The sequence below is a fragment of the Solanum verrucosum genome, unplaced genomic scaffold, assembly GCF_900185275.1.
Source record: "Solanum verrucosum unplaced genomic scaffold, falcon-dt-bn FXZP01000115.1, whole genome shotgun sequence".
Classification (NCBI taxonomy): Eukaryota; Viridiplantae; Streptophyta; class Magnoliopsida; order Solanales; family Solanaceae; genus Solanum; species Solanum verrucosum.
The window spans coordinates 355946-428034 of NW_026020680.1; the positions used below are offsets into that span (position 1 = coordinate 355946).

The 72089-nt window shown below is 33.5% G+C and overlaps 5 protein-coding genes across 5 annotated transcripts; 1 reads left to right on the forward strand and 4 right to left on the reverse strand.

The window, feature by feature from the left end:
* Nucleotides 1-8991: 8991 nt before the first annotated feature.
* Nucleotides 8992-10567, reverse strand: LOC125812301 (phylloplanin-like). Its single transcript, XM_049491812.1, has 2 exons — nt 10381-10567; nt 8992-9467 (listed from the first exon to the last, which is right to left on the reverse strand). Exons 1-2 carry the CDS (start codon nt 10565-10567, stop codon nt 9184-9186), a joined length of 471 nt encoding a protein of 156 aa, XP_049347769.1. The 3' UTR covers nt 8992-9183.
* A 6611-nt stretch (nt 10568-17178) lies between these two features.
* Nucleotides 17179-19080, reverse strand: LOC125812241 (uncharacterized). Its single transcript, XM_049491764.1, has 3 exons — nt 18808-19080; nt 18342-18659; nt 17179-18237 (listed from the first exon to the last, which is right to left on the reverse strand). The coding sequence occupies exons 1-3, from the start codon at nt 19078-19080 to the stop codon at nt 17179-17181; spliced, it is 1650 nt and encodes a 549-aa protein (XP_049347721.1).
* Nucleotides 19081-27711: 8631 nt separating this feature from the next.
* On the forward strand, nt 27712-41068 carry LOC125812300 (eukaryotic translation initiation factor 2 subunit gamma-like). Its single transcript, XM_049491811.1, has 9 exons — nt 27712-27848; nt 30563-30711; nt 30866-30927; nt 37864-37976; nt 38054-38156; nt 39106-39333; nt 39427-39645; nt 39845-40105; nt 40439-41068. The coding sequence occupies exons 2-9, from the start codon at nt 30606-30608 to the stop codon at nt 40739-40741; spliced, it is 1395 nt and encodes a 464-aa protein (XP_049347768.1). The 5' UTR covers nt 27712-27848; nt 30563-30605; the 3' UTR covers nt 40742-41068.
* Nucleotides 41069-44097: 3029 nt separating this feature from the next.
* Nucleotides 44098-47504, reverse strand: LOC125812310 (UDP-glucuronic acid decarboxylase 4-like). The gene is made up of 8 exons (XM_049491822.1): nt 47228-47504; nt 46823-47126; nt 46425-46567; nt 45681-45760; nt 45460-45543; nt 45205-45279; nt 45022-45114; nt 44098-44318 (listed from the first exon to the last, which is right to left on the reverse strand). The coding sequence occupies exons 1-8, from the start codon at nt 47502-47504 to the stop codon at nt 44109-44111; spliced, it is 1266 nt and encodes a 421-aa protein (XP_049347779.1). The 3' UTR covers nt 44098-44108.
* A 729-nt stretch (nt 47505-48233) lies between these two features.
* LOC125812290 (uncharacterized) lies at nt 48234-50624 on the reverse strand. The gene is made up of 3 exons (XM_049491799.1): nt 50434-50624; nt 50232-50322; nt 48234-48646 (listed from the first exon to the last, which is right to left on the reverse strand). Exons 1-3 carry the CDS (start codon nt 50498-50500, stop codon nt 48511-48513), a joined length of 294 nt encoding a protein of 97 aa, XP_049347756.1. The 5' UTR covers nt 50501-50624; the 3' UTR covers nt 48234-48510.
* Nucleotides 50625-72089: the final 21465 nt, after the last annotated feature.

The following is a 72089-nucleotide window of genomic DNA, read 5'->3' on the forward strand; positions in this document are numbered from 1 at the left end:
TATAAGAGAAAGAGAATTACACCACAAGATCACATCATATTGACTTTACCCCAAAACCCCTAACAATGTTGGCTACAAGCCCTACTTTCAAGCTTAACTTCATTCTATCATATCCATGTCTAAATTACAAGCTATTCAATCACATTGTTCATTAGAAGGTGATTCTAGTCATACTTGATCATAAAGGTTCAATTCCAACTTTACAAGTAAAGATCATTCCTATTCAATTAAGTCTAGTTCAATTTATGATTATATGATCATAACTATGATCAATTAGTATTCAAGACATTGAAATAGGAAGATAACTTTAGAACCTTCAATTTTGCCTCTAATGGCATCAACCCACAAAGATCACATTCATCAACTTAGATTAGGGTTTACCATAGAAATCACATGAATTCATAATAATATCACTAAAAAAATATAATTCAATCATAATTAGGTGATATCCACTAGATTGGAATCACACCCAAGCCCTACCCACAATGTAAGAACAACCCTAGCTAGAATTGGGTTTTTGATCCACAATTTGGGGAAAACTATAGGGGCTCCATGGGTGGAAGAACCCATGGATGAATAAGCTTCGCATACCTTCAATCAAAGCCCTAACAAAGCTTGAATCAATGGTGAAAATCGCCCTAAGTTGCTGCGCCAACTTCTTTTTTTCTTGTTCTTCTAGAGAGAATTTCTTGAGAGCAATTTGGGGGTCTTTAGATGAATGACTTAAAGTGATTAGTTTAGGGGTCTATTAAATATTTATAGGTGTTTATTTAACTATTGAACCGACCCCCTAAGCCCTTAATTAATTAACTAATCAAATCCCAAACACCCAACTTAAAACTAGATGTTGAAAACTGACAGCATTCACGACTTCACCATCCATGGACCGTAGATTGATCTACTGTCCGTGGTTTGGTTCAAAGACTCATCTTTTGCAGGCCTGTGCAGGCCTGATCCACGCCCATGACCCACGAGCCGTAGATTGATCTACTGGGTGTGGTTTGCAACCGTGAACCACCAAAAGTAGACTGTTTTGGGGTCCTCCTCAAGGACCCCTTGGGTGGTCCTTGGGGAGTCGTACCCGGACGTTTAACCCCTAAACATGTCATTCTAAGTAGGGGAGTCATTTATCTTGATTTTAAACCTCATGCAACACTCCAAAACTCCACTACAAGACTCTACAACACACTAGTTCCACTCACTAGTTTAGCCTAGAATTCACTATATTAACTAACTAATTTACGGGGTGTTACAGACTCAAACTCTTTAAATTTCTTCTCCCTTTTCCTTCGAATGGCCCTTTGATTCCTTAACAAATTTTGTGTCACCCTTGGGACACCAATTTGTATGACTTCACGCCCTCTGAAACATGTCCTACGACAACTAGCTCTTCTATCTTGTCCCTTTGCTCTACTTTGAGAACTCCCACTTGGAGTAATTTGAACATGTTCCCGTTCAACCATATCTGAAATGAGAACAAAATGGAAATATGGTTAATACCATTTAATGTGACAACGTATCTCACAAATTTCTCGTAGAAGACAAGGAACTATTTAAGGAAACTAAGCGAATTTTCAAGACCAATTTTAATACACATATCTAGTCAAAACAATTGGTCACTACTATTTATTAAATAAAGAAGATAACTCATGGCCTTAAAAAAAAAATTTAGAAGGCCAAAAAAATTCTATGGACCCAAAAGAGTTGTTGTAATGTCCAAAAAAAATCATATTTATATATTATTCCTTTCAAATAATAAAATAAAAGGAACAACAACTAGTAAAAGGGACAACATATATTTTTTAAAATTTTATTTATATTAAACGAAAGACAAAACAATACTACTATCTTAAAAGGAAAAACAAAATATTTTCTAAAAAAATAGAAGTGACAAGTCTTCTATTTATATAAATATATAATAAGTAATATAAAGGACTAGATGCTCTTTTCAATAACCAATCAAAAAGGTACTTTATTTTGTCATTATTAAAAAAGGAAAAAAGGACAAATATACCCCAAACTATCGTTAATGATATGTGTATACCCTTGTTATACTTTAGGGTTATTTATACCCTTATCGTTAAGTTTTTAGGTTTTGTATACCCTTAAGATTAACAGAGGGACATATGGCTTCATCTAAATAATTTGCCTAATTTTATTTTAATTTTTATGTCCATAAATTAAAAATCCACCCATGACCCATTTATCTTAAACAAATTTGGGTAAACATTTCTTTTAGTTGCTTCATCGTTTTCACCATTGTTTTCGAGGGCCGACTCTAACGCCTTGAATCTAGGCGTCAACGATGCCACCATCTACGACAAGCTTATTGTCCTTCTCCCTCTGCCACGTTTGATCCTTTTAGCTCTTTCTTTGCAGCATGTGAAATCCCCAAAATCATTTACAAAGAAAGTCTTGTTGAAATCCTGTTTGTGTTAAAGATTGTCGGGTATTTTTCGTCGAGTATACCGGTGTTATTGATAAGGATGTTGACCGGCAATTGAAAAGTCAATTTTATAGCGAAGAGGGATTTGACTTGATTTGGATTGGAGACATTGAATTTGAATGCGATGGGGCATGGTAATCGGGGTGAAATTGATCAGGGATAAATGAGAATTTACTGTAATTTTTTATTTCCTTATCCTCATAGGTTCTTCACCAAAGAATCATTCCAACAACACAACTCCAAATGCGTACGTCAGAATTTTGTGTCGCTAGTCTTGTCAGTTGGAACTCCAACAATATATAACCTCTCACACCTTTAAACTCGTGAGGCCTAGTTGACAATCAACTGCAGTCTGACTTTGAATCTGTTGATGCCTCCTCGTAGATCTCAGGGCCTTTCCTTACGGTTTTGCTCCCGCTTCCACTGCAAAGCACCATTGCTATGAAATGACAAAACTTTGCATTAAAAGAAGGTTCTGTGACAATGATTCCATTGCTCTTAACATGCTTGTGAACTACATCGATCTACAAATCAATAGTGTTGAGTATATAATTCAGATCATGAACAACATCAACAACGATTTAGATTCTTGACATTAGTTGGGGAAGAGAGCAAAGTGAGGGAGCTTGGATGTGGGTTAGTTTGTATTTGGGTAGGTTGTTTAGTTTGCCGGGTGGGGCTTTTGTTTTTGGGTAAAATTTAGCAAATATCGGATTGGCAGGTAAGATTGAGACACGTGTACCACCGTTAGTGTATAGGGTATATATGTTCTAAAATTTGGACGGTAAGGACACTTGTATCCTACAAGTATAACGAAGGATATACGCATATCATTTATAATAGTTCGGGGATATATTTGTCCTTTTTCAAAAAATATCAACATCTTTTCAAAGAAGAAAAGCATGAAAAGTACTTTCACAAGTCCTTCTTTTTTTCATCCTACGTAGTTAACAAGTCCTTTTACAAATACAATTCTCTTTTTAAGGAAATTCTTTCGAGAAAAAATAAAAGGCACTTTTACAAGACCCAAAAATAAACATAATCTCATACTCTTTTTTTTTTTTTTTTAATTATAAATAAAAAAAGGGACATGCCAACACCATCTTTATCTAAGAAAAACCTTGCCTCACTTTCTCTCGGTATGGGAATACCGTTTTCATCATATTCCAGAAAAAATATTTCAGAGAACTTTACTCATCTTCCTTAAAAATTCTTTCGATCCACAATCTCAATAAAGATGAACGATAAAGACATCGAATCAACAATAACTATGAATTCTACTTCTCTGTTAACAACATGGAGAAAATAAGATTTGAATTTGCACTGCTCAAACAACATTGTTTATTCAAAATCAAAAGCATAATATTGGGTTCAAATATCAAATTTATTTATGTTCTCTTATGCTTTCTAACAAGTGAGTAACATATATTGTATCCTTTATTTCAAGAATTTTTTTTTAATTATTATTATTATTATTAGAATATGACTATGTTAACAACTATCGGTAGTGACAAACTACAAGAAACAATATTCAAAACGAAAAAACAAACATCCATGACTCTGATACCAATGTAATAATTTACGTAACATGGATAAAATTGTGTACATGTTAACAACAACGGATTAATAATTGAATCTTGTGAAAGAGTTGCGCCAAGTCCGACTTTGAGTCTCAAGGAATCATAGTTTATGATTCACAAATTAAATCTCTAATTGTTTGTTGATGTTCTCAAAAAAGAAAGAATTTTTTTTCTGTTTCTGTTTTCTATTCTTTTCTTCACTCTCTTCAAGCATAAAAGAAAAAACTTAATTTAAAAAGGAGAACATATTAACGCTGGAACAGTTAATATTTATTTTCTTTTTTTTATTCAGAAAAAAAATCTTGGGTTGGATTGGGTCAAGTCGGGTCAATCCACATGGGCGACCCACAATCTAAAACTTACATTTTTTATTTTAACACCATAAACGACATCCAAAATTCACCCTTTCTCGCTTGTAGTCAGCGAGATGTTAATTAATTAGCTTTTTTTATATTGAAAAACGCTGCTCCTATAGCGATTTCCTTGAATTATTTTTATTTTTTTAAAACTTGCTTATCATGTAGTGATGATCAGTTCATTATTTGTTTTTAATTTTTAAATGTGACATTTATCTTAACACACACATATGTACTCTTTCGTAATATATTGTCTGGCTGACATAACCCTATTAACATACACATACTAATGAGTAATCATTAAATTTTGATTACTCCCTTGGATTCTTTACAAAGCCCATTCCTCCAATTATTTGTTGCCAATATAATTTATCTCCAATTATGAGTAACTTGCTTCAGAGCTAAAGAATGTCACAATTCTTTTCTTAAAACAAAAATTGTCGAAATGGTCTGTTGAATCCTTATACATGTATGAGTTTGTATTTTGAACCCTCTTACTTTATATTTTTTCAACTGGGCCATTAAACTTATTAAAAAATAATATTTGAAACCCCTCTAACCATTGACCAAACCTATGTGGCATAAATATTGTTGAGTTGGAAAAATGTGTAAATGCACTCGCTTCCAAACGCATCAATACACTATTTTCTATTTAAAAACATTTTTTTTGGAAAACAATATTTTTTAATTAAAAAAAATTATTTCTTCATTAACCCTCTCCCACCCCAATTTCTCCACCACTCTTCCAACCCATAACCCTAAACTTTCTTCTCTTCTTCTTCAACAAAATCACCCACATCCATTCTCTTTTATTTTCTTTGAAATCACCCGTCATATAATTTTTTTCTTCTTCTTCTTCAACCCACTCTCCTCTTTGCAAAAAATCAACCCCCCGCCCAATTTCTTTTTTCAACCCCCTTTATCTAAATTTTTAGTGGTTTTTTATTTTAAAAGTTGAAATCATTATTTGTGTTGGATTTAAAGAGAATGTATGATATGAATTAACATAAAGAGTGATGGTGGATATTGAAAAAAGTTGAAAACTCCATTGATAAGTTTGAGAAAACTTGAGGAATAACAAATTAGTCTTATGAATTTGTAAAATTAATTCAAATTTGTGATTGTGGCTAGTAGGATTTGTGTTTATGAACTTCTAGTTGAAATTCAATTCAAATAAAGAAAAATTTCATCTATTTGACATGAATTTTGTGCTCAAATTGTGAGCATATATGGAGATTGAAAAACATGGCTATTTAAAAATGGTGAAATGATCTGATGGACCCTTATACTTGTATGTGTTTGTATTCTGGACCCTTCTACTCAGCTCTTTGTCAAGTGAACCCTCAAACTCAATTAAAATAAGATATTTAAACCCCTTCGACCATGTTGTAGCTCACTCTCCCTTACATAAATGGCATGTCATATCCACATCAGATATATTAATGTCATGCATAATTATTTCATAAATATTTTAAAATTATTAACTAAAAATGTTACTTGATAAAAGATAAAAGAAAAAAAAAGTTTTCTATTTAGAAAATAAAATAAAATAGTTATTTCTCTCACCTTTCCTCCACCTCCCTCAACACACAACCACCATTAACACCATCTCCAATTGCCTTAATTTTTTCTTCTTCAGGCCGTCATTGTCTATAGCTGTGACGAAGCTCTTCAAGTTCTTAAAAATCATAGTTCGATTCTTTCTCAGTTTTCATCAGTCGCAACTCTTAATCGTACTTTTTTTTACCAACGTCTTCATCCACCTTTTGAACCACCATAAATTCCTTTTCTCCGTATCAATGAATCATCATTAAAATACCTCAATATAGCATAATATTTATACACAACTTTACATAACACATTTAACCTAATTTTATAAAGACAACCAACAATCTCTTTTCATCCTTCAAGACTATCGAATATTTCTCACCTGATGGATTGTAAATTACAAGAAAAATGAAAAGACAACACAGATCTACAATAATACCACATTTTCATTTCTCTAGAAAGAAAGAAAATATGAAAAAAAATGAAAGAGAGAAAAGAAATTGAACAGGCTGGGAAGGGGAGAAAGTGAGAAATGAGGTTTGGATGGGGAAGAAGGTACTGGTAATTAGAAAGAGAGAAAGAAATGGTTGGGGTGGGGTGGGAAAGGAATAAACAAGTGAAAAAATAAATTATATTCAATTTTCTTATTTTTAGTCTTTTTTAACATTATTATTATTTTTAGTCTAAATTTTGATATTCACGTTCCTTTAACGCGTGAAATCACGTGTTTGTGCCAACTTAACAGTTAAGTTGCCACATAAGCTTGGTCAATGGTCGAATATTGAGATCATTAAGTTTAAGGGTTCAGTTGACAAATGGTAAAATAGAATGGTCCATAATACAAATTCATATAAGTAGAGGGATCCACTAGACATGGAATTACACATGTAAGAGGTTGAATTACACACATAGTGATCTGATGAGAAAAGAGTTTAAAATATTGTGTTTTAATGAGTTTAAGGGTTTAATTGACAAAGTGTTAAGTAAGACGGTTCAGAATACAAACGCATACAAGTATAAGGGTCTATCAGACCATTTCGCCAAAAAATTTTAATGAACTCGCTACCCCTGCAACGAGTTTTTTTAAAAAAAAATAAAAAATTCAAGAAAATTGTTGTCGGGCAGTGATTTTACAATAAAAAATAAATTAATCAATTAACATCTCGCTGATTGAGTAGTGAGAGGGTGAATTTTTTGGATGTTGTTAACGGTGTTAAAATAAAAAAGAATCAGTTGTCCGTTGTGGTGTTAAAAATATTTCAATATTCCTTTATGCATTTTAAAATAAAAAATGACCCTTTTGGCTCGAGACTCCTACATTAGTGATGCAACATTTAAAGGATCGCCTAGATAGTCCATTCCAATATGACAAACTTCACCTATAAAAGCAATGATTTTCAATATTTAACAGGAAAAGGGCATTGATATATCCAACTTTATTATTTAGAGTTGATACATTTCTTGTTATAAAAGTGATTCGCATATACTTCTACGATTACGAAATTGACTCATATATATATATATATATACACTTACTGTTACAAAAGCCGCTCACATATATATACTCCTACCGTTATAATAGTGATAAAATTAATTTTAAATTATTCTTTTAAAAATAATAATAATCATGTATTTGATCTTCTTCAAACTTAAATTATTTTTTTAACTTCTTTGATTATTATTATTTGAGTTTCTTATTCTTGTTTATTTTTTCTTATATTCTGTAGTGTAAAAATAAGAGGAAATAAATGTGAATGGAAAGAGAGAAAAAAAGTAAGAAATTTTTTTTAAAAAAATTTCCGGCTATATTATTAATGGAATTAATGATATTAACATGTTACTTGTTAGTTGTGCTTGCTTATTTTAAAATTTGTTCTTTATATGTTTTTTATTTTATTTTGATAGATTAAGTTAAAAAGGCATAACTCAATTCATAATGTGCACAAAATTTATTTAAAGTATATCTTAATATTAAATTTTTTTAATTAGATTTATTATTATATGTAAATAAAAATTATGTGAAATACATCAAATATATTTTTATATGGATGATTTTTTTATAAGAAAAAAATTTAAAATTAATTTTTTCACTTCCTTTAGAAAAAAAAGATACATGCGAGCTATTTGCAGACGTGGAGCTAAGCGGGGTTTGTGGGTTCAGACGAACCCGCTAGTCTTTTCATAGACCTTATATTTGTATTAGAAAATTAAATAAATATAGGGAAAATTACATAAATCACATACTTTTAAGGCAAAATTACAATTTATCCCTTAAAAGTTTATAATTACAGAAATCCCTCAAATGGATACAATAATATAAGCGTTGATACATTAATCTAATGCGCGAGATACAATAATATAAGCGCTAATACATTAATCTGATGCACGAGATACAATAATATAAACGCTGATACATTAATTTGATGTGCGAGTTACAATAATATAAGCGTTGATACATTAATCTGATGCGCGAGATACAATAATATAAGCGTTGATACACTAATCTGACACGCGAAAATGAGGAATTTTGGAGATTTGTAAAACTTATAGAGGATAATGGTAATAAGTAAACTAAAAGGTGGGATTTCTGTAATTTTTTCATAAATATATATGTATATTAACTTGCGAATCCTCTAATAAAATTAATTGACAACTCAATAGTAAGAAAAGATAGTAAAAATACTTTTCACAATAGTTTGTGGGTTCGAACCCTCCTATCAATAAAAATTTCTATTTATATGGATATATATATATAAGACACTCTCATGTGAATGACCCTGAGTATATATAGTTGCATCACCATCTAAGTGTAGTGTACCTTAGGCTTCAATACTTTTTCCATAACTTGTAGGAAATTAAAGATTTTACAAATTTATACACAAGAAAAAGGTTATTTTCCTAATAGAAGGACAAATAAGAAAAAGTAGCGATATTTCAAGCAGGAGATGTCACTAATTAATAGGCAACGAATGACAAGTGATTTTTCTTGTATGGATCGTATTTCAAAGGATATAAAGAAAATAAAACCCGAAGCAACGCGAGTAAATTTCTTAAATATAATACTGCAAATATTATTTGCACTTGTATAATGACAAACAGTACTCCAACAAGAAAGGAAAACATTCAAACAATTACAGTGGAACAATCCTTATTTATGCAATCAGCCTCAACGTTAACTAGCTGATGCATCACTAGGAAACATTAATTAATTAAACAACACGTAAACGAGTACCATTTTTGGGTAAGTAATTACTTAATTGAGTGGGGGAATAAGTTGAAAAACACCAGTAGCTATATTAAGAAGTCCACCAGCAGTTCCCCCAACAATCTGCAAAGGTGCCTGCAGAACCCCAACGGATGGTAAGGTAGCATTACATGTTGAGAGCGGAGTTGTAATCACTATGTTGCAGTTAGACAACAATGATGATACTAATAAATTTTGTAGAGGATTCAACAAGAGCGAAAACGCTCCTGATCCATTTGTTGTTGTACTTGATACTACATTTCCACCTCCACACCGCAATTGCACCGATGCATCTGCAATGTTTAAACCATATACTTATATATGTTACTAAAATTTGTTTGGATCGCATGCACCTGCTTAAGATCGATATAACTCATCTTTAAACTTGATGAAACTAGTTCACTATTCATAACCGTTGAAAATATAATTAACTACTCTCTCTAACGACTTAAGTTTTAAGATCAGATGATTACACGCTTCAACATGGTATTAGAGACGAATAAATTATGTGTTAAAGTATTTATAGAAAATTTGGATTATTTATGATAAAAAAAAGTATAATAATATATTATTTTAACCACTTTAACATTTTTGGTACTTTGTTAAAATTAAGAATTAATAGTAAAAAGTGTTGATCTAAGTGAATTACAAATTCTTTTTTATTTGTTTTAAAATTTTAAGTTTCAAGCACTACAACAAGCATATTAAAATGGGGTATACCAAGTCATCAACTTCTTCAGATTCTATAGTTCTAACCCTTATCTTTAATTATTTAATATTTGTCAACTTATTACTTATAGAATTATGTTAACAATTCATATAATAATTACCTCACTGAAATGATGTTTTTCAATGTTGAGTTGATCAAATCTTACCTAAAACTACAATATTAAATATTAATAATTGTAATCTAAATAGTGTAAGAAAAATAAAATTTGAATAAATATGTATACGAAGTTTGTTTATATTTTAGGCCTCGAATTGAAATTTCATTTTAGGCCCCCCAATTACGTTGAGCCGCCCCTGATTAGAGCAGGCCGAGGTCCTGCGATCAAATCTAACGGTCACACATATTAAAAATAATTTTCATGAAAAAGAATTAGGCCCACATGTGAGGGGGTTAAGCGGGTTAAGCTAAGATGGTCACACACTTCAACACTAACGACTTAATTCTTACATGTGACACTTACAAAATAAGAAACTTACTAGGGAAAATTGGTGTGGTGGCTCCATTGAGGACATCTATTTTGCCGTTAAGGCTACAAAATAGAACCCCGCCTATACTTATTGGGCCAAGAAGGCCACCCAGAAGTCCTCCTAATTGGGCTACTGCAACAGGGGTTGCAATTAATGCAGCCAAAATGAAAATCAAGAAAAATTTTGATGAGGCCATGACAATGTGTGATATAGCTAATTAATTAAGTTGTTGTGAGAAATTGTGTTGTACGAATTTAGGTGTGTGTATTATGATCAATTTATAGGAAAAGTAATGGTAAATTTAGTGGCTGAAATTTCAATATCCTAATCCACTTGTTGTGAAAGTGGCTAATATTTCTTTAGCATGTATGTATGAATGAAGTAAATTGAAGTCAGAAGAGGCAATTTGGCTGTTTTTGTCTGTGTTGAGAGAATTAGCTATTTGATCAAATATAACTTTGCGTACAGTTCATTGCTATATTAGATTCCAATTTTTTTGGGTGGTGGTCACCCTAGATAGCTATATAACTATAATTTCCTCGAATCTTCAATAGCATGCTTATTTTGACCTTTTTTTAATTTTCTTGAGCATGCGTATGTGAATATGGTCCAATGGGTTAATTAGTAACTACATACTACATCAAGGCACCTCTAACAACTTTCGAGTTTTGCATTAACATTATCCCTTATTTTTGGAGTATACGTAGGTTCATTTTAATAACAGTTCTTCAAATATAAGTTGAACATTTTTAATATCCTGACTTTGCTAAAGTAGAGCACTTTCGATCTTCTTAACATAAAAGTAATGGTGTTAAACTCATGTGACACCCATGTGACTTGTAAAATATAAAATTCATTGGACAAATTCTTTCAGCTTTTCTAAGTTGTGTTGTCGCACCTTAAGGAAAAATGGTTACTGTTTTCGAGTGGGACAGATTGTTCCGCTCTACCTCTAAATTATTGTCTTTTGAAATAAATATCTACTACTATATTAATCCTAAGAATGGAAGAAGGCATGAAGAAATAAAATATGCATCAATCAAGAAAGAGATAGCATTGGTAGTTGAAATTTGCACCATTAGAAAAATTATTCTTGCCGTTAGTTTTTAATATTGTTATGTTAGGGAGACCAAAAGCGCTTCACTTTAGCAAAGTTAAGGAATTAAAATGCTTAGGTTATATATTTGAAAGACCAAAATGAACCTACTCCTATAGATAATGGATAATTTTAGCCCAAAACTCAAAAACTTTATTTCAATTTGAATTGCATACAAATTTTCTGTGAAATGACAAGTTATTAGCAGAGCTGAAAATTCAAAGAGAATTGAAAAAATTCAGAAACCACTAAAAAAATATTTTAATTTGAGGATTACTGATTACAAGGAAATTAAGTGTATGTTTTGACTTGATTTGATGAGATTGTCATCAATAAAAGGTGTATATATAGGGAAAAATCTTGAGGGAGTACTAGTATTTGGTGATATGTTGGGTTAGGCAGAGGCAGCATAGACTTTATATATAATTCTATATAGTGTTGTTAGTTAGCCTTCCCAAATGTTGGTTTTAGGAACATTCATATGATCTTATTAGTAGAGATGTTTTCTAAAAGTAGTTATTCATAGATGAAGTTTGGATCAACCAGATTTGGTGGACAATTCATTCAAATTGATTAAATCATTTCTTTAATTTTTTTAAACTAATACTCTTCTATATTGGATGGCATTATGGCATCAATACATGTCTAAAGTTAATTACATCTAGGAAGCTGAACTAACAATTAAGCATCTCAAATGATTCAGTCACAATCTTTCAACAACTTTCCCTATACATACTCTTTTAGTAAATGATCAATCTCACTCAAATTAAAATAGAATTTGTTGGAATGTATGCGTCCATGACTATCGATGGGACCAGGTCCTCAACACAGTTATAATAACAGACAGTAAAATAAATACTGAAAGTAAAGATTGCATAAATAACTTTACGTGGAAACCTCCTTACTCAAGTGAGTAAATACACGACCTGACCTGCCAGGACTTTTCAAACTGCTTTCACTAGTCTTCTCCAAGCAAAAGTAAGAAGCAGTTTACAAAATGAGATTAGCCTGCTAATCTCCACACTAAGCAATACCTCATATCACTTAGTTGAGCTAGAGCAGCTACAACACTGCCTACTAAGCTATCACCCCTAGATAACTTAGACTTTTCTAAGCGGATACCACACCGCCCACTAAATCAACTAGCTCCTAGATGACTTAGAATTTGACTAAGCAGCAAAACAATGTTGCCCACTAAACCAGTTAAACTCAATTGATTTAGGCTTTAGAAACCGAACAAAAAATCCTTTATAACATAGGAATAGATTTACAATTTAAGCACATAAGATACACAACTCTAAATACAACAAGACACTTCAATACTCCATTTGGTCCCTTGTTGATATGAGCAGTGTTCTTCACTGAAGATGGCCTTCTCTTTTCAAGCTTGTGAATTTTCAGAGAAAATTCAAGTTTTATTTGCCAAATCTTGAGTTTGTGTTTGTTGGAAAGAGATAATATATTGAAAGTGAACACAAACTCCTTGAGCCAATCTCATTGGCTGAAGGTCTGCTGTTAGAAAAGTTGTGCACCTGCCGTAGCAGCTTTTTTGACGTATCAGCTTTTTTGACAGTTGTCTTTTCACCTTTCCATATCGCAGTCTTGCAGGGACCATGTCCTTTGCAAACTTCTTTATGAGTTCTTGAAAGGTTTGTTGGCCGACTTCCTTCTTTGGATGAATGAATTAATTATGGTGTTTTTCATGTATAAAATATCAACCATAAAGAATTATTACCCATTGGACAAACACCCTCCTCTGTTCTGATTGGTGTAGTACGCTGACGCCTCACCAACCTCTGACACGACAACTTTACAGCTGTACCCCATTATGCATCTGATGGAGATGATAGAGAAAACTCTGTTGGGGACCAGGTCCCTACATTTGTGAGACACTGAAACAGACAATCTCGTCCGCCCTTCCTATTGGTGTAGGACACTGCACTTTTCACCTACCACCTGACGTGACAGTTTTACAGTTGTACCTCATTTGAATCTGGACGAGAGTACTCTGCCGGGGACCAGATCCTTGCATTTGTGAGGATCATCAAAACACCTAGAATATAACATTTTCCCCCTTTTTGATGATTACACACAAATATTCCTCACACTAAGTGTATTCATTCACTTCCATGTCAGCAGTCCCAGTAGCAAAGATCTGGTTCCTTGTTAAATCGATAAGTTTGTTAAATCATCAAAACTTCATATCAACTTCGAACTAACATTTCCCCCCTTTTTGATGATAACATACTTATTCACCAGTTCCCCCTATCAACAAGAACTCTTCGGGTAACTGGAGTTTTATCATCCCCAAAGTTTGTCAAATCATCAAAACATCAAAATAACATTTTCCCCCTTTTTGATGATGACAAACTTGTTCAACTTATTCCCCCTACCGGCATGACCACCTCCTTTTGAAGTAGCTAGCATTGATTTATTCCCCCTATCAGCAAGATCATGTCATCTTCAAGTAGTTAGCATTTATTCCCCATATCGGCATGACCATGTCTCCTTCAAGTAGCTAACATCATTGATCTCATACCTTAATAACAATTTTCCCCCTTTTGACATCATAAAAAAAGGTTAAAGCAATAAACCAAGTTGATAGAAATGCAGTTCAAGCAAATTCATGGCCACTTGGGCAACACTGAGCATGGGTAAGAAGGCATAAAGTAATGAGACAAGTCAGTAGAAGAAAGACATGTTTTCATCCATAAATAAAATATTAGCCATCAAAGCATTGCAAATATGACTACGAATGAAAACCAAAACAATGCCACTTAGGTTCGATAGAAAAAGAGGAATGAAGACTGACTTAGAAAGATAAGAAGAGAAGGGATGACTTAGAGGCAAGAGATTTGAAAGAATAGAATTAGTAGAGCATATCCCTTATCATGGTATTTTCAGAAGCCTCATTTGAAGTTCACGTTCTTTGCTGCCCAGGCTTCATGTTGAACCTTCAGGGCTTCCATTTTTCAGTTTTTTTTTTCAACCTGGTCCCTCTGATAGTGTTGTTTCAGAAGCTGAGCTTTTAGGTAAACTATTTCAGTATCCCTGCTAGCAAGATCAACTATCACAACTTCCAACACTAGCATGAGTTTCTCATAACAGAAAGATTGGTAAAATCAAACTTACTCAAGGCATCCGAGATGAATAGACGAGGAACCAAATTTTTTTTTTTTTAGACACCCTCCTATATATTCAGAATACTTTGAGTTCTCAGAATATCAACCTTTTCCCTTTTTGAGCATCATCTTTCTCACAATCTTCTTTTTGCTTGGTGGACCCGGTCCCTCTTCACACTTGAAAACATCTTCATCAAAAAGTTCTTCAGTAAGAACAGAGGGTTTAACCATTTGAAGTGTTTTTTTTTTGAAAAAGGATAAAAGAAGATTACGAAAAAAATTTGATATTTTGGAAGGGGATTTGAAAAGAAATATGGAGTATAAAGGAAGAGAAAGGAAGTGTCATTTTGGTACTCAAATGATGAGACAACAATTAGATACCTGAATGACAGACATGTGGATATTGCAACAGTTCTCATGCATAATTCAAACTGCAATGTTAAGAGTGCTAACCTTCGAGAACGGACCAGGTCCCTCTCTTAGTTTGAATGTGATTGCCTAGATCTGTCCTGACCTCCTTTTTGCTTCAGCCCTTTTGCCATGTGTATACCTACAAAAGGTATAGAATTGAACTTGCTAAAACATACATAACTGAAAAACAAGAATACATGCTCCCTTTGCATAGTCATGAGAGGGTTGATTGCTTCAGGCAGGATCCATTCAATCCGGTTTCAGCATTCCCAACTTCAGTTTGTTTATTTCAGTCAGGTCTTCTAAGAGCTTCAAGATGCTACTTGATCCACAAACGTTGAACCCATTAAGCTGCACTTGCTACATTCTCTGCCTCAGTTGATGAAAGAGCAACTGAATCTTGCCTTTTTAGTTCCCCATGAGTGAGAGATCAGCCTATAGCATAAGCCACTCCTGAGGTACTCTTTCCATCAACTTGATACCCAACATAATCAACATCACCATGTACTCCAAATCAAATGTCTACTGATTGACAAAATAGGACCAGGTCCTCTGTCTTCTGCAAATGTCTCAAGATTCTCTCAGCAGCCTTCAAATGTGATTCCTTTGTACAAGAATGGAATCTCTGAACCAAGTTCATCAACATCCAGCTTCAAGTTAGTGCCCATGAGAGTATGAATTGTCTAGGAATCCATAACATGAAACCTTTTCAGCACATTCTCTAAACTGGTACCAGGTCTCTATATTTTTTCAGACATCAATTTCCCTGATCATGCTGTGCTATGTTCTTCCCTTCAGCTAAGTCACTGTGAGTACATACATGTTCTTGACAAATTGGTCCTTGCTTAAGCCTTGGGTGAAGATGGCAGCCTCTTGATCTTTCATTTTGCAAAACTTCATGATGACATTACCCCTTTTTAACATTGTCCCGACTTCAAGTATGTTAGGCCTTTTGAGCAGCTCATTGATGTACTTTTCTGGACAGCCAAGGGTACCTTTAGAGGTTTGCTGAATGTGTAGCTCTAAGAAGAAATATTCCATCGTGCTCATTTAGAACTCACTCTTTTGAAGCCATTGTAGAAGAGGAACTTGGACAACTTATCAGCTTGTTGGGGAACTAAGTGTCATACTTTGCTTATTTCAAACTAAGCTTGATCAGCTTCTTTATTCTCACCTTCAGAATTCACATTATCAGTTTGAACTGCATCATCTTTGTTCATCACTGTCTACAGGACCAGGTTCATCATCTGCATCAGCTTCTTATGAGTTGCTGGATTCATAAAGAGGATGTTCTTCAGCAAGCTCACTGTTTATATCATCTCTCTGAATCTGAAACATCTCTTCCATCTCAGAATCTTCTTTGTTTTGCAACTTACTTCTCAATTCTTCAAGACTCATCAAAAATCACATGAACATCTTTTTCAATGCACACATTTCTTATACACCGGATAAGCCTTGCTGGAGAAAGAATATCCCACAAATATTCTTTCATCACCCTTGAGGTAAAACATCTCAATATCATCATTTTGGTCACACAAACATGTAGTACTCACCACTTCAGCCCGAAGTTCTTTGAAAGATTAAAAGCCTGCTTATTCCACTTGAAGGATGGTCTGATCTGCTTCTCTTCAACACCATCGTCACAACCTTTGTCATCTACAAATTTCATTTTGAGTAGACCGAGGACCAGGTCCTTTGACAAAAGTTTGTGCAGTAGAGAAGCACTCACATGAGCACGTCTCTTGTGTCATACCTCAGCATTTTTGCCTTGAGTACTAAGGCAATTTAGACAGTCACCACGAGCAGTATTCAGATCAGCAATGTACATGTTTTTGCATCTTTTTTTAAAGATCATCACCCGAGAGAGAAAGTTTGTGGCACCCATTTATCTGATAGGAACTTGACTTCATTTTTGTTCATCACAAATCTGTGAAACACTTGAAAGATTGTACTTCAACCATTGAGATAGTACACAACTTCAATGAAGTATTCCACAGACTTTCAAGTCCTGCTTACAACAACAATGTACCATTTCTTGCCATTTCCAAAAGAGACACCTCCACCTTGAAGTGCCTTGAGAGAGAGGAAGTTTTTAGTTTCTCCAGTCACGTGCTTTGAGCATCCGCTATTCATGAACCAACATTGACTGTTACTACCTCCTCTCACTTGCATAGCAAATCACTTGTTAGCCTTGGGAATCCACTTGAGATGGAGTTCCCAAAAACTATCAAGAGGCTTAATGAGAAACCTTCTAGTCCATGGTGGCAAATTATTCTTACTGAATCGGTATCTGGGACCAGGTACCTTATTTCTGTCAGCTTTACAAAACAATGCTTGATTTTCTTTAGTCTTTCTCAAGGATTCACAATTTCTCTTCAGGTGGCCATTTTTTCCATAGTGGGTGCATAACAAGTTATTGAACGAAAACACGTACTTGCTATAAGGATTATAGGGAGGTTCTATCTTTTGACACCCCAAGCCTTTCCCATTGTTAAATTTCTTATTTGCCAATTTTGAAAGAATTGTTGAGGAGTCAGTCCATATCAAGGACTGATTTAACTCTTCTTTAACTTTACTGAGATCATTTGCTAACTGTGAGTTTCTTTTGAGTGCTGCAACTAGCTTAGACTCAGAAATTTTAAGACTTTTCACTAAATTAAGTTCAAAGCTACTGAGTTTTCTTTTTCCACTCTCAGAAGTACCAGGTCCCTCTTTAGTTTGATGACTTTCAGTCTCTAGAATACTCAGCCTCACGTTCATTTCAGACAGCTGTGAAGTAAGGGTGGTTTTTTCATCTTCACTTCGGTTCAAATTTTCACTCAAAATAAAATTTTCAGTTGTTAACTCATCAACAGAGTCAATCAAAACAGCAACAAGTTTTCTCAATCTTCTAATTGACAAGGTATCTAAATCATTTTTAAGATCGAAGAGAGTTACCTCATCCTTGTCATCTTCATCATCAGATTTAGCCATCAATGAGAACATTGAGTTGAAGACATTTTCTTCATCCTTGACAGCCATCATAGACACATCTTCATGATGTTCAGACTCCTCAGAGTCACTGGAAGGATTTCCCCATACATCAAAGACTTTTTTCACCACCTGATCAGCATTGGCCTTTCGCCCAACATAGTCAGAGACCTGGTCCCTGCGCTTATTTTTGTCTTCTCTGGCATAGTCTTGAAACTCGTGTTTGGGGCTTGGACAGTCTCTCATGAAATGTCCTGGCTTTCCACACTTGTGGCAAAGATCATTTGCATTTATTGTTCTGCTGGAGTTGCCCTTTCTCTGAAATCCTCTATGATTTTTGACTATTTTTTGAAACCTTCTAGTAAAAAAACCATCTCTTCCTCATCTACAGAAGCATCATTTTGAGATGCCTTCAGTGCAACAGATTTGTCTTTCTTTCCTTCCTTCTTGGATGAATCCTGTAGTTTGTTCAACTCATAGGTTTGCAAGTTGCCTATCAAATCATCCATTGTAAGGGTCTTCAGATCTCTTGCTTCAGTGATGGCATTCACTTTGCTTTCCCATGATTTGGGAAAAACTCGAAGGATTTTTCGAGCTTTCTTGCTTGGATGAATGGGTTCACTAAGACAACAAAGTTCATTTGTGATAGACGTAAATCTAGAGTGCTTCTCATGAATGTTTTCACCTTCCTTTATGATACTAAGTTGTCAACATGTCAACCTTGGACTCATTAACCTGAGTAGTCCCTTCATGGGCTGTCTTCAAACAGTCTCATATTTGCTTGGCCGTTTCACAGGCCGAAATTATGTTGTATTCATCTGCTCCTATTCCACATACCAGCAACTTCTTAGCTTTATAATGTTTCACGATCTTCTTTTTGTTTATTTCATCATATTCCCTTCTAGACTTGGGAACCACCCGAGTTAGATCTCCCTCATTTACGTCCTTGCTAGGAACATAAGGACCATCAAGCACCACATCCCAAAGCTCGCTGTCTTCTGCCATAATATAATCTTGCATTCTATTCTTCCACCACCCATAGATCTGGTCGTTGAAACAAAGAGTACGTGTGATAGATTGACCTTCTTCCAGACTTGGTGGAGCCGTCATTCCTTCAAGATCTGTTCTCTTGGTGTTAACCAGATAGAGAATCCAACGCTCTGATACCAATTGCTAGAATGTATGCGTCCACGATTATCGATGGGACCAGGTCCTCAACACAGTTACAATAATACATAGTAAAATAAATATTGAAAGTAAAGATTGCACAAACAACTTTACGTGGAAACCTCCTTACTCAAGGGAGTAAAACCACGACCTGGCCTGCCAAAACTTTTCAAACTGCTTTCACTAGTCTTCTCCAAGCAAAAGTAAAAGGCAGTTTACAAAATGAGATTAGCATGCTAATCTCCACACTAAGCAATACCTCATATCACTTAGCTGAGCCAGAGCAGATACAACACTGCCCACTAAGCTATCACCCCTAGATAACTTAGACTTTTCTAAGCAGATACCACACCGCCCACTAAATCAACTAGCTCCTAGATGACTTAGAATTTGACTAAGCAGTAAAATAATGTTGCCCACTAAACCAATTAAACTCAACTGATTTAGGCTTTAGAAACCGAACAAAAAATCTAATTCCTTTATAACATAGGAATAGATTTACAATTTAAGCACATAAGATACACAACTCTAAATACAACAAAACACTTCAATACTCCATCTGGTCCCTTGTTGATAAGAGCAGTGTTCTTCACTGAAGATGACCTTCTCTTTTCAAGATTGTGAATTTTCAGAGAAAATTCAAGTTTTGTTTGTCAAATCTTGAGTTTGTGTTTGTTGGAAAGAGATAATATATTGAAAGTGAACACAAACTCCTTGAGCCAATCTCATTGGCTGAAGGTCTGCTGTTAGAAAAGTTGTGCACCTGCCGTAGCAGCTTTTCTAACGTATCAACTTTTCTGACAGCTATATTTTCACTTTTCCATATCGCAGTCTTGCAGGGACCATGCCCTTTGCAAACTTCTTTATGAGTTCTTGAAAGGTTTGCTGGCTGACTTCCTTCTTTGGATGAATGAATTAATTATGGTGTTTGTCATGTATAAATTATCAACCATAAAGAATTATTATCCATTGGACAAACACACTTCTCCGTTCTGATTGGTGTAGTACGCTGACGCCTCACCAACCTCTGACACGACAACTTTATAGTTGTACCCCATTATGCATCTGATGGAGATGATAGAGAGAACTTTGTTGGGGACTAGGTCCCTACATTTGTAAGACACTGAAACAGACAATCTCGTCAGCTCTTCCTATTGGTGTAGGACACTGCACTTTTCACTTATCACCTGACGTGACAACTTTACAGTTGTACCTCATTTGAATCTGGACGAGAGCACTCTGCGGGGGACCAGATCCTTGCATTTGTGAGGATCATCAAAACACCTAGAATATAACAGAATTACTTCCAACTTCCATTTCTTCGTTTCCCAAAATAAAGTATTGATGTAATATACCATAAATATAATAAATTATCGTTGAAACAAAATTAGCAAAAATGAATAAATAAATTTTTAGGATGAGACATGGATATCTTTCTTTCTTAAAGGAGATTCAAGGCCATTGCAGTATAATTTACACTGATCCAACAATATATCTCTTGACTTATCCCCCTTCAGGATACAACAACCCAACAACATCGTACAACTCCAAATTAGTAGAAGGATCTGAAGCTCCACATTAGAACATCTTCCTTCAACATATACTCTCTTTTATATAGTGAATATAGTTGAAGACTTAAAATATTTTTTTTGTCTAAATTCTCTCTTTCACTACTACATACTACAATATTTTTCCACACTTCACATATTTCATCTCATCCCAACACAAAGGAAGATACACCATTTATTTATAATTGAAGAAGTCTCGTGTAATCAATGGATAAAATGAGGGGTAGTAATGTGGGTAGATAAATGTAATTGATGTTACATAAGTTATAAGAAACTAATGATCATGTGAGTTACAATAATTTAATGACCATGAGAGTTACAAGAACTAAGGGGTCGTTTGGTTGGGAACAAGTTATCCCAGGATTAGTTATCTTGGGTTAGCTCTCCTGGGATAACTTATCCCACCATATATATGGGATAACTTATCCCATCACTATGATATAAATGGCCGGTGGGATAAATTATCCCAAACACGACAATTAAACAAGATACAAAAAAATTATTTCATCGCTATTTTCTTATCCCATCACTATTTATTTTTATCCCTCACACCAAACGACCCCTAATAGTCATCTTTTACCACAATCTATACCCATTAACATATGCACTTAATATTTTATGTTAATAATAAATTAAAATTCATATACGCCAACATAAAGTTTATTCATTTCATTCAGTTTGAACATCTCATCACAAGCATACCTTTTCCCCACAAAAATACCCTTTTTTACAATTACATATTGATCAGATTCAATAATGTGTTTGAAGCCTGTTTTATTAAGAAGAAAACTAGACATCAAATTTTTAAATGATTTTTTTATGTAGACAAGTGTATTCTATATATTCGAGCATAAATATAATGTAATTATTTTTTTAATATTATCCGTGCATCGTGCGGACACGTATACTAGTATAACTTAAAAATTCAAGTTGCATCTTTCAACAAAACTTCAACTTCACCTCATATAATTTCGTCTCACAATTCCGTCTCACATGATCAAACATACCCTAAAATTAAAAAATAACTCAATACAATTTTACCAAATAAGCAAAAGTTCACCCAAGTCATATGAAAAAAAAAAAAAAAAACAAGTCATTTGTGTTATAAAATAAAGACATATTACTAAAAATCAAATAAAAGGGGCACAAAAAGTAGAAAATAGAGAGTAGAAGTAAAAGTAGTAACTATTTAGGTGTATATTCATTAACCAATTGTAATGTCTTTTATAGACACAAAAGGGTAATACATTACTTGGAAAAGGAAACTTTCTACAATAATTTTACTTGGTCATCAATTTGCCACAATGTAAAGATTACATGGTCATCCATTTTTACAACACTCCTCCTTGAATGTCCATGTCAAAAAAAAATTTGTTGAGCTACTTGTAAGCTGCTTTTAAAAAACCTGCTTGTGTGAGCTGCTTATAGGAATCTGTTTGCGGAGTTTCTTATAAGTTGTATAGAGGTATTTGCTTGCGGATCTTTTTGTAAGTCGTCTTCTTGATTTTAAGCTTATCCAAGAAAATTGTGTAATGGTATCACAATATGATGTATTTACTACTCATTGAAGTTCATCAATAGATAATGTATCTCATTAAAACCATACTAGGAAAAACCCAATGGGAAAAATCTTAGTGAAGGAAAAAGAGTACACATATCTTTGTAAGTTGTAATACGCATTGGTATCTTCCTCATTAAAAACCTTACCAGAAAAATTCAGTAGGACAAAATCTCGGCTAAGGAAAAACAAGTGCAGCACGTATTATACTCCCCTGATTAAAACATCACTTAACAACTCGAAGATGACACATTCCAATCTTATATCTCAATTTCTCAAAGGTTGAAGTTGATAATGCCTTGGTGAATACGAAGTGTAAAACATCGGCTACACCCTTCTTTTGAAGATCATGAATAAGAAGAAGAACTTTGATGAAATATATTTTGCTCAGTCTTCTTTGATGTATCCTCCTCTTAGTTGAGCACATGAGGCATTGTCTTCATATAATGTTGTTGGAATATCTCTTTTCGAAGGAAGATCACACATTCGCTGGGTATGTTTATTGATCTCAACCAAATATATTTTTAAAAAACACTCAATTCGTTATCTTATCGACATAGACAAATTGCTCGTTTGATTTGTTAGCAGCAACAATCGAGCACTGACAAACATTTTCAGTAAAATTGATTGTCTTGTGGAATGATTTGAAATGACAGTATTTCCAAATGAAAATATATAACTTTCATGAGTTCAAACTTCATAATTTCCTACAATTTCACGATCAATAAATCTTGACACAATTGATCAGAATAAATAATTTATATCGATATTTTATTCACTCTAATATCTCCACCGATAAGAGTGATGTTATATTTTGCATCCATACCAATAAAATTATTTACCATGAATAATAATAGTAGGATACATAAGTTCACCAATTGCACTATGAAATGGTACTTTCTAACCATTTTAATGAGATCAAAATTGATCTTTATAATATGTGATCTTACAATCATTGGGGTACTATTTAATGGAATCGCTTTATAACCTTTTAAATCCTTCAAGGATTTTCATATAATATTTACTGTCTAGCTAGACATGATAATCATTCATCATGCGTATTCAAAATTTTCATATATTGTCAGATGGAAAAAAACCTCATTGCATTCACCTTGGGAGTATACATCTCCATACAATAACGTCAGGACTTTTGCGAAAAATCTTTATTTTTCAATGTACAACTCATACTTTATATTTTACGATTTTGCTTATCGCACAATAATTCATTTGTACCCCCACTAACATTATATCTTGGTATATGGACAAAATAAGTCCAAAACATCACTTTTCCAAGTGAATAGAAAAATACTTGAATTGTATTTTTTTTTGGCCAATCATTTAGCTGTCAACTTTCGACAAATTTAATTTCAAGATCCTCATTACCATTTATAATTTTGAGAGCCACATTATATTCAAGTTATCGTCGACGGTTATTTGATATCGATTCTAATGTGGCATAACTTATCAATCTCACTTTATTTTTCATCATTTACAGGTACCTGAACCTTTGCCAAGGTTTTATAAAGTGTTATGTCACGGTGCTCTTTCTAAAGCATTGCCTCATTCTTATGACCATCTTGATCATTTGCTCTTTTTCTTCTTCAAGAAATTTTATCTTTCAAATCGATTAATTTATCACGCTTCAGGCGTGCCATAAATTGTGTCCTTCAAGGACTTTTCATTGGAGCATTCATAACTGGATTATAACATAGGGTTAACGAATGCGTCTGACAATTGACTTAAATTATCTCTTCAACAAGGATCATATAATTCATTATGTATAATTTATTTTCCAGTTGCTTATCTGCCCCCCCCCCCCCAATGTTAGAGAATCTAACATTCACCTAACCTTATTTGGGGACTCATATTTGTGCATTGCGTAATGGTGGAGCAATGGAATAATATACCGCATATTCAAATTTCTAGATGAGAATTATTTGGTTCCTGACCCTGAACCACTTGTGATAGGGGAACCTTGTTGGCTTGATACGTACAAGTGTTGCCACACTTTATATAACACATCTCATACCAAATTTCTTTTGGGAGTTTTGTTCTCATAACCAATGATTTAGTTATAATTGGAGACATATAATTTTTTCTTAAACCACTTGGATATAAATCAACATCATCAATATAATTTTACAATTTGAAATGTTCTCTAACAATTTGAGCAAACAACATTTGCAAAAATCAAATTGCAAGTTGATAATAAAACACATGTGACCGTAACATAGATGCATCTATATAATAGTAAATGGTCCACATGACAGGTGAACGTGCCCATATTCACCTTTTATACATTTCAAAATTTCAGGAGTTATAATCTCAACCTTAGTTGGTGTAATGATAATTTTATCATGAGAACAAACAATACAAGAGAATTCTTGAAGAATTTATAAATTCTCATTTATTTTCGTATCATATTTGAACTGGGATGGTCATCAACCGGACATGCCAACTGATACTTATTTCAATAAACTTCTAGTTTATTTTGCATGTGATTCCATCGTCATGTTCATATTTAGTTACCACAAACAACATGAAAACTAGCCTTTCACATAAATATTTATAACCCATTTTAATTATATGAAGATCTTAAATCTTTTCATATTTTATAGTCTCAATATAATTTATTTATTTTTGACTATTTCTTTGAAACTTAAAAAAAAAAAAATCGAGACTTACTACAATTCCAATATCATGAGCAATTTTATTTCTTTGGGTAGTAGCACATTAGCTCACCAAAGCTCACAATTAACATTAAATACTACCACATATTTCATAACATGGTTTGTGTGGTAAACATCTCTTTCATGAAAAACTTATATCATTATTGTTATGGTCAAAATCATTACAAGTAAAACTTGTTTCTTGATTTAGTTTTGTCATTAGTATCTCCTCCCTTTTGTTTAATATCAGGCAAAATACTTTTGACATACAAAAATACATAATCAATAACAATTTTTTGTGGTCAAGAATTATTTCCTTGTTTTGTCATTTCGATAGTTCATCATAATACGTACCACAATATTTGTGATGTGCTAAAAGTACTTGACCAGTGACCATTTATACCAACATAAAATTTCTTTATTTCTCTCTAACCTCCCATAGGGGTGAGTTGTGGTATTTATTAAATCATACATGAGTATGTTTTTATTTATAATTTTCATCATCTCTTGACATATTCACTTTCAAGAGTGGTCCACTTTTCGTGATACTTATCACAAATCACATTCTCTTCAACGAATTGACGATAATCATATATACATGCTTCATAATTATTCCTTTCATTAGAAGTTCATCGTCATGCTTTGAAATTTGTCATATTCATATGACATACCTTAACATCACTTTTTGAAAGTCAAGTGTATCACCACTTTTTCATCCTTTTCTTTGAAGGAGGATTTATAAACTTATCAAATTATTAGGTCTCATAACAAACATGTTTCTAATGACCTTTCATATCATTTTGATGACAAAAAAAATTACCTTCACTCTTTAAAAGGCCATTTTGAGAACTCATAATGTTTTTTTTATATATATAATTATCACAATGATGACTATTATAATTTTGTCCCTTCACGTCCATATTCATATGTTATCATAAAATTATCTTGTCATCTTTAAGACTTTTAATGTATTGCTATCACATTCACCTCAAAGAATGGAACATATTCAATGGGACGGGCTTCACATTTTTTTTTTATCAAGAACATATCAATTTGCTCAATTATCATTATATCATCAATATATTACATTCGAACTTTAACCCAATGTCTTATCCATATAAAAGTGTGTTAGGCCAAAATATGATGGGACTTGAACCCAAAATCTTATCATCATGACGCATCGAGACTTTAATCAATGTCTTACCCTTTTGGTGCGATGAAACTTGAATTCACCGTCTTACTATCAATCAATGACATAACATGTCAAAGTACATCAAAACTAACCACCAAGCCTTTTTTTTAATTTATCACTTTGGACAATCATGTATTTCCTTGAGTTTTGTCAAACTTTTATCATAACCACCGTTATTAAGGATTCAGATTTGAAATCCTTAAACAAATCAACCATATGTAATAACAACAAAGAAAATATTGTTAGTATAAATGACATAAACTCTTAATGATCCATGAAGCTTAAAAATAAAATGAGTGATTAAAGCGATCAATAATTTAATTGTTAGTATGTGTCAAATAGCGTAGTAGCAAATCATATAACATTTGTCACTAATGTATTATGAACGACGAACAAAATATTTCCAGATCAAGATGATACATATTGTAGATCATGAAAAATGCTCACCATTATAACAATATTAATATATATTAGTAAAATAAATTGAAATGTATCTCTTCTTCTGTTCATAATTAAATTATAGAATTACTTCAAACTTCATATCAAAACATTAAGCTTCAAGTTGTAAGGATTTCATAGATCTAGAAAAAATAGAATAGTATTGATATGTTTTATCTGATTTTCTCTGACTAATGATACAAACATCATTTTAAAGGCAAGTAACCATTAATTTGAAATTTAATAAATTTCATCTAATTTAGAAATGATTGGAGTTTTAACCACAGAAAAAGTAAACATTATTCATAATTTGTTATGTGAACACATTTATTCTATAAGTGCCTTTTGTCTTTTATCCACATTTATGTTCTATTGACAAACTATTATTTTAATGTGATAAACAATCTATCAATATATACTTGCAACATATTATGTACCTTCAATTTTCTCAGAAACAAAAATAAGATTCCACTTACCCATGATGATAAAGATTCAGAAAGACATGGTATGATAATTTATAATGACCTTCTACAATTAAATCATCCATTAATTCTAAGTTTCTGATTGTTTGGCTCTTAAATCTTGTATCAAAAGTGAATTTTTGACAACTTCCCTGGCAAGGGATGTTGCCCTCACTAGCCTATACCTTTGATTTCCATTAACAAAGAGCTCCCTAAGTTAGGTAAGACTCTTAACACCAAGTTTATGCATCAACTTTGTTAAAAACTTATTTGTTGATTTACAATCATTCTAGTGCAAAATATCTTTTATAAAATTATATGTCTAGATCAACTAGCTTAAACATTTTTCTTAATAAAAAAATAATAGTGCTAATAACGTGTTATAAAATAAAGACAGCATACTAAAAATTAAATAAAAGGAGCAAAGAAAGAAAAAAACAGAGAGTAGAAATAAGAGTAGTAACTATTTAAGTGTATATTCATTAACCATTTGTAGTGTCTTTTATAGACACAAAAGAATAATACATTACTTGGAAAAGAAAACTTTCTACAATAATTTTACTTGGTCATCAATTTACCACAAAGTAAAGCTTACATGGCCATCCATTTTTACAACAATTTGATATTATTTGGTTTTTGAGTGTTGAATCTGATAATCAAGGTAGTAAAACTATGAAAATATTTGAAAGTAATGGATCTTTTTGTAATTTAATTTGTAAGAAATTGGTGGTATCAAAGTAAATATTATCAGCCAAAATTACACCTCACGCGTTCTCTCTCATTTGCATTCCGACGGCTGTCCCGCACCGTTTCCACTCTACTCCGGTGAGTCCACCGTCCTTCCTCCGTCGACGGCGTTGCCGCTGAGCTTGTCGTCTCCTACAAAGCTTTTATTTTCCAATCGATTTTTATTTTGTTGTCTTAATTTCACTGTGATTTTTCTTAGTCATTTGCTTATATTTGCTGTTATAAATGTATTCTAGTTTTCATTTGATTACGGAACTCTAATGGTATTATTTTGTGTAATGATAAAGTACTTGGCGATGATATTTTTGCGATTAGGGTTTTGTGAGTGTTTTAATCTGTAGTTATGCTCTCTCGCTTATAGAAATCTGTTAAGTTTGTTCGTCAGTTCTTTGTTCTGGCTGTCTATGCTAATTGGAAAGCATACGGATTTCCACCATTTTTTTCCCGGATGTGAATTAGGAAACAAAAAAGCTGTAATAGATGAATCATCAATGGTAGTCCGTGCTTTGATCTTGTGACGATATTGCATTTCTGTTAACATACAGTTTTGTGTTCACAATTGCATATAGTTTGTGCTTTGTTTGAAATATTGCATCGGATGATGGAAAGGACCCTTATCCACCATGCTGGCAAGTAGGGGCTTATCTTTGTGATTTGCGATGCTTGCTTGCGCCTAATGACTAATTCTATTCCGAGTGGAGGCACAAACAAAATGAGAGAGTAAATGTAGGAAGGGGGAATTTTCTAGTATCTTTAATTAATTTTCATTTTGAGTGGTTTTTTTGTTCTCTTATTTGGACTGAAAGAAAAAAGAAATTTCCCTAATATATGTTGCAACAATGTAGTTTCTGGCATTTATGTTTGTTGCACTGCCGTGTGGTCTCCTATCAATTGGGCATGTTTAGCAAATTTATAACAAGCTCTATCAACTCTTAAAATACCTCGTATTACTGATTTGATATCTTGGAAATTATTATTAATTCCTCTCCAATTGGAATGTGTTCGTTTGATTATTGTTTAGTCGATAAGGTTCTATCTTCTACTACGTTTGCAACAAGTTTCTGCTATATATATATATATAGTTTTTTGGATCAGGTAAGTAGGTTTGATTTGAGTTAGCTCTTGTACAAAATCACATATCTCCAACTAAAATTTAAGGAGCTTAAAAGATCCAAAGATATATGAGAACTATCTACACTATTCAGTTAATAACCAAGCAAAAAGAGTAGGCAATCATCTATCTTTCAAAAATGTAGTAGGGAGTTGAGATCCCATTAGTGCAACACTATTTTGTCTGTTTACAAATGTCCTAATTATGCAGGCATGAACCATTAGCTACAGCCCTCATAGCCTCTTTAAGGTTGCAGGACATTGCCCAAGCGACTCCAAACAAGAACATAATCCATACACACTTTATTACTGGATAATGCAAAATAAGTGGTGTACACTTTCACCCTTAGGGGTGGCCCAGTGGTTTGGGCTTGGGACTTCCATGTTGGAGGTCTCAAGTTCGAAACCCCTTGTCAGCGAAAGCAAGGGGTTTGCCTTCTGGGTCGAGCTCGTCACACCGGGTTTGCCTAGTGTGGGTTACCTCTCCTATGTGGTTTGCGAGCTATTGCATAGGAGCGGGGGATTTACCCTGTGCGCACCCAAAGGGTAGCGGCTGCGGGTTTCCCTTGTCATAAAAAAAAAAAAAAAGTGGTGTACACTTTCTGTTGTATATAAAAAATATCTACTGCACAATGCAATACCAGTTCTTCTCAACTGTCTTGAGTGTGAGAAGCTCCCCTGATAGCTATCCAACTAAGGCATGCTATTTTTGTATGGATCTTGGTTTCAGCTTCAGGGCCATTTTTCAATCACATTTTACATATAGATATCCTCCCATAACATTCCTTTACTGTGAATTGTCCCGTCTCCTTCCCCCCAATACAATCTGCCATTTTCATACATCTGAATCTGAGTGCCAGAAATTCCCGCATGCTATTTATCTCCAAATCCTTGCAATTCCTTCTGAAATTCAATTCCAGGAGTGGCCTTCTCTCATCTGATGGAAGTAGCCTCTGTATTACTTGCAATTTTGAAATAGGACAGGGTAATCCTCCTTCAAGCTATTATTTCCAGCCCATTTATCCACCCGGAATAATGTTTGTTTTCTATTTCTTATTCTGATATGAATTGTGGTGTGCTACTGAATTCATATTGCCTACTAATGTATTTCTATGGTCCCATACCATGGGAAGAAGAACTGATACTAGTACACCAGCAATGGCGGAGCCAGAATTTTCAATAAGGAGGTTCAAAATTTAAAAAAATAGACACACGAAGTAGCCGAAGGGGGTTCGACATCTACTATATATATCTAAAAAATTATTTTAACCATGTATAAATCATATAATTTTCCGCCGAAGGGGGTTCGGATGAACCCCCTCATAATAGGGTGGCTCCGCCACTGTACAACAGTATCTTCTCCTCCATGCTTTGCTTCGATGATCTTTCTCCGTAAAGCTTCCTCTTCATTCTTGTACCTCCAATGCCACTTCATCAGTAGGTTTTTGTTGTGTATTGCCAAATCCCGAATGCCAGAACCCCACACTCCTTCTGTAAGTGATTAAAATGAGGAATAAGAATGGAGTGATATTCTTCTCAGTCTAGCAAAACAATTATTCTTAATGAAGTTCTCTTATTTGTGATTCTATACCTTGTGTTTGTTACTAGACTGCTTGGTTTTCTCTTGTAAGTCACCTGCAATTTTGTTGATGACGTTCTCTATCTTCTGTTCTTAATTACAGACTCACGAATTGCTGACCTCTGAATTATCGAAGAACAGCCAAAATGTCTCGAAAAGGACTGATGGAGCAGGACCTGAGTAAGTTGGATGTAACACAGCTGCATCCACTTTCTCCTGAAGTGATTTCTCGTCAAGCTACGATCAACATTGGTATACTGTCTGTTTAACCTTTAGCTGCTTTGTTCTTCTGTATTTTGTGTATTGGAGTAAAATATTCTGATTTTTGTCTCTCTTACTTCCTTTTTCTGGACAAACACTTTTACACGTTACAGGAGATGGTACTGAATTTAATTTCATTTGCCAGGTACCATTGGCCATGTGGCTCACGGAAAGTCAACAGTTGTAAAAGCTATATCTGGTGTACAGGTACATTGTTATTTTCCGACTTATAATGGCATTTAGTTGAGGTGTACAAGGTTTGTTCTTTTAGTTCATAAGATTCTTGTTGGATGTCAGTGCCTCTTTTAATCTACTTTTTCTTACCTGGTTACAAAGCATACGTTGATCTTACTAAAATATCACCACAGTTTCGTATTGCACCTTTATTGTAGATAATCCATTACGAGTATAACCATACGTTGACCGCCAACTATTAGTGTTTCATTTCTACAATTGCGTTGTTGGTTAATTTTTTGAAAGAAGCTTCTTTTTGAGGGTTTCTCATTTTCTTTTTGTTCTCTTATGGTGAACAAAGATAAACTCATTGCAGTATTTCCCTTAGATAGCATGGCGAAGTATACCATATGGGTTAAGTTGCTACATGAGATGGAGCCTATATTAGACATTTCGCTAGCCTAACAACTTTGAGGTCTTTGATGATATTCATGTGTTTGTAATTAGGTAGCTCTCAATGATTGCTTTGGCATGGTGATTTATTTATAGAAGTAGCATCACCCCAAAGAGTTCCAAAAAAAAAAAAATGCCGCCATTGCAAGTCATGTAAGAGTTAATAAAGTCAACAATGGACAAAGCATCATATACATCTAATGGAGTTGTGTTGCACCAACGCCTAAGCAAGAATATATAATTGTTCTTCATGATAGGTGCAAAATCTTCTTCCTTCTCAGAAACCTATAGTTCCTTTCCTTCCAAATGACCCACCAAATAGCAAGTGGGATGGTGTCCCAAAGGGCGCTAATTATGTAAACCCTCTCTATGCTATCCTTGAAGGAGCTCTGAAGGGTGGAGCCAGAAATGCACCACTTAAGGCATGTGATGTGGAATAAGAGGGTTATAGCTAGGCATTGAACTTGCAGTGAAGGGATAAATGATTGTTACCTTCCTTCTTTTTTGCGAAGGCTACATTTGTTACACAATTGAAAACCTTTCTCTAGAGCTTGTTTAGGGAAAGACAAGCTTCATTTGAACTAACTAAGAGAATCATTTAACCTTGTGTGGTGCCATGTTCTTCCAAATGGATTTTCAGGGCCATTGTGGGTTGGTGATCAGGTTAGCGAGCAAAGAATTGAAGTTCTTCACTGTGAATGTACTTTGAGGAGCCTTTCCACAGAAATTAGTTTGGATATTGTTTGGGTTGAGGTAGTAAGTTAAGCATTTGCAACAAATGGAGGAAAATGTCAAGTTTTCAATATTTAGCTATTGTAGCCAATTGATTAGAATAGTAGATAAATAACTCTGGAAAAAGATTCTTTAGTGGTGGATGGCCAAGCAATGATTCATGGAAGAATTTAATTTTGCCCATTGCCAATTGCTAGTTGTGAATTTACCAAGAATACTTCCCATAAGTCTGTAATATGCTTTTAGATACTCAACCGGAGAGGAGGGAGAGTAGGTTTTGTGACTCAATGGTTCAACATGCCAAACTTAGAGACAGTAAAATTCTTCACAATTGAACCTCCAAATCCATTTGTAGCACTCATTCCTAAGAAGACAAAGAGCAAAGGAATTGAGAGATTTTACGCCTGTTAGTTTGATTGGTAGTATATACAAGGTGATTTCAAAGGTGTTGATGGAAAGACTAAAGAGATTGATGGCTAAGATGATGGACTCACAATAATGGCTTTTACCAAAAGGAAACAAGTAATGGATGTTGTTTGATAACTAATGAAGCTGTGAACTCTAGTTTCAAGCAAAAGAAACCAAGAAATTTATGTAAATTAGATATTGAAAAGGTATATGACCGTGTTATTGGAGTTTCCTTCCGAAAATATGGCAATGAATAGGGTTTCAGTAGAAATGGATTAGCTGGACAAAACATTGCATTTCTACTGTCAGGTTCTCCACTACCATAAATGGATCTTCCGAAGGATTTTTCCTTGCTCATAGAGGTTTTAGGCTGGAGGTCCTGTGTCTCCCTTTTTGTTCATATTAGCTATGGTCTATGGAAGGGCTCAACTACATGGTTAAGACAAGAAAATTAAATGGATAGATCAAGGGTTTTAGGGTGGCCAAGAATGGCTGTAGCTGCTGGGAGGTTACGCATCTCCAATATGTTGATGACTCTTTAATCTGCTGTTATACAAAAGAAGAACAACTGAGGTTCCTAAGAGTTATTCTGGTCCTATTTGAAGGCATTTTAGATCATGTGTACACATCGATTAGAGGAAGAGCCATCTTATCTCTATCAATGAAGTAAATGACATGGGGCATTTGCAATGCTTATGGGAGGAACAATAGTGTCATGCCCCAAACTAGGGGAGGCGCAACAGACACCCGATACTTTATTTAACCGAGCAAGCCACTGAAACATAATGGAAAGGGAACATCGAGGGTCGACAAGGCCATCACAATCAACTGTTGAAACAATAACTGATAAAGAATATCTTGACCGACAAAGTCACAACAATATCAATGGCATAATGAATGGGCTGGCAAGGCCAACATAAGTGATAAAGAACTATCAAGCCGACAAGGCTGCAACTGAAATCATATATACAATAAGCCGACAAGGATATAAAAATGGATGCTTAGAAGACCCAACAAAGTATGTCCACAAGTCTCTAAGAATTCTACAACTCAACGGGTTGGGAATATGCTCCAAAGATACTTACAATTATATACAAAACTCAAGTATGTAAAACCTATAGATATACCAACAGCTCCAAGAAGAATGGAGCTTACAATCCTCAGCTGAGACAACACCCCCATTGCAAAGGCTGATCAAGACATCTGTCTGAACCTGCAACACGAATGCAGCGTCCCCAGGAAATGGGACGTCAGTACGAATGAAAATGTACTGGTGTGAAGGGCGGAAAGTAGAATTATAAATAGCTGCATTAAAAAGGATAATAGAGATACCACCTTAAATTGAAACTCTGATAGCCTCCATGGCCAACATCTGACCTTATAGTAATTAAGTATGCATGATATGCTCGTGTAATCGTGTATCGTGAAAATATATATATATATATATATATATATATATATAGATGCAATTGAATGGCATACCCAACCAAATGCTAGCAATGGTGGTGCCTTTCGGTAGCTAACCGACATCATATTTGCCAACTTGTGGTCATCTGTACAATATACATAGGCTTTTGGGTAAATAGGCCCCCTTCCCTTCAATTATAGCTCGAAGCAAAATGCATAACATACCAGGATATGTTATGAACTTTTTATGCACATAGTAGGCCATAACAAGAACTTAGCCAATCTTGGCTCTTCTGTACTCTTATTCTCATAATCTTGTAATCACTTTCGTATAAGATACAAATGTCTTGCAGAACCTCGTATACTTTTAGAATAAACATGAATACTTATCTCTACTTTAGAAAGGTAACTTAAACCTGAAGATGTTCATAAGGATCTTAAGGTGATGAAAGAATCTCCTCATGAATTTATTTAACTCTCCTATGTCCATTTAGGCTTACAAAACTCATAATAGACTTAAAGCTCTTGACTCGACTTTTAACTTTAAAAAATTAGTCCTTTAGGAACTCAAAAGAAGACTGACAGGCTTGACTTGATTTATAAATGACTCTAATTTGGTAGTCGTATGGTCCTTTTTAGAAACAAGATTTCTTGACAAGTATATAACCAAAAGAATAGAGTAAAAGATTTAGTATTAGTATTGTTTTCAAATAACATTTTCGTAAATGCTTCTAACAAGAAAGAATTGTTTAACAACTCCCTTGGATACTACATAATAACTTTCCAATATATCTGCCAAACTTAACTGTCAAACTGACTTCACAATATTATAAGGGTGATAATTATACGATAAAGATACAAAATACAATCAGCTGACATCCCAATGCCCTTCATAGAGGGTCTTCCTAGCAACAAATAGTAAAAGAAGAAATGACTCATTCGACAATTTGTAACGTTCAAGATTCGTGCAATATGAAAAAGAAGGATTTTGCCTTAACATACCTTAAATACAGGCTTGAATAACTTGATGTATTACTCGATTTTCTTTCAATTATCAGATAGAGTCAAGAATATATTTTTCCACTAAAAATTCTCCTCCCTGCATGCATATGCTTATATATATATATATATATATATGGAAAGAGAAATGTAAGAAAATTTGTATAAGTTATATATGTATAATGAAAATAATGGGGAGGACTTTTGAAGTGAATATGTATATATAGATTTCATATGCTGCAAAAGGTCACATGACCGACAATAATTTAAGTTCCACATTTATTTGTATGATCATATTATAAAATGCCTAGTTAAAAATGATATATGCCACCACCTTCACATTTAATTTCGCTGTACTCTCCCTCCACTTCCACGTGGAAGTGGAGTGGCACATTAAGATCTTTCTTTTATCCCATTATGTATATGTTCGGGTATTGCGTAGGTTCGTGATAAAATATATATAAATTTTTAAATATATCATAATTAATAGAAAATTATTTTGAACAAAGCCTACCACAAATAATAATAATTTATTGACATAACAAGACTTACTATCTCCGTTAAAATGTTACTAATTTATAAAACTCTTATAAAAATAATACATACACAACTATATCGTAACTAAATAATTTTTATAATTATTTAGGACATTTTAGGAAGAAACTAAAAACATATTCTTATCAAATTTTAATTTAAAACTAATATTTTCAAACACAAGCGATGTTACAATAAAATTTTCAAACTTAGGCTCGTAAGCCTTCTATGCGAGATAAAGGATGTGTTACAAATAGGTAATTTACCTACTGTTTATTTGGGCGCGCCATTGGGTGCAAAATCCTAGTCCAAGGCTATATGGAACAATGTTGGTGAGAAGTGTGAAACAAGTTGTCTAGATGAAAATATTAATATTTATCTATGGGAGGAAAACTTCCTCATCAACTCAGTCCTAGACACTCTACCAAGTACCAACATATCTTATTTCCCATTCCAGTAGGGATTGTTCAAAGGATTGACAGACGCAGAAGATCCTCTTTATGGCAAGGAAACAAAGAGAAGAGAGCTTTTCATTTGGTCAAACGAAAATCCCTGATAGGTGGTAAACCTCATGGTGGACTAGGAATTTGGAATCTGCAGTTGCAAAACAAGACATTCTAAGATAAAATGGTAAATGATGTATTCTCAAGAAACTCAAATATTATGAGTGTGATTAAAGCAAAATGTTGAGAGGAAGACAAGTAGATGTCAAAGGAAGTTAATGCAGCCTATGGGGTCAGTTTGTGGAGATCCATGAGGACTCTCTGGTCTGATATGAAGAACCAAACATCAATTGAAGTATCCAATGGACACGATATATTATTTTGGAGATAATTGGCTAGGGGATGAGTTTTTTGAGGCTCTTTTCCCTGATATCTTCTGTCTAGTGCAACATCAGCAGAAGACAGTAGCAGAAGTGACTCCTCAAGATTGGCTATAGTATTTAGTAGAATGCTAAATGATTGGGAGGTGACTAGAGTGGCTGAATTTTACAAACAGTTGGAATAATTTAAAGGACTACAGAATGAAAGTAACAAATGTGGTGGCAAGGTCTAGCTCGAGTGGCAAAAGGTGGAGGATTTGTGGCTTAGGTCACAGGTTCAAGCTCCACACCATGCAAAGCGAAGCCCGGTATTTAAGTGGAGAAGGGTAGAGGGGCGGGCCCATTATCTACCGAGTTTAGAAGGCTATGATTGGTCCAAAGGGCGGGTCACAGGTGGATTTCTCGGTTATAAAAAAAATGATGAATCTATCTAACCACCAAATTGCTAATTGGCCATGAAAGCATATATGAAGAAATTTAAGATTTCCATAGAGTAGTCTGTTGGTTACTAAACAAAAGAGGCTGTTTTGACTCATGACAATCTCATCAAGAGAGAATTTCGCTTTGTTCAAGGTGATACTTATGTTGAGAAGAAGCAGAGACAGTTAGCCATCTATTCCTACATTGCAATATAACAAATCAGCTATGGAAGGTCTTTATCAAAATAAGAGGCATTCTTAGATATTTGAAGTTCTTTTATGTTGGGTTGAAGCAAGAGCTCAAACAAGGGACAAAGATAGATGGAGAACTGTCCCATACATGCATATGGTGGATAATCTGGAAAGAAAAGAATTTCAGATGTTTTGAGGGCAGTGGGCCAGTGGCAACTTGCTGCAAAAGATCAAGTTTTGAATTGTATTTGGCTTTTTTTGTTTTGTTTTTGGTGTAATCAGTTCTACACAGAGGATACTGTTACAATTCTAGATGTTTTAGGTTCTACCTAGGTCTTGACCCTTGTTGTGGCTCTTCAAATCTCGAATCCCCAAACCTCCCTGTTTCTTGTATTCGTGTTTCGTGTGACTATTCTCCTTGTTACTTTGCCATAACTCATAAGTGATCTCTGCATAGTTCTTCAATTCTTTTGATTACGGAACCCAGCATTAGAAACAGAGACATGGTGTATGTAGGCAATGAGTCCAGAACTCTGTTATGAGAATCAATCTACTATGTAAAGAGAGATATTGCCGTCTTCTTTTTGGAGAGTTTCCTTACACACCTCTCTAGTACACCATCCCTAATGGAAATGGAATGGACTAATCAATATTGCACCCAAAGTGTCAGCCAAAAGATAAAAGGCTGATGGGTGGTTGTCTGGTGACTGGGTTCTAGAGAGAATGGAGAGCCTCTCTCTCTCTCTCTTTTGAGTCTTAAAAACTCACACATGATCCCAACAAGTCTTTGTTTCTACTTAATTTTCCTTGTGCAGGCTGCTTTCTTAATATTGGTATATTACTATGTCTATGCATGAATTGTAGGAAGCCTAGAGCTAACATTAGTACTTACAATAAGAATAATATTTCACAATAATTGAAAAGCTGAGAAGATGTTGCTTTGGGTGGCTTTACACTATTATCCTTGAAAGTAACCATTAATTATTCCCCTAAAATCTGCAGACTGTTCGTTTTAAGAATGAGCTAGAGCGTAACATTACCATCAAGCTTGGATATGCTAATGCGAAGATTTACAAATGTGAAGAAGAGCGCTGCCCTAGACCCATGTGCTATAAGTAAGCTCTTAAAATTTAGAGAAAAGTGTACTTTTGCTTCATCTGATTTATTGTAAGTTAAACAAAAATCCTTTCAGGGCATATGGAAGTGGAAAAGAAGACAGTCCCACATGTGATGTCCCTGGTTTTGAGAGCTGCAAGATGAAACTGCTGAGACACGTGTCCTTTGTTGATTGTCCTGTAAGTATTTCATATGCCAATCTACTGTGTAATCTTGTTTGCATTTTGGAGTTGGTAAGGTGACTAACCTTTGTTGTATACAAGTGGGAATATACCATAGTATATCTTCTTAACTATATCTAAAACATTTTGGACCCTTCGAGTTTTAGGTGCTTATCATATTGTTCCGTTGACTGAAAACTTCTGCATTCTATTTGATGGTTTTGCTTTCCAATATCTGGGCCTGTGTGGTTTGTCAGTTTATCCTCTCTTGTCTATTTTTAGATACTGTACTCTTTAGGTGTTAGGGTGGAAGCGAATGGCATTTATATCATTATGTAAAAGGTACTTTTTCATAGAAGAGGAATCTATTTTTATGTTTTAAATTACCATTGGCCTGCTTAAATTAAATGGAATTGTATTGTATCTCTTCTCGTTTTTGGTGTAAAGAACAAATTGTAGATGATGAAGTAAATATAGTAGATTTCCTAGGAGAACTGTAAGTACTTGTTTCTTATTGTTTAGTTCTTTTGTAGTCATGTTTTTGGAGGTGGCCAGCATACCCTTAATGCTGAGGAATACAAAGTTAACAGTTTCAAAAACATAAATAAAATAAAATTACCATTGGCTGCCTTTTGTTTTCTTCAAACTTTTCCGTTTTAAATTACCAGTGAATGTTTCCGCGTAATTACGGTGAAGATGGCTGAGCATCTATTCTGCATGCTGTTTATATTGCATCTTTTTTGTCTGTAATTCTCTTTCTGTCTTTCTCACGGGTAGTTTGCAAGCATACATTTCTTTTCTTTTTTTTTGGTAAGGAAGTTGTTGATTGGTATTAACCAGGCATAAAACTTTCCCCTACGTTTGGTATTTCGTTAGCTCTTTAGGTTTGTTGTATGATAAACTAGTCTATACGCCATTGATTTTTTTGGAACAAGAGTATGTGTTTATTCTGTGACTTTTGCTGCAGGGTCATGATATTCTCATGGCTACCATGCTTAATGGAGCAGCCATTATGGATGGAGCATTACTTCTAATTGCTGCCAATGAGAGCTGTCCCCAACCTCAGACTTCTGAACATTTAGCCGCAGTCGAAATTATGAGACTCCAACATATAATAATTCTTCAAAATAAGGTTGATCTTGTTCAGGAAAATGTTGCCATCAATCAGCATGAAGCTATTCAGAAATTTATTCAGGTTAGTGGTATACAGTATCGGTTAGCCTTGCACTCTTTTTGTGCTTGATCCACGAAGCTATATAATGATACTGTACTTCAACACCATGTTCAGGGAACTGTAGCAGATGGTGCCCCAGTTGTACCAATCTCTGCTCAATTGAAGTATAACATTGATGTTGTTTGTGAATATATTGTGAAACGAATCCCAATTCCTGTGAGGGATTTCACTTCACCACCAAATATGATCGTTATTCGGTCATTTGACGTTAATAAACCTGGTTTTGAAGTTGATGATATCAGAGGTGGCGTTGCTGGTGGCAGTATTTTAAAGGTATGTTGCTTATTTCCTTTAAACTAGCGAATACTCTATGCTCACAACATCTCCGCGGTCATAGAGCTTTGTGATTGACCTGACAGATTCTTGTTTTTATCATTTACCGTAGTGGGGTGCTTATTCTTACCTGGACATTTAAGAAAATCTCATAGCAGCAGTTACATACTTGGTGTCAGCAGTTCAATTCTTTGTGCAGGGTGTGTTGAAGGTAAATCAGCTGATCGAGGTTCGTCCAGGTATTGTTGTCAAGGATGAAAGTGGCAACATTAAATGTACCCCCATATATTCAAGAATTGTGTCACTGTTTGCCGAGCAAAATGAACTACAATTTGCCGTGCCTGGAGGCCTTATTGGAGTTGGAACAACCATGGATCCAACACTGACACGTGCTGATCGATTGGTGGGACAAGTTCTCGGGGAGGTTGGATCACTTCCTGAAGTTTTCGTCGAACTAGAGGTAAATGACTTCTTCAGAACAATCCAGAATAGGACAGTTAAAATGTGACTGGTAGATATCTCCTATTAACTGTTTTTTAGGTAATGAAAATGTTACACAAGTTTTGTACTCTGTTATCTGTTGTAAAGAATTGCCATTTCCTTTTCTTAATTTATTGTTTTTGAGTTAATTTATAGTTAAGTAGACCCTACCCAGCCCCACTTTGTGGGACTACACTGGGTATATTGTTGTTGTTATAGCTAAGTAGGCTCACTTGTTAGATCCATTTAATTTTCTAAGGCCATATGCTCACATATCCTTCATTGAATCTACCGTTGCTCCTTTGTAATGCAGGTGAATTTCTTTTTGCTCCGTCGTCTTTTGGGTGTGAGGACAAAGGACACAGAAAGGCAGGGTAAAGTTTCAAAGTTGGCAAAGGGAGAAATCCTTATGTTAAATATAGGGTCTATGTCAACTGGGGCTCGCGTTGTAGCTGTTAAAAATGTATTTGCGAAACTGCAATTGACGTCCCCAGTGTGTACCAGCAAAGGCGAAAAAATTGCTCTAAGCCGGAGAATTGAGAAGCACTGGCGTCTTATTGGTTGGGGTCAAATCCAAGCTGGTATTACTCTTGATGTTCCACCGTGCCCCATCTAAATGAATCGAAATAGTCAGTTACTGAAAGAACAGGGATAAAGTAGTGAAACAGCATAAGACAGTATCATATGTGGGAAGGCAGGCAGCTGCTGGGAACAATTTTCGTCAGGTGGAGGAGAAAACAAAACATTATTTGGAGTTTTCGAAACTTCATGATCTGCAATATTTTACTTTCCTTGCTTGTGACATTTTTCTTTCTACCTCTCATTTTCTTTGCCTTGTTGGAATGGTGTTGTACCTTGTGTAATTCATTAGTTGGGGTGGATGTTAAAATGAGTTCCATCAGAAATATTGAGCTAGCGGCAGAAAATTTGAACCACCTTATATATTCTATCTCTTTGCATCATTTCAAACTTTGGAAGACAAATCTGTGTTGATATTCGTAAAATACTCTTTTCTTTTTATAAGACTAATTGTTGAGTGGTGTTGCTAAAATAAATATCAATCACTTGGTCATGCATCTGCTAAATTAAATTTATGTCCAGTGCATAGTATTAAAGTTTTATGTGCCAAATATATAATGTGAAGAATTATAACTGCTAGATTTTTGTGCTAATTCATCTCCTTAACTCGAGTAATTAGGTATTAGTGACCTGGTTGATTGAATGGTTTTACAGGTATCCCTGCAATTATCAGCCGGATCTAAAGATGAAGTAAGTATGAGGAGAGGAATAACGGCCTAAACAATGAAAATATCAGGCTGATTCATCTTAGTTGCGTTTATTTCAGCTGAAACAATTGGTAATAATGAATGTCCAGTAAAGATGTCACTAGTTGTTTCACCATTATATCTTGTCAAAACTCTTAACTCTTGATTACAACTGTATGTTACCATTATTGACTTCTCTTTAAATGATTAAATTTCCATACAAGTAGCTAGGGGTGGCAAAATCAAACTCAACCTGCTCAATCTGTCTAAGTTTGAGCGGGGTATTGACCCACTCATTTGTTAGTTCAACCCATGTCATAAGAATCAAGTGGGGTTCATCAAAAATTGTGTATACAACATTTAGCATGTAGCCTTGTCATTCTGGTGTTTGAACCTGCAGTGCCCCTAAAAAAGGGATGTGAGGACATGTGATATAGTACTTATATGTAATACTATAACATAGAATGAAACAAAAGGAAATACATGAAGGGAAAATGACCACCCAAAGCATACTGAATGAAATGCGAGGAGAATCAAGAAAAACCGACTTTAGAATAAAATCAATGCTTAATCATTTACATAAGATATTAGTAGTTTTAGGCGCTTGTCTTAAGAACTCACACCTTCTTGGTTAACAATAGTTCTTCCAAAATATTTATGTGATAAAAGTTAGCTCAAGGGTTCATAATCATGGTTTATATTTCATCATCATGTACATCCTATCGTAAAATCATAACGTTCTTACTTTTGAAGAAAAATCGCAATTCATAGTTTATCATGTTTTCTTGGTAAGAACAATGAAATTCATAGAATAGGAACATAATAAAAATCTAAGTTCATGACATTTGGAATGAAATGCATAACATTTCATAGCTTAAGCACTAACATGTCTCATGAAAGAAAATTATACTAGTATGAAGAAATGCAATGTATAAAAGAACAATAATGTTTTCACACAAATAGAGCAAGTCTTGCATACCTTAATTACTTAAAAGGCTTAACACATAAGCAGCCCCTTGAACTTGCACGCTTTTTTTCGTTTAGACACCTTAGAAAGGCCTTTTTCCTATTAAACACCTAATGTATATTCAAAGTGTGTCTATTAGACACACATTGCTGATCTGGCATAGTGAATGTAGTGCACTCATTAAAAGCGCGTGAGAGGTCTCTAATATCTCTCTTCATCCCTATTTTTTCTCCTCTTAACGCTTCTCCTCCATTGCCCCCAACACTGTCATAATCACCTCTCATTCACCTCTTGAAAATGTCCTCTTCCTTCACTTTCTTTGTTAAATCCAGTAAAAAATAAGTTAAATTAAAATGGTATAATTAAAGCAACATTAATCCCCATGGTTGAATTTTTTAAAAAAGTACATGATTAAGCAAAACCCATGAACAAAGTTGCAAAAAATAACTAAATACGGAGTTGTACTATTTGATTTCTTGGTAATTTCAAATTTTGATCATATTTGTTAATGATAAAATAGAGAGGAAGAAGAAGAGAAGATGTTGTTAGTGGTAGAATTATGGAAACAATCGATAACTTTTGGGGGAAAGAAAGGATTGAGCTATGCAAGTTAGTGAATATTGCTTGGGAGGAAAGGGGAGGAGAGATTATGAAATATTTATATAATAAAAATAAAAAGAACAAATAGAGAGTTCATAAAAGTATTAATGGTGGAATTTAAGTTGGCAGTGGGGAGGGGCTTCAAAGAAGATGATGCAGAGGGGGTTGCTGGGTCTGACAAAAAAAATTGTAAAAGATATTTTTCTTAATTTGCCACATGTCGCATTATGATTCACTCTTTATTCATGTTATAGGCGTTTGAAAGACACGCAACTTGCATTTTCCGGGCAATGCCCATGAAGTGTCTGATAGACACACTTTGAGTATACATTAGGTGTTCAATAGGAAGATGGTCTTATTGAGTTGTCTAAATGGAAAAAGCGTACAAGTTCAAGGGTGTGCTTATGCGTTAAGTCTACTTAAAATTAATTGAATAACGACTGAATATTGATGAGGAACTCCAAAACTTTTTACAACTAGTTCTTTGAGAGGGGTTTTTGTGAAAATTTTATTATCGTAGAGAAGAATTGTGTTAAGAATGCATGCACACCCTTAGAAAAATTTAGAAATACTCTGAATAGTATTATCCTGATGTGAATGAGTAGAGGAGATAAGAAAAATTTAGAAATACTCTGAATAGTATTATCCTGATGTGAGTGAGTAGAGGAGATAAAAGTTGTCCTAAGGTACGGAGAAATGACTAAAATTTCTGATGTGTCAAACCTTTGTCCTTAAGTAAGAGGTGTTACAACTACGGACCATACTAGGACTCAGGATCACAATGGTGCAAATTTAATTTTTTCATCAAACACAAAAAATCTCACTATATGCTCAATTGCTCATCGACGTTTTCAAAACTATTGTTCTTGATTTAACAAATACACAAAAAACACACCTTTCAATTCAATTATCCTCAGATACACAAAAACAACACACTCCAAATCAAATATCCTCTAATACACAAATAAAAAACACCTTCCAATTCAATTATCCTCTTTTAACGGAGAATCTTATTCCGAAATAATTATTAATGAAAAAAGAAAGAAAAGTATAGTCAATATATATAACCTATATAAGTAATTGTACGTATTCATCTTCAACTTGTCATCTTTCTTTCATCCATAACCAAATTATGGAAAGAGTACTATTTACTATAAACCAGAATCGAGCTTATCATCGCCAAATATACGTCGTCGAAAGTCATCAACCATGCGAGGTAATCCTTGGCGAAGGGAGACTGTTGGTTCCCATCCTAAAAGTTGTTTTGCTTTTGAAATGTCTGGCTTCCTTTTGTGGGGATCATCTTCTGTGTTTGGTTTAAATTCTATCTTTGCATTTGGATCTATTGTTTCTTGTACTACCTGCAAATAGTAATATTAGTTCATGATACATCTCTCAACCTATTTAAGAGTACTTATTGGGGAGAATTTAATTAAGCAATTAAATTAAGGGTGTTATAATATCTCTAGTTGTCAAAGATGCCACACACTTCAATATAATATCAGAGTCAGACTTGTCTCAATTCTTGATTTACTCGAGGTTAGACACACATGCTATATATTGCTCACTCTTTAGTTGACAGGTGCACAAGTGTTGAGTCTCACATTAGTAGTAGCGGGATGGGGGACTTGGTCTGGTCTTGACAAGTCTCACCTTTTTGCGCTTATATTTGGGGTTGATGTTAGACCTAATATATATGTTCATTTCTTATTATGACACATATCAAAGCAGACAGAGATCTCGAGTCAAGTCTCACAACAATTTATGATTATAAAAGAAAAATAAAAAGAATATACACATGCTTAGCAATGAAAAAAGAATCATATCCACATATAAAAAATGTATTAAGAATATAATTATGTAATTAAAGTATGCTCTAACAACCTAAGCACAATATGTAAACTAATACTAGTACACAAACATACTTGCATCTATAGTTGCTTCCCTAAACTATTTTCATGTCTATTTTAGAAGGGATCAATTGTTTAATGTTTACTCACTTATTAATGATGAAGCACATATCCAAAAGAACATGAGATGCAAAGATTTAATTAGTACTAATACCTTAGCTAGTTCAAGCATGGTAAATTCACCAGGGTTGCCAAGATTGAAAGGACCTACATGATTTCCTTCCATCAACCTCATCAATCCTTCTACCTGTGTTTATTAATTATAATACCAAAACATTAGAGGCCTCAAAAAATTAAGAAAGATCACAAATATGACAAGGAAATATGTGGAACTTACCAAATCAGAAACATATTGGAAGCTTCGAGTTTGCTTCCCATCTCCATAAACAGTTAATGGTTGCTTTCTTAATGCCTGCAAATATATATAGCACACAAAATTTACAAATCCACATGACATATTAGTCGTGTTCATCGACCTCCTTTGTGATTTATTAATGGAAATTTTCTTTTAGATGGACAGAAAAATTTGTTCATTTGTCTGGAAAAATGATCCGTTTTCGATTTATATATGGAAGGATGAAGTAACATATACCTGCGCAACGAAATTGCTCACAACCCGACCGTCATCTATGCACATACGAGGTCCATATGTGTTAAAAATCCTAGCAATTCTAACCTGAAAAAAACAACAATGTTCTTAAATAATAACTTCTTCATATTTGAATTAAACCTTTAAGAAGTTCTGAATTTGATATGTATGCAAGGAATCTTGAAAACAAAATGTACAATTTTTCTTTTAAAATAGTAGTAAACCTCAACGTTAAGTCCTCTATGATAATCCATGGCCAAAGTCTCAGCTGTTCTCTTTCCTTCATCATAACAACTCCGGACACCTGCTCAATCATCAAACTAAGTCTAGTACCGTTAGATAAGTCATAGGATTGGCAAACGAGCGGATCAGATCGAATAAAATATTTGACTCGTCCATATTGAATACGGATTAAAAATGGGTTAACCAACGTACTATCCATGGTTACAGGAATAGTCAAGTGAGAATACAAGTTAAAAAGTCAAAATAAGCTTAGACTCCAATAAAACAACAACTCATGAACAATAACAAGCTGACAAATGAATATAGTTAATATGGATATCTACTTTATTCATCTAGATATCGTTTTTTACGAGATAATAGTGTCATATTTGATCCATTTTTAAATTATCAGTTATGATCAAACTTGCATTTTATGGGTTACGTTGGATTGGATGGTTACTTGCTTTTTCTAACCATTTTGTCAGCCCAATTGATTAAGATAACAAGCTGAGAAGAGAATGATTGAGAATTTTATAGCTCAGTTGATTGACTATCTGAACTTTCATCTTGTTGATGAGTTAAATTTTTACCTCGTAATCCTGTCTCCCATCTCCCATTTTCCCTACCCAAAAAGTTTTTTTAAAAAATAAATTACTTTAGTTACATGGTCCATTGACATGTGAACAAACTATAATGAGAATCTCGATTACAAGAATAATAAAATATGGATGAAGGAATTGACTAACCAATGGGATTAACATTGCCCCAATAAGTTTCAACTTGAGGATGCTGCAAAGGATCACCATACACTTCACTTGTGCTAGTTATCAGAAATCTAGCTCCTACTCTTTTTGCCAGCCCCAACATGTTCAATGTTCCCATCACATTTGTTTTGTGATCTCTATCTACTTAAATCAAGGAATCTTAACCAAAAAATAAACAATCTCCAAAATGCTCCTTATAATTGTTTTAACAAAAAAGGGTCAAAATTATCCTCAAACTATAAAAAAAAACTCTACATGGTAGTCATGGATGGATGAATTTTGAACTCTATCACTAATTTTATTTTTTTAAAAAGGGCAATTAATAGTCATTCCAAGTTAATTTAAAATATCACATGGAAACAAGTTATTAGTAGTAAAAGGATATAATGGTCTTGATGGGATTATACTTGTAATGAACAGGAGAAGCAGGGCACGCCAAATGATAAATGTGATCAACTTCAAGCAAGATAGGCTCCACCACATCATGTCTAACCAACTCGAACTTAGGGTTATTGAGATGGTGCAACAAGTTCTGTTTTTGACCAGTAAAGAAATTATCAACGACAATCACACTATCTCCTCTCTCTATCAACCTATCCACCAAATGGCTCCCCACAAACCCTGCTCCACCTGTTACCAATACTCTCAAATTCTTCCTCTTCAATCCCAACGGCACCTTTCCACCTGCAAAACACTTAATAAACTTATAAAGGTCCATTTTCTTAACACTATTCAGACTTGATATATATTTGATGAAAAATAAATATAATACGTTATTTACATGCCTGCATTAACGTTGCCATGATCAACCAACTCATACGTTATTCTTCGAGGAATCGAAGTTGATGAGACATGATCAAGGGAAACAGAAGCACTGCTGATAGTACGCGGGGAGAGATTAATGATACTGAGTGCGGAAACTGAAACAATGATTCCGATGAATAAACAGATGAGTCGCTGCTCTCCAAGCACGTAATTAACGATGGAAGAAGATAACGCCTTCTTGCTCATCATCATGTGTTTTTTTACACTAGTTTTCTCAAGATGTTCAGCTCCTCCCATGCTGGACAGTTTTTAATTTTTTGTTTTTTAGTTTTCTCAAGAATATGGATCGATGGGTGTAATAAGAGATCCGAAATGTGGGTTGTAAAAAGGAATGAGTCATGGAATAGCTTTGAATTGTTCTAAAGTTGTTACTTTGTGTCAGAAAGACTCAACTAATTAATTAATGGCTTTCTTATAATTAATCTTTCTTTCTACCTATTTAAGCTAACCTTAGCTTTCTTTACTATAGTCTATGTAGATTAAAAGATTCTTTTTAAAATGTTTAGATCCCTATACCTTCTATACTAATCTATATATGTAGATTTTTAAAATGTTTAGATCCCTAATGTATTATGACCAAGTCTAACAATGGTTTTGTTATAAAGTGTTGTTTCTACTCTATTTTGTACTTCTTCATTTCTGAATGTTTTGAAATTAATTGTGGAGTTTTGATGTTATTGAGTGCAATGGCATGTTATGTAGATTTGGAGCATGACTGAAATTGACTGTAATTCTTGTTTTGAAGCTAACTTTGAGTTTATTGAATTTTGTTAGCATCCTTAGCATGATATATATTATCCATCGAGTAACTCCGTTTAAAATATGGATTAATCAATTATTTTATCCATTTTTGCTTAACTTGTTTTCACTAGCTTATATTCAACTTAACCTGTTTGGTTGGCACTCCCATTCCTATATACAACATAGGTACCCAAAACTTTAATTTATGCATCTCTTTTTATACTGCTAAGAAGGGCACTTTCGATGAATCATTATCTGTAAATAAAACACACAAAAATCAAAATGAATTGGGAATGATGTCTGATCTTAGCCAAGAAAGCTACAACTATAGCCACAAAGTTCATTAGCCCTTCAGAAAAGGGACTCGTGCTGGCGTAGCAGCATGCCCACATTAATCACATATCCTAGGGAGGAAACCCAGTACTAAAAATTTGATATAGTAAAGCTTTTCCATACAAAGCTGTGCCTAATCAGTTTGGTTTTTATTCATTGAATTAGTGATTCATTCCTTGTGAGAATGGGCTTGCGGTTGGAGGAACTTGGCAACACGTTCTGCTTTAGCTCCTGAGCTATGGTCATAGTACTCGACAACTGCAGCCCCTGCTAATGCAGCAAGTGTGAGCGCCTGTGCGTGCAGCCTGATTACCAACAAAAACAACAGTTACTCCTGACGAAAGCTCAAAAAATAATAATAAGGCAGTTCTAGTTAAGACGGAGCATGTAACTGTCCCTTCTTCAAGACCACAGGCATCACATTGTAGAGTGCACCAGACTCTACTCTTATAACAGGATAACAAGGCAAGATGTACAAATTGCAAGAATTTTAAAAACAGAGCATTCAAGACCTGTCAAAGTAGGATCTTTTCTCAATACTAGGAACACATGCACATCCTAATATCCTACTAGCTTTCTCGTATTCAACATTATAACCATAAATCTCATTTAACGAGTATCGATACATTCATCTTACCCACCACAAAACTAGACAATCACAATTCACAACAAGCTAAAAGTAGAACAGCAAGGGCATTCGAACATAACACAAGGAGATCATCCATATCAACATAATACAATGAAATATGGAACAGTCAGGGCATTCAAACTTTAACACAAGGTCATCCATATCAACATAATACAATAAACAGGCACGGCACGTACATGAAGTATACAGGTAAGTATTTTCATGGAACCTTGTAATAAGAGCTTGTCCAATAAGAAGAATGTCTAAGCATGGGCAAAAACCCGAGAACTATATTAGCAACTACCCCTTCTCCCCGTCGTGATCTTGTCAAAGTGAATGGGACATATTGGTGTCAGCTTCAAAAATGTGAAGAGTAGCAACCAAAAAAATGAATTTTCTGAAACAGAAATGTTTCCCCAATCGAAAACCAAGAAAAGACAGTTTTTTTGTAAAAATTGATTTTTTTTCTTTCTTGCTGTTTGATGAAAAGCAGTTCTGAAATACAACACCAGTGCTACCCCTCGGCTAGTTTTGCAGATTAAGACACATTGATTTTCACGAGATTGTGGAAAAGGTTAAGACAACCTCCTATGAGAATCTATGATAGTGTCTCCCAATAAGGTTGGTTTCATAAATTCTGGGCATCTTTAACCAAATGAACCGGCGCCTTTGAAATCCAAATACTCAGCATGATTTTTGTACAACATTTGAGTTGAAATAAAAAGAGTAAATACCCTTTCTGAACCGAATTTGGAGGATGACGATGAAAGGAAAAGGGGATCAAAAGTCCTGTCAAGTCCCCCACCCCCAAACTCACTTCCCCTTTTCCAATAAACAAACCCTGAACTCTAAAGTTGAAAAACTGCTTATGATTATGAAGATCTGAAAAACTTCCAAGCCTATGTGTGTGTGAGCATTCTAGAAGTATCCATACCCGAATTCCAGCTCCCGTATCCAGTAGCCCTAAATCTTAAAAATTAGATTTTGCAAAATCCGAAACCAAGTCCGAGCAACTTTGGTTTAACCCACAATCCAAACTCAAACACAGAGCAAAAGACACAGCAAGCAAATCCAACAATTAATATCACTAGGTCCTGCCAAAGAACCCTAGCTCAAAATTGAATAGATTACAAGTAGAACCAATCTATGAATCGGGAAACACATAAACCCGATCGTAAAAATAAAAAATAAAAACTTATGTTTATAGTCGTCAATCCCTTCCGCAATCAAACAGAAATTGGGGATTAAAGAGAAGAAATTACCTTGCATGAATGATCTTAACACTGGTTTTCATGTGGGGTTGAGACCAATTGTAAGCAATTGAACCCGCTATTCCACTAAGCCACAAACACCCTTCAACCAAAAACAAAAACCCAACATCAAAAACCAAAGAACGAGAATATCTGTTGATTCACATAGATAAACCATATCAACAATCAAGATTCAAAACCACAAATGATTTACCAACTGTTCGAAGTTTGTGTTCGACAACCCATTTCCTGACAGATTCCATAGTGTTATTCTCTGCCATTTTGAAAGGTTTTTTGTGTTTATGGGCAGAGAAAAATCTATGGAGGTTTTTATATATGATGATGGTTTTCTCTGTTTTATATATTTGCAGTTGCCAAAAGAGAGTAGAATAGAAGCACGTTACGTTTGTGGAGGTTTTGGACAACACGCGTTTTTAGTCAATATACCGCCTTCAATATGCCCCGGCCGCCAACCGGATTCCCCAAATACTTTCCAATGGGCCTTCTTACTGTCACGCCATATTGGTACGATAAATATTGAATTATTATATTGAAATTGAAATTATTAACATTATGATTTTAATATGATAGAGTATTTGGTAGATATTAATATGCATGTAAATGGATTTGAATATGATATTCATAATAATATCAAATACCATGTATTATGAATATCGAAATGTATAGTTATGCGTATAATTTATGTATATTACTAGTAAATGGGCACGCACTTCGCGCGGTTAGAATATTCTTCGAGTCAATTCCCTAAATGGTCACCCAAGTTTGAAGAATTGCTTTGAAATATCATTTATGTTTCACTTAGGACCAAAATATCACCCAACTATCACTATTTTCCTCCAAATATACTTCAAACCTTAACTTTACTCTCTCCTAGTTGGCATGTCATGATATTAAAGTCTTTTATAAAATAATAGACTTATTCAATTCATCAAACTCATTTAACTAAAATAATAATCTTATTATTTTTTTTAAAATAAAATTATATATATATATATATATAAAAGAAGGAATAAGTATTCACCACAAGTCAACATGTGTTCCAATAAGAAGAGGGAATAACCAATATATTTATAAAAAGAAATGACATATAAAATAAAATGGAGAGAGTATTGGTTTTTCAAAATGGAAAAGGACAAAACACATATAAAATTAAAAGACATATAAAAAAAAATTTGTTTAACTCTCACACATAAAAAGTAACATATGTTATTAAAAACTTTAATAAAAAGTACTATAATTTACAATAAATAATAACTTAAAATATCTACAAGACAACAAAAAAAAGACTAATTTTTGTACTGCTTCTGTCACATAAATTAGGATTGGGATGATTTTAAAATTTTAATTTTGGTTATACATTATAAAATAGCCAAAAATTGAATGATATAATTTTTTTAAAAATAACCGAATGAATCGTTCTATCGATAACTCTAATGTTACTTCTACTCTGTTTATTTTTACTTAAATTTAGAAAGATATGCTTCATTTCTACCCTCAATCTTATCGCTACATTTATTCGCTATTTAAAATTGAAATTAAAAAGACAAATGACAAATAAATTTCTATATTAGCTCACTTATGAGCAAAATATATTATAACAATCTTTACTAATTTTATAACAATACATAAACTATACTCCCTCCGTCCCATATTAGATGGGCACTTCCAACTTTACACGGTGATTAAGAAATCATTAATAAATTGGAAGACTTCACCATTTTGCCCTTTGTTTATATCAATGCACATTGAAATGAGTTACAAAAAATACACATACAATATAGGAATGGTCATATTAATTGTAGGGGTAAAATGGAAAAGAATTAATTAATTCTATCCTAATTTAATAAGTGCTCAAATAATATGAAAAAAATATTTTTAGTAAGATTCTCATCTAATATGGGACGGAGAGTATTAGTTTTTGAAAATGGAAAAGGAAAAAACACATATAAAATTAAAAGACATAAAAAAAGTTGGTTTAACTCTCAAACATAAAAAGTAACATATGTTATTAAAAACTTTAATAAAAAGTACTATAATTTACAATAAATAATAACTTCAAATATCTACAAGACAACAAAAAAAAGACTAATTTTTGTACTGCTTCTGTCACATAAATTAGGATTGGGATGATTTTAAAATTTTAATTTTGGTTATACATTATAAAATAGCCGAAAAATTGAATGATATAATTTTTAAAAAATAACTGAATGAATCGTCCTATCGATAACCCTAATGTTACTTCTACTCTGTTTATTTTTACTTAAATTTAAAAAGATATGCTTTATTTCTACCCTCAATCTTATCGCTACATTTATTTGCTATTTAAAATTGAAATTAAAAAGACAAATGACAAATAAGTTTCTATATTAGCTCACTTATGAGCAAAATATATTATAACAATCTTTACTAATTTTATAACAATACATAAACTATACTCCCTCCGTCCCATATTAGATGGCCACTTCCACTTTATACGGTGATTAAGAAATCATTAATACATTGGAAGACTTCACCATTTTGCCCTTTGTTTATATCAATGCACATTGAAATGAGTTACAAAAAATACACATACAATATAGGAATGGTCATATTAATTGTAGGGGTAAAATGGAAAAGAATTAATTAATTTTATCCTAATTTAATAAGTGCTCAAATAATATGAAAATTTTTTTTTAGTAAAATTCTCATCTAATATGGGACGGAGAGAGTAACAATATAACTTTATTAATGTTGGGCTCGGGCAGCGCCCGGGCTTTCTTTACTAGTATATATATATATATATATTTGTTTATTAAGAAGAAAAGTTCATACTGAAGAATCTTATATCATAATTAAACTTCTTCTTTTTTTATGCTACAAAAAAATAGGGTTTTAAAATATACTATACTGTCATCAATTTTAAATACTTATAAACACATATATTCAAAAAAAATATCGATATGCAAATCACTCATGAATGTTAACTTACATCAATTAATCATAAACTGTATAATGAATCAATAATATTAAATGTCAATTAACTATTACAATCTAATTAATTGTGTACTTTGAAATTCATGCTTACAATATTATTATTTTTTAAAAAATAGGAAGTGACTAATATTATTACTAATTTATTTCCCCCCAAAAAAATATACTAATACCTCAAAAGTCTCCTTCTATTCTAGTTGATATGTCATGTCATTAAATCATCATTTTAAAAAAAAGAATAATAGACCTATTTAATTCATTAAACTTATGCCTCTACAAAACAAATATATAAATTACGTGAGAATTTATGAAGATTATAAAAAAAAATACTTTTAAAATATCTAATTCCTTCATATTTTTCTACCAAATAAAATTCAATGAATTTTTTTTGTGTGCAATTGTTACCTGAGAATTTTTGAAATCTCTAAGTAAATTATTTGAAAATTTTAAGTAATTTTTTTCATAAAAGTATTCAAATAAATTTGTAAGGTTGACAAAATAGTTGGTAAAAAGGAGAAATTTATTATTTAACTTTTGTTTTTAATTTAATTTTGATCAATGATTTATATATCAATATTTTTTGAATATATGTGTTTATAAGTATTCAAAATTGATGACATTATAGTAAGTTTAAAAAAAAACTATTCTTCACAGCATAAAAAAATAAAAAGTTAATTATGATAAAAGATTTTTAAGTATGAAAATTTCTTCTCAATAAACTAATATATATATATATATATATAAAAAATTAAAAAACAACAAGATCATTATTTTAGTTAATTGGGTTTGATTAATTAAATAAGTCTATTATTTTTTTAAAAAAAAAGGCTTCAATGACATGGCATGCCAACTTGGAGAGAGGGGACTTTTTGAAGTGGTAAGTATATTTGGAGGAAAATAGTGATAGTTAAGTGATATTTTGGTCCTAAATGAAACATAAATGATATTTTAAGGTAATTCCATAAACTTGGGTGACCATTTAGGGAATTGACTCAACATTCTTCTTTAAAATTTATTAGAATAGAACTTTTCTTGTATTTTGATTTTAAGAGTGTAGAGGTTGTTCAATTGTAGTTTATCATTTGTTTTATTAATCGAAAAGGTAAAATTATAAATCATAACACTATTTTCCCCTAGTTTACATAGTTTAATTTTATAGATTCATTAATTTGTTTTTGAAATATTACAATGGTTAGTTTATTTTTGTCATCTATATGCATGGTTACATAGTGTCTTTAATTAGAGAGTCAAATAAATATTTTTCTCAATCTTCTTCTTTGCAAATTTCGTTAGTATAACACTATCAATTACTTTCAAAATATTAAATATCTTATATATATATATATATATATATATATATATATATATATATATATATATATATATATATATATATATAACTAATGTGTTTATCAAGAGCAAAGATCCCATAATCATATGATATACCAATAATAAGTAATATGTAGTCATTATGTGTTTTAAAATTAAAATGCAATCTTTCAAAATTCAAATTTCATATGTAATATAGTTATGATAGTGTTTTGGAATTGAAGTTGTGCACAAACAAAACATTAAGGATCCTTGGAAAGGGTGAAAGAGAAGTAAGAGATAATGAGAAAAAAGTTCAAAAAAGTACTTTGGTACGAGAGTATAGTCATCATTGTGTATCATACAATTGTAATTAATTGCTAGTTTTAATTCTATCATTTGACTTGTTTTTTACTCCTGTTAATATTAACATTATTATCACAACAACAAAAAATCATATAAATTTTTAGGCTTGATCTCTTGGAGAAGAAAAGTTCTATTGGGAGAATGTTGTACATAAATGTATTCTGTAAAAAGTTATTTGTGAATCTGCAGTAGTTGGATTTACATAGAGTCTGTACTAGCAAATACTTATAACAATAACTTTACAAAAACATAAACAACAAAGTTCAAAACATGTACTCAAAAACAACAATTAATATCATAAACATAAATTAATGACTGTAAAAAAAATACCAGGATATGTAATAATAGAATGAAACATAACGGAAAAATCGAGTCCACTGAATGCACATTGTCTCCTTAAGGAAATCATTCCCCTCTAGTACCCGAGGTTTAAATAAATAGATTCTCTCATGATGAAAAAATTTTATTCACCAGTGTAATGATACAAAAATAATAGTGCCAGTGAGCCACTCAACATGAGCAAAGTACACAAGTATTTAATTGTGCAGAAGAAGAAAAAGAAGTTCAGAATCAAATATTTAATTGTGCAGAAGAAGAAGTTCATAATCAAATATTTAATTGTGCAGAAGAAGAAGTTCATAATCAAATATTTAATTGTGCAGAAGAAGAATAAGAAGTTCAGAATTTTCGTTGTTTTAAAATAAGAAGAAACCCCTTTATTTATAGACAGCAAAGGGTAGTGTGAACAAATATTTATTGTGCCTTATCGGAAAGATCACGACTCTTTGAAAAAGTCACAACTCTTTGGAAAGGTCACAATCTTTCACAAATGTTACAAACTTTCATAGAAGTCGCAATTTTTCTTAAAAGTCACAACTTTTCTTAAAAGTCAAAACTTTTAATAAAAGTCACAACTTTTCATGAAAGGGGAAGGCTAGTTTTGAAGATAAAATAAATTAAAAGGGAATCATGATTTGTGGTGGCGCCACGTAGGCGGGCCTAGGGTTCTCTTTTATATAAATACTAGTCACAATGAGCCCATGCAAGCACGGGCCCAAATATTTGCTATTTTATTTGTCTTAATGTATGTGGGGACTTATAGTATTCTTCACGTAATTTTAAAATAATATATGTTACTCTTCCTGTCCCAATTTATATAGCATATGTGAAATTTCGAGAGTTAATCACATTTTAATATGTTTTTCAAATATTTTAAGTTGTTAATTATTGTGATTTATAGTACTCTTAACGTAATTTAATGTAATTTTCAAATAATATATGTTACTCGCTATATCTCAATTATGCAGTACGTATGAAATTTTGAGAGTTTATCGAATTTTTAATATTTTTAGTTGATTCTTAGTACTATTTCTACTATGTTTTAGTACTATTTACGTAATTTTTAAATAATATATGTTACTCGCTCAATTCTAATTATGCAATACATGTGAAGTTTCGAGAGCTAACCAAATTTTTAATATTTTAAATTAATTTTATTACTATTTTTATAGTAATTAGAGGAAGTTAAAGGAGACAAAATATTGTAATTTTAGTATTATTGTAATTTTAAAAGTAATTTTTTTCATAATTAAAGTAAATAACAACTAAATATGAAAGTAAGATAAATAAATTGAAATAAAACTACTCATTATACAAATAGTGAAAATGATTGGGTAGTTTATTATATACAAACATTCCACAAAATAATTATTATGTGAGGAGCTTGGGAAATGTAAGCAGCTAGCTTGACCCCAAGCTCCTCACATTCTTATTTATATTATATAGAGTGATATGATTATAAATTAGCATCAATATAAAAATAATTATTTAGTTATTAAAACTTTAACCATTTTATTTAAATTGAAATGTCTTTTTTATGTAATTAATTAGCAAAGAGGATTGTTTGTCCTTTTTTTTAATTTTTTTTTAATAAGTATTTGTATAATATAATTAAAATGTTTCTTAAAAAACTAAAGTCATAATTATCTATTATAAGAATATATATAAGTCGAACAAATTATGTTTATCGATTTAATATATCTAAATCGAACTTAAAGATTCTAATAAATGTGGTATAATAATGATATAGTATTTTTAAAATTAAAAAATTAAAATTATGACATCAAATTGTATATACTATTTATATTTAGTTATAAAAAATAAAAACAATTCACTAACAATAATTCATTAATAATAATAATAAAAAATATATGAAAAGTGATTGAATATACTTTAATATTTTTTATTCATTATTTAAGAAGCGTTGCGAAGTTTAGGTAATAATCAGTTGGATCACATCCCGGCCCTAGATAGTAAAATCATTAGATGTAGTTTTTCTAGCAAAAGTAGCTCCCATAATGTGCTTCTCATTCGTGTAAGGCATACATCGGAGGAACTAGCAAAACAATTAGTAAGTTGAAATTTTCTTCCTTCTCCCGTTGATCCACCATCCTATTTTGTTCCTTGAAAATGTGCATCATCCTTGGGGCACCTAACTTCTGCATTAATGATCTGCACTCATCAATAAGGTTATTATAGAGTAAAATGGTCATGTTCAATCATATGAATAACATCAGTCATTTGAAGCCTTTTTTTAGAGCTTGCAGTTCGGTCATAATGGGATTTGTGTGGGGTTGCGTTCAACGAAGCCTAGTGTCCAATGGCCCATGTGGTCTCTGAAAATTCCTCCATAGGTCCCCAATCCAAGATTCGTCTTAACGGACCCATCGATGTTGAGCTTACGGGTGCCCACACTTGGTGGTTCCCACTTGATAAGAATGTTTGTTTTAGCATTCTTGGTCGTAACCTTTTGGGCAACCATAAAATGGTACTCAGTGGCTTGACTGATCATATTATTAACGTTAATCAGATCTCTCTTATTGTTGAATTGGTTATTGTTCCTAGTTAGCCAAATGTTCGGTATGCAAAAAGAAAGGAGCATTCCCCAGCCAATTGTGGAGTTGAATTGCTTGTTCTTGAATCTATTCCAAAGCTCAACCCAATTGGTGGTGTTGGAACTACAGAAATTAGAATTGATGGTAAAGTTGCGAGTGATGTTTTCCGAAAGGAGGATCGAGTTTTGGATATTAAAGAAGATTTATATCTTCCTTGGGGTCATTAACGAGATGACAGGTGTGGCTGATGTCTAGACCTTTTGGTGGAGAGAGTAGTTGGTCGGGAGTCTGCAAGAAGCCAGAGGTTTTGATTTTGTTTGAGGCATTAGTTGACCAGATCCAATCAAAATGTATTAACTAGGGTGGTGGATAGCCAAAATTTTGTTGTTGATATAGTGGTATGCGCTCCATGTCAAGAATTGGAGGCACCCCAAGTCATTGTGTCCTGATTATGATTATGATGTGTGAAGCAGTAACCTTTGATGATGTTTTGGAGGTCCTTAGTAAGGTAGAAGGATATGTGGCTGAAGTTCTAAGTACCATTTTTGTAAAGATCACTAATTCTGAGATTTCCCTCTTTCACAGTAAATGATCTGGTCGAGGGCCTTCAGATTGGGGATCCATTGTCTTTGAGGAAACAACATTTGTCTCCCTTGTGAACACACCAGTGTGTTGCAGTTCTACAGTCCCTCCAACCCATTGAATGTTCTTCCAACTACATAAGACTACTCCTTTTTGGTGGGGATCAGTGTCAAGGTTGCGCTACGTGGAGGTTAGAACTTTGCTCCAGAGGTTGTCCCTACACTTGAAAGCTATCCATGTTAAGCTTGCATTTCTCACTTCACGTTTTTGTTGTCCGAGTCCCCCATTGCTTTTGCTAAGGGTGATTGTCCCAATTGACAAGATGATTTTTTCTCTTTTTTAGGCGATGTCCCCCAGATGAAATTCCTCTGGACACTGTTAATTGAATTTGTGACCTTGGTAGGCAGTTTGATGTATTGCATGACATGGGAGGAAATACTGCTAATACTTGATTTTGTGAGGACAGTCCTCCTCGCCATATTTAAGAACTTGGTTTTTCAGCCCGCCAGCTTCTTGCTCATGTTGTCCATAATAAACTGAAAGGCACCATTGGTGGGCCATTTGTGAAAGATAAGAACCCTAAATATTTTCCAAAGTTGTCAATAGGAATAATGTTAAGGAGGTTGGAGCACAAAGTTTTGTTATCAATGGTGCAATATTTGAGAAGATGAACTTGGACTTGGTACAATTGATTTTCTGGCCAGAAGAGGCCATGAATTTCTTCAAGGTGTCAGTTATGGTGGCACAGTTCCTAGTGTCAGCTTTGGAGAAGAGAGTGAGGTCGTCATTAAAGAAGAAATGAGAGATTTTGAGACCTTTGGTGGTAGTCTTGATCTGGGTCCATTTTTTCTTTTTGACAGTAAGGTTAATATCCCTTGACAATCTCTTTATGCAGAGAATGAATAGATAGGGTGACATGGGGTGATGGTCACTCTATCTAATGCCTCTCGAGCCTAGGAAGTAATCACTTTACCCTATTAAGCAAAATGGAGATAGAGCTGGTTGTGATGCAAGACATGATAAGGGTGGACAACCTAGGGGGAAAACTGAAGTGAAGGGTGTCTTTGATGAATGACCATTTCAATCGATCAAAAGCTTTCTCCTAGTATATCTTCAAGATCATATTAGGGTATTTTCCTTTCATTTTCTTGAAGTGAAAGATGTACTCTTGCACAATGATGGCGTGGTCAGAGACCCTTCTAGAGGTGAGGAAGTTGTCTTGGCTCGAGGCTATGATTCCCTTTCATGTTGGAGTATTTCTCTTTCATTTTCTTGTTACGATGTCGTTGGTCACTACATATCTATAAATGATCTAATGAGGTGAGAGATATTTACCGCGTTATGTGTACATAACACACGTTTTTAATACTAATATTTATAATTAAATATTTTTAAAGGGTGCATATTTGTGTTCAATATATTTGTTAATTATAATTAATTAATTAATATAATTTGATGTAAATATTTATTTCAGGTGATTTTTTATTTAAAATTTGATTTTTTGCTTCGAATCATGAATAGGGGAATAACTTCATATCACTTGCTTGAAGTGAATTACATTCATTCAGGTAAAGGAAATGAAAGAATGCAGGATATTAGACATAAATAGAAAATGAATAATAAATGAAACAATTGATGTGTATTGTTGGATCATTTAGACTAGTGTCTCTTCTTCTTTTTCTTCTTCTTACAAAAAAAAAAACAAGAGACAGAGGTTGGTCGGTGGATTTTTTTAAATTTATATAATTATGTTCACCATTTTTTTTAACATATAAGGCCCTGAGATAATGACTTATTATATATATAATTAATGAATTACACAAAATTCAATATCAATTGAAGACTAGTAAAATCTTGAATCAAAAGCACAAGTCACCTTATTTTTCTTTCTCCTTTAACACCAAATTCAATTCAGTTACAACTATAACCACTTGTATTGTAAACAAGAGTAAGATAAGATATCCATCAAAGGCAAAAAAGTAAGCTTTTAGAGATTGCTTCAATGAGAAGGAGATATTGTTAGAAAATATAAACCCCATAACTCTAATAGTTATATAAAAAAAATACTAAGTTGTTCAATATTCAATACTTCCCTCTTTGTTTCCACTCCATGTAGATGCATATATGGAATTTACATAATCACACTTTTGACTGCAGAAATAAATGAAAACACCAACACTACCATCTTGAAAATTCACTATCAACTTGGATAAATTCTCAATATTCAGCTTGAAAAAAATCGCGTGCAACCGCTATTTTTTTATGATGGCACCCAACTATTGAGAACCATCCGCTAAAATCTTTGTTCATCCCGTACGATTAGCCGGTTCCATCACATTTACTATCACACTCATTTCACAACATCCCGGAGAAGGTCTAAAGACCAACGTTTGACCATTAATTATGTGGTTTAATAATTAAATAAAAATAAAATAATATGTTGAATTCTTATTGGATGAAAAGAAAGTTAGTTTCTAATATAACTCTCCACTTCTCTTAATTTCTACACGTTGATGATAAGTGTAGAATAACAACTCAAACTCTATAAAAGGGTCCTCTTTGTCAGTATGAGAACAACATTTTTTCTCCATCAAAAATTATTCTGTAAAGTAAGGAAATATAAAGTAAGGAAAGAGAGCGAAATATTTTCTCAAGAACAAAGAAAGAGGAAAAATAATTCCGCATAAGAATTCAAGAAGGCCACCATAAATTCGGGTAAGTTTTCTTGTCTAAATTTATTGTTTAAGTGAAAATCATATAACTCTACGATCCTAAATAATTGATAGGATATTCATGTTAGATTGTTACGTTTCTCAATCTGTTAAATCCTAACTTGTGGTATTAGAGTCAGGTTTAGAATCTAATGATTTTTTCATCACGATTAATTTTTTTTTGTTGAAAAATATGACTGAGTCGGTTGTCAATGAATTCTTTGCTGCTAATTCATGGAGTCTTGTTAACTGTAAAATTAAAGTTGAAACTTTTAGTGGTATTAGACATTCAATGAACATGAGATTCCTTAATTAGAATCAATAAAGGATTGCACTTTTTATTCATTCACGTATATATTGTATTATTTGATTCTTTAGTGAATGCATAAAGTGAATTTGTGATATAATTAAATAATGAAAAATATATAATTATATTAAATGCATGTTTGACTGGCAATAAGTGAAAATTGTCATATACTTTTAAAATTTTCCTTTCATATTATAGTTATGATATTTTGTTTATTATTACGGGAACAGTACTTTTTGAAGAGTTAAATCAATATTATGCAGTGACTAAGATTTAATATAAATCATTATTTTAGATTTATTTATTTATTTTGAAATTATGTGTGAGATTTGTTAATTTCCAAAGCGGTCAAATCTTATGAATATATAATTTCAAAATAATGATGAATACTTAAATTCAAGTATTCATAAATCTTGATGCTTATTATCGATATAACACTTATGGGTAAATTGAAGTTTTGGTTATAAGACATTTATGGATCACCCAAAGGTTGATTGCTTGTTCTTATAATAACTATTGAACATTAAGAAGATAATTTAGATATGTCGTTAATTGTATTTATTTATCCAAAAATAATAACTATTATTAATTGTTACATTAAAAATTATTGAATTATGTTAAAATTTACTTTTAAATATCATTATGTCTAAAATTGTATTATGATGTTTTGCCCAAAGGAGGACATCAATATACATTTAAGTACATAAACCATTTTCAAACCTGACAATATATTTAAACTTATAACTCAAAGTATTAACAAATGAACATGCTATATTTGCAGCATTTGCTTTTCATTTGCACTCTGTCTCTGTTACGACCTTTAACGATCTTAACTTCTCAGATTGGTGCGAACAGATCAAATTTCATCTCAGAATTTTAGATCTTGATGTTGCACTTTACATTGAGAAGCCAACTGTTATTACTGGAACTAGTGTTGGGGTTATTTACCCTGATTTCTTACCATAAATAGGTTTTCCTTTTAGGAAAAAGTTTTAATATTTTGAGTAGTCCTTTTCTTGTAGGAAAGGTTTTAGGACTTTATAAATATAGGCTTGTTCCTTCTAACTTAATCAACATTCACAATGTAGTCTTAAGGGTTTTGAGAGTTTTGGTTAGGGGGAGAATTTGTGGGTCACAAGCTTGATACGTTATCACTTGTGTGAACCTCCCATGTATTCCGAGTGAATTGGTTGAGGTTATTTCTCTCTATATTTTGTACTCTCATGTTTATATAGTGGGTTTCTCATCTCCTTTGTGGACGTAGGTCGATTGACCGAACCACGTTAAATCTTTGTGTCTTTGTATATTTCTCGTTTGTCTTCTTACTCATGGTCTTTCGAGGTTTGCTTTGCTAGCTTCCGCGTTACACCTGATTATTTTCGGTCCTAACAAGTGGTATCAAAGCGAGGTTCTCTATATGGAGGGGAATATGAGCAAGATGGTATGTCTAAATAGAAGAAACTACAACATATGGAAAAACAAGATGAAAGATCTACTGTTCGTGAAGAAGATGCATCTTCCCATTTTTGCTGCTCATAAACCTGAGACTGTGACCGATGAAAATTGGGATTTCGAGCACCAACAAGTATGTGGATATATAAGACAATGGGTTGAAGATAATGTTCGCAACCATATTGTGAATGAGACACATGCTAGAACATTGTGGGAAAAGTTGGAGACGCTTTATGCTTCAAAAACTGGCAATAACAAGTTGTTCTTGCTAAAGCAATTGATGACCTTTAAATACAAGGAGGGCAATCCTATTCTTGATCACATAAATGATTTTCAAGGTGTTCTTGATCAGCTATCAGGAATGGGTGTTAATTTTGATGATGAAATACAAGGACTTTGACTTCTTAATACTCTATCGAATTCTTGGGAAACTCTTTTCGTGTCTCTTTAACAAATTATGCTCCTGGTGGTAAAGTGACTATGGAATATGCAAAAAGTGGTGTGTTGAATGAAGAAGTTAGAAGAAAATCTCAAGGCACATCCTCACATTCAGATGTTTTGTACACAGAAGATCGAGGGAGAGATAAGACAAGAGATCCAAAAAGTAGAGGTAAATGTAGAAGCAAGTCAAGATTCAGGAATCCAAATATTATATGCCATCATTGTGGAAAGAAAGGACATATTAGAAGATTTTGCAAACAATTGAAGCAAGATCTTAAAGAAGGGAAGAAGGAAGAAAATAATGGAAACAATGTTGTTGCTGTTGTTCGAGATGACCTTCTCTTTGCTTGTGATAAAGACGTTATCAATTTTGTATCTCAAGATACAAGTTGGATAGTAGATTCTGGAGCTACATCACATGTCACACCAAGAAAAGACTTATTTGCATCTTATACTTTTGTTAACTCTGAGGTGTTAAAGACGGGTAATACTGGTGAGGTTAAGGTGTTTGGTGTTGGCACTGTTTGTTTGAAAACCAATACTGGTTCAACGTTAGTCCTTCAGAATGTCAAGCATGCTCCAGACATTCCCTTGAATTTGATCTCTGTAGGACAACTAGATGATGATGGCTATCATAATGACTTGTTCAATGGCCAATGGAAGCTGACCAAAGTCTCATTGATTGTAGCTCGAGGAAGAAAGCATTCAAATTTATACGTGACACAAGGATCGATTCTTGGAGACTCTATAAATTTGGTGGAAAGCGAGACTTTATCAGAATTGTGGCACAAGAGGCTTAGTCATATGAGCGAGAGGGGGATTACCTGTTTGGCTAAGAAGAATTTGCTTGCTGGTGTGAAACAAGCAAAGGTAAAAAGATGTGTTCATTGCTTAGCTGGGAAACAGAAAAGAGTTTCTTTTCACAGTCATCCTCATTCAAGAAAGTCTGAGCTACTGGAGCTAGTACACTCTGATTTGTGTGGTCCTTTTAAAGTGAAGTCAAAAAGTGGTGCGCTTTACTTTGCAACTTTCATTGATGATCATTCTCGCAAGATTTGGGTATATCCTTTAAAATCCAAAGATCAAGTACTTGATGTGTTTAAGGAGTTTCAAGCCTTATCTGAGAGACAAACGAGAAAGAAATTAAAATGTATTCGCACTGATAATGGTGGTGAGTATATTGGTCCCTTTGATAACTACTGCAAATCGCAAGGAATTCGTCATCAGAAGACTCCTCCAAAGACTCCTCAATTAAATGGCCTGGCAGAAAGGATGAACAGAACTTTAGTTGAGAGAGTTAGATGCGTGCTTTCAGAGGCTAAACTTCCAAATTCATTTTGGGCTGAAGCACTTAACACTGTTGCTTATGTTATCAATTTGTCTCCTGCTATTGCTTTGGATGGTGATGTTCCAAACAGAGTTTGGTTTGGTAAGGATGTTTCTTATGATCACTTGAAAGTGTTTGATTGTAAAGCTTGTATGCATGTTCCAAAAGATGAGAGGGCGAAATTGGATGTTAAAACTAAGCAGTGCATCTTCATTGGTTATGGTCAAGATGAGTTTGGATATCGCTTTTATGATCCAATTGATAAGAAGCTTATTAGAAGTCGCGATGCTTTGTTCTTTGAAGATCAAACTATTGAAGATATTGACAAGGTTGAGAAACCAGATTCTCAGATTGATGAGAGCTTAGTTGATGTTAATCCAGTTCCTATTATTGATACATCTTTTGCACATGAAGGAACCCAAGATAATGAACAAGGTGTAGAACCTATAGATGTTCATATTGGTGATATTGTGGTTGATCATCAACCAACTAATGCTGAGATAACAAATTTGGATGCTCAAGAAACCTCTTGTAGAAGATCCAATAGAGAGAAGCGAAGCTCAACACGTTATTCTCCTAATGAGTATATCCTTTTGACTGACATGGGAGAACCTGAAGGTTATGACGAAGTCATGCTAGATACTCATAGAGATAGGTGGTAGAAGCCATGGAAGACGAGATGAAGTCACTTTACGAGAATGGCACATATGAGCTAGTGAAGTTACCGAAAGGTAAGAAAGCTTTAACAAATAAATGGATCTTCAGATTAAAGCAAGAGCAACATACATTTGCACCTAGATACAAGGCTTGGTTAGTTGTCAAAGGTTTTGGTCAAAGAAACGGAATTGACTTTGATGAAATTTTCTCTCAAGTTGTGAAAATGTCCTCTATTCGTTTGGTTTTAGCCTTAGCCGCAAGTCTAGATTTAGAGGTTGAGCAGATGGATGTCAAGACTGCCTTTCTTCATGGTGATTTAGAATAGGAGATCTACATGGAGCAACCCAAAGGCTTCATAATTAAAGGAAAGGAAAACCATGTTTGCAAATTGAGAAAGAGCTTGTATGGCTTGAAACAAGCTCCAAGGAAGTGGTACTTGAAGTTTGAATCTGTCATTGAAAATCAGGGATACAAGAAAACTTATTCAGATCATTGTGTATTCTTTCAGAAGTTCTCTGATGATTATTTTATTATCTTACTACTTTATGTGGATGATATGCTGATTGTTGGCAAAAATAAATCTAGAATTGTAGTCCTTAAGAAAGAGTTAAGCAAATTGTTTGCGGTGAAGGACTTGGGGCCAGCAAAGAAGATCTTAGGCATACAAATTCATCGAGATAGACACAAGAAAGAGTTATCACTATCCCAAAAGGAGTATATTGAGAAAGTACTGAATAGGTTCAACATGACAGAGACAAAAGTGGTTAGTACACCTCTTGCTAAATACTTTAAGTTGAGTACGACCCAAAGTCCATCTACTAATGAAGAGAAGAATGATATGTCAAGTATTCCATACTCTTTCGCGGTTGGTAGTTTGATGTATGCTATGATTTGCATTAGACCAGATATTGCACATGTTGTTGGTACCGTTAGCAGATTTCTTTCCAATCCTGGAAAAGAGCATTGGGCTGCAGTGAAATGGATACTAAGATATTTGAAGGGTACTTGTGATATGGAGTTGTGCTTTGGTAGTGGCAAGTCTGAACTTGTATGATACACAGACTCTGATTTGGGAGGAAATCTTAATAACTCAAAATCCACTTCTGGTTATTTGATCACTTTTTGAGGGGGAGCTATTTCTTGGCAATCAAGACTTCAGAAGTGCATAGCTCTATCTACCACAGAAGCTGAATATATTGTCATCACTGAAGGTGCCAAATAATTTCTTTGGATTAAGGAGTTTATCAAAGATCTTGATTTTGAACAATCAAGGTTTGTCTTATTTTGTGATGATCAAAGTGTTATTTATCTCACCAAACACACTACCGTTCATTCTAAGTCCAAGCATATTAGTTGAAAATATCATTGGATTAGAATGGCCCTGGAGGAGAAATTATTTGAGGTTGAGAAGATACACACTGATGACAATCCTTCAGATATGCTTACAAAAGTGGTGATCGTAGACAAGCATGAGTTTTGTAGAAGTGCGACATGCATGAATCCTGTCAAGAGTTCTTCCACTTGAAGTCCATTTGGCCCCTTGGCTGGAGAGGGAGTTTGTTGAGCTATTGCCCATGTTCCAGCCAAAGGCCCATGGCCTAATCCTACTTGAAAAAGGATCGAAATTATTCTCTTTATTTAGTTTCCAATTCTATTAGGAAAAAGATTGGACTAGTAATCCTATTTGGAGTTGGTTTTGGCTTTGTAAGGAAAAGCACAACTCTACAAATAGATGATGGTCTTGTGAGAATAACTGAGATTGCTCATTAGTATTGTCTTTGAAAGACATTAGGACATAAGAGAAGTTTTGAGAGAGCTTTCAACAAGAGATAAGAGAGAAGAAAAAAAAGAGTTATTTTGCTGCAGTCTTTTATTCCGACTAGCAACCTTCAGATCGTGTTTTTCGATTAACTAACCGTTGGATCGGGCTAAAATTTATACTGAGTGTTACTGACATCTTGGTGGTTGATTTGAACTGTGGAGATCGAAATGGATTCCGAAGTCAGAAAGATCCTGTTTTAGGTCCTGAACAGCAACTGGGTTTGGGTGGTGTTTCTTTCTATTTATCTTTTGTTGGTGTAACTATTGTTTGTTCTCTTTTGGCACCTGTTGTGTAGCCATTAGAAGAATAATTGTAACTCTCTTATTGTTATAGTGAAGCAATTCGGATCTTATCGATCCCGTGGTGGTTACCTTCATTTTGAAGGATTTTGCCACGTTAAACTTGGTGTTCTTTATTTTAGATTTTCGTTTTCATCTTTTCGTCACAACAAGTGGCAGTCTTAAGGGCTTTGAGAGTTTTGGTTAGGGGGAGAATTTGTGGGTCACAAGCTTGATACGTTATCACTTGTGTGAACCTCCCATTTATTCCGAGTGAATTGGTTGAGGTTATTTCTCTCTATATTTTGTACTCTCATGTTTATATAGTGGATTGCTTATCTCTTTTATGGACGTAGGTTGATTGACCGAACCACGTTAAATCTTTGTGTCTTTGTATATTTCTCGTTTGTCTTCTTACTCATGGTCTTTTGAGGTTTGCTTTGCTAGCTTCCGCGTTACACCTGATTATTTTCGGTCCTAACAACTAGCAGTGCTGAAGAAAGATCTTATTATAAGCATTGGAATCGATCAAACATATTAGGCAAAATATTTATGAAAATGAATATTGTGGGCAACATTAAAACTAGTCTTTTCAAAATTGAAAATGCAAAATATTTTTTGGAACTTGTTGAAAAATTCTCTCAAACTGCTGATAAGTCTCTTGTTGGGACACTAATGGATACTTTGACCACCATAATGTTTGATGGTTCACGTATTATGCATGAACATATCATTGAAATGACAAACATAGCAGCAAGACTAAAGTCTTTAAGAATGGAAGTGGAAGCAAATTTTCTTGTACAGTTTATCATCAATTCATTACTGTTTGAGTATGGTCTTTTCCAAATGAACTATAATACCATGAAATACAAATGGAACGTTGTGCATGAATTGCATGGAATGCTAGTTCAGGAGAAAACAAGACTGAAGAATCAAGAAAATCACTCCATTAACTTTGTAAGTCATTAAGGAGCTGAAAAGAAAGGAAAGAAGCATGTTAAGGAAAAATAGAGGCACCATAATGTTAATGAGACCTCCTCTCAAGTACGTAAGAAGGAACACAAGAATGATAAGTGTGTTTCTGTGAAAAATCTGGACACTTTCAGAAAGGAAATTTAAGGCATGGCTCGAGAAGAAAGGTAAGCCTAGTGCTTTTACATGTCTCGAATCAAATTTAACTAAAGTTTCTTATAACACTTGGTGGATTGACTCTGATTGTACAGTTCATGTTTCTAATGTGATGCAAGGATTCCTTACAACACAAATCATAAGTCAGAATGAAAGATATGTGTATATGGGGAATAGCATGAAGGCACTAGTTAAAGCTATCGGGACTTACCGTTTGATCCTTGATATTGTGAGTCACTTAGATTTGCTTGAAACTTGTTATGTACCTTCTCTTTCGAGAAATTTAATTTCTTTGTTAGATAAGACTGGATACTCTTTTAATTTTGGTAGTGGATGTATTAGTTTGTTTGAATACAATTATCTCATTGGTACTAGTACTCTTTGTGATAACTTATACAAACTAAATCTCGATAATCTATTTGTCGAAATACTCTTAACTTGCATCATAATATTGGAACCAAACGAAGTTTGGTGAATGAACAATCTTCTTTCTTGTGGCACAAACGTTTAGGTCACATATCCTAAGAAAGATTGAAAATATTAGTTAAGAATGAAATCCTTTCAAATTGGATTTTATAGACCTTAACATTTGTGTGAATTGTATTAAAGGAAAATAAACAAGACACACAAAGAAAAGATCCACAAGAAACACACAATTTCTTGAAATTATACACACTAATATATGTGGTCCGTTTGATACCGTATTTTTCAGTAGAGAAAAATATTTTATCACTTTTATCGACGATTTTTTACATTATGGGTATGTCTATTTGTTGCATGAAAAATGTCAAGCGATAATTGCCTTAGAGGTCTTTATTGCAAAGGTTGAAAGATAACTAGACAGAATATGAAAATAATTAGGTCAAATAGAGGTGGTGAATATTATGAAAGATATGATGAAACTGGACAATATACAAGTCCATTTGCTAAGTTCCCCAAAAAGCATGACATATGTTGTAACGACCCTAAAAACGAACTAGTGAAACTAGAGCCTCACATGTGAGTTTGGAGTTGAGAACTTGATGAAATGATGAGAAATGGCTTTTAAAGTTTAGTTTAAAGAGATTTGAGGTCAAACGTCAAGAAATGACCGTGGCGTCCGGAAACTAGTCATTTGAACTAGTGAGTTGTAAGGGTCTTGTCGTTGAAGTTTGGAGTGTTGTTTAAGGGCTTAATGGGTTGATTAGCTAGTTGATTAATCACCTTTATAAGCTAGCAAGACCTTAAGCTAAGTCATGAAATCATTTAGAACCAAGACCCTCAAAACAGCCCCTAAAAACAATTTTTAGTTTTAAGTTAGGAGTGAGGGTCAACTTTAAATGGTCATATCTTTTAGGTCAAAGTGAATTAGGTGGACCATTACATATCCAATTGAAGTTCTCTGAGTCCTCTTTCCAACGCCACCGAGTTTGCCCTTTTTCGATCTCGGAGTAAAAAGTTATGCCCAAAATAGTGAAGCACTGTCAAAAAGGACGAGCTTAGACGGGTTTAGGGAAAACTTTTAAGTTTAACTTTGTGGGTCCTTAATTCTTTTCCTAAGTTGAGTCCCTATTATTCTTTGCCTTTCCTAGCAATTATAAAATCCTTTTTGACCAAAATTCTTCCATTTAAGTCACTTCAATTAGAATAAAAAAAAAAACTCACCTCCTCTCAAATATCTCTCTCTACAATCCTCCATTGAAGAAGGTCAAGAACTTGGAGCTAGGGCTTGGATTGAAGGTGTTCTCTTCATCAAACTTCTTGGGGAATCTTAGCAAAGGTATGGGGATCCTTTATCCTTGATTCCTCTTCCATTCAAGGAGCCAAATCAAGTGTTTTGAAAGTTCTTCAAAAACTCAATAAAGTCCTAATTTCGGTTCTAGCATGGGTTCTTGCATTAAATAATTTTTAATGATGATTTATGTTATTATTGATGTTTATTGATGGTTTTAAAAAAGAAAAGTCCATGAACTCATGTCTTTCCAAGTTTCCTAAATTTGGCTTATGAAGTGGGTTGAATGTTTATGATTGAATGATGATGGAAATATGCTTAGGTTGAGTTGAATAGTTGATTTCTACTATTATCTATGTTTATCTATTGAGAATTGTTGAAGAATTGAGGAATGGTGATTGTGGCTTTGGAAAAGGGTAAGTTGACCTAACTTCATTGTTAATGTAGAATTGATATAGAATTGTGATAGATTGATGTGTGATCCACTTATGGTGGAGGTGTCTACTTATTGAATGTATTATGATTATGACCTTGAAGGCATTATATGAGGAATTGAAGTGTTGACATGATATCATATAGGTGAATGTGATGTAAAGGATTTGGATGAGAATCTAATGAAGTAAAGGTAATCATGTTGTGAATATAAATGTGTACATGTGATTCCAAGGTGATCTTGAATAAAGTATTATTGTATTGTGATTAAAAGTATGTTCTCTCTTAACACTTATGAATGAAGATGATGGAATGTGAAGTGCCTTATATTGTTAAATGTCATCTCTTGACTTGGTAGACTTAGGTGCTCTTCTTGATAAATGAAAAGCTATATTGAATATAAATCGATAGGCTATCGCATTCCTTTCATATGTAAGTGATGAAATTTGTTTCTAAGTTGGATAGTGTTTGGTAATTTATGTATATCTTGTTCTCTAGAACTTCGTTTACAATGAATAAATATGATTTGGAAAGCTAACTTGTATACCTACAACTCTTATGTTTATATAAAACGCTAATTTAACTGTTATGGATACGAAATGTGGGACGTGACATAGGGTAAGTTCTGCCCAGATTTTGGAAATTGAAATCATGGATGATCAGTTGTTAGTGTTTTGAATATATCTTTTTGTACAAAATGTATTTTGCAGTGATTCTTGTTTGTTTGCAACCTTAAGAGATGTAGTTACATCTTTCATGAAGGTTATAAAGTCTAGTTTTACCATTTTCCTGTTCAAATCTAACTTGTGACTTGGGGTACCAGGCTGGACAGATTCACTATTTTGGGAGCAAAGTTGTATTTGTACATGCTAGACTTACTTGCGATGATGATCTTGTTTTACGTCGACATTACTGAGCTAATAGAAGTTAAATAAGTTATGTAATGGTATTTTTAAGGTTATATATACTCGTGTACAAGCTGAGAACCTTGATACGTTGGTCGGGCTACGGTTTGAATTCTTGATGTTTTGTTGGACTGTTTCTATGCTAAAGCCCGAGGTTTGTGTATAAACTTGTACTTGTACTTTTGTTATTTTCTTGTATATTTGAAGGGTTATCTTGATACCTTGGTTACTTTTGTCACTTGGCATTGTCATGTTGGTATCCTTTAAGGCATTAAAGATGCTTGTGTAACTCGCCCACTTGTACGGATTGTTTGATCACCTGACACTCTTGTTGGGACCTTGTCCTTCTTGTGGTTGTGACTTTGTCACTCTTGGCATGCCTTTTGATTCGGATCACTTGCCATGTTGACTCTGGATTTTTAGTCCGTCTTATGAATGGAAGTTGTCTATTTTAAGTACGAATTAGAAAGCCATTTTTAATATGGTTCTTGGTTCTCTTGATTATTGGGTTTTGACCCATCTTGATACAGGGCGTTAGCCCTTCTTGATACTTGCCTG

Bases quoted from the DNA above. Each gene is read 5' to 3' on its own strand.
- LOC125812301 (XM_049491812.1), bottom strand. From the start codon at position 10,567: ATGGCCTCATCAAAATTTTTCTTGATTTTCATTTTGGCTGCATTAATT. The intron at 9,468-10,380 runs GTAAGTTTCTTA...TAAACATTGCAG, and splicing joins CACCACACCAATTTTCCCTA to ATGCATCGGTGCAATTGCGG.
- LOC125812241 (XM_049491764.1), bottom strand. From the start codon at position 19,080: ATGACGGCTCCACCAAGTCTGGAAGAAGGTCAATCTATCACACGTACT. The intron at 18,660-18,807 runs GTATGTGGAATA...AGTATCATAAAG, and splicing joins ATAAAGCTAAGAAGTTGCTG to GAAGGTGAAAACATTCATGA. The intron at 18,238-18,341 runs GTTTTTTTACTA...CTTTGCCACAAG, and splicing joins CTGTAGATGAGGAAGAGATG to TGTGGAAAGCCAGGACATTT.
- LOC125812300 (XM_049491811.1), top strand. From the start codon at position 30,606: ATGTCTCGAAAAGGACTGATGGAGCAGGACCTGAGTAAGTTGGATGTA. The intron at 30,712-30,865 runs GTATACTGTCTG...TTCATTTGCCAG, and splicing joins TCAAGCTACGATCAACATTG to GTACCATTGGCCATGTGGCT. The intron at 39,646-39,844 runs GTATGTTGCTTA...TTCTTTGTGCAG, and splicing joins CTGGTGGCAGTATTTTAAAG to GGTGTGTTGAAGGTAAATCA.
- LOC125812310 (XM_049491822.1), bottom strand. From the start codon at position 47,504: ATGGGAGGAGCTGAACATCTTGAGAAAACTAGTGTAAAAAAACACATG. The intron at 47,127-47,227 runs GCATGTAAATAA...AGTGTTTTGCAG, and splicing joins TCATGGCAACGTTAATGCAG to GTGGAAAGGTGCCGTTGGGA. The intron at 46,568-46,822 runs CTTTTACTACTA...AGATCACAAAAC, and splicing joins CCCATCAAGACCATTATATC to AAATGTGATGGGAACATTGA.
- LOC125812290 (XM_049491799.1), bottom strand. From the start codon at position 50,500: ATGGCAGAGAATAACACTATGGAATCTGTCAGGAAATGGGTTGTCGAA. The intron at 50,323-50,433 runs GTAAATCATTTG...TTTTGGTTGAAG, and splicing joins ACACAAACTTCGAACAGTTG to GGTGTTTGTGGCTTAGTGGA. The intron at 48,647-50,231 runs GTAATTTCTTCT...GTTGGTAATCAG, and splicing joins GTTAAGATCATTCATGCAAG to GCTGCACGCACAGGCGCTCA.